Raw genomic sequence first — 59,791 nt, 5'->3', positions numbered from 1 at the left:
CACAACTGTATTTTTGCCTGGTCTGTACGCACAAGTACGAAATCTCGTTCCTTTACAAATGTCACGCCACTGCCTCAATGGATCGTACGTTCCAGTTGAATTGCACAAATCTCGTTATGTTTTCGTGTGCGTCGACTCCGCCATACGATGGGCTGTCCCGCATCGTGGAGAAAGGTGGACCACAACAAGAAGTCACCATAGATCGACTAAAACCAGCTCACCTCGAATAAACGCAACCTGTACAAGTTGCCAAACCACCCCGCAAGTTGCAAAACTTAGAAGAGACAATAATTGGTGTTTTTGTGTATGTGTGTGAGATTGGGCTGTGTAGCGCTTGTCTTTTACCGGTAGGCTGTATCCAAGCGGATTTAATGCCTTTTATCCCTCTCTCTCGAGTCTAGTGTACGTGCTGGAAAAGTAAATTTTGCTTCAACAGTTTTAGGACATCGAAAACGTTTGCTTTGCTATAAAGTTTATTACCCAGCACATTATTGACTTGGCTCGTCCCAGCACTGCGGGCAGTATGGAAGATTTTATTGCCGTTCTCAGCAGTAATATAAAAATGAGCTTTATTTGCTTTGAAGTTTTAACTTTTGGAAGTCTGTTGAGAAATGTTTAGTTTCAACAAATTAAAACAGTTTCCATCATACACTCCCACCCTACTTTGAAAATTATTAAAACAATTAACAAACACTCAATAATCCTTAAAGTACGTTTTAAATTTTTAAGGCAAAACAACACAGTAGTTCATGGCAGTTCAACTAGTTCATAGTTCATAGCACAAATGCTAAACAATAGTTTTGGTATCACATCCCCAGGTTGGGAAATGATTGAGCCGTACACGAGTTCCGCGCTTGACGTGGTGAGATTTTTTTTGGCGTGTTACGTATACCAAGCAGAACCGAGGGCAGCTCGTCAATCCAATTTGGATGTCAATCCAATTAGCCGATCTAGCCATCATCAGGCTGCTTTTGAGTTGACGGTGAAATCGTTCCACCAAACCGTTAGCCTGTGGGCGGAACGCTGTGGTGCAGTGGTGTTTAATTTCCATAAGTTGGCAAATGTTCTTCCACAATTCAGATGTGAACTGCGGGCCTCTGTCAGACGATATTTCCGTTGGGATCCCGAAGCGGGCAATCCAATGAAATATAAACGCTTTTGCGCAAGTGGCGGTTGTCGCGTCAGACATTGGAATGGTTTCTGGCCATCGTGTAAAGCGGTCGACGATGGTACGCAAGTATCTGATTCCTTGTGATGGCGACAGAGGGCCAACAATATCAATATTAACGTGGTAAAATCGTGCTTTGGGAAGCCAATAACGATGAAGAGGAGAACGTACATGTGTTTGGATTTTTGCACGTTGGCATTGCAAGCATTGTCGAGCTCATTCTGCAACTTGGTAGTTTAAACCATGCCACACAAACCTTGACGAAAAGATTTGGCGTGTTGTTCTGGCTGATGGATGGGTTAGACCATGAACAGCATCGAACACCATTCTTTGCCATGATTGCGGGATGATTGGTCTGCAAACACCAGTGGACACATCACATAACAGTCTCACCTGTGAGGTGTTCATCACAACCTCCTTTTTTGTAAGTTGGATACGGCAGTGCGGTAAGCTTGTGCTTCTGGAACATTCTGTGCTTTGGCAAGAGCAATGTGATCCAGATTGATTGCACTGCTCTGGATAAGGTATCGGCAACACAATTGTATTTGCCTTGTAGGCTACATGCCGAAGGTCCGTTGTGTATTCGGATATGACGGACAAGTGGCGCTGTTGTCTTGTTGACCATGGATCCGATGCCCTTTGTAAGGCAAAAGTCAACGTTTTGTGGTCGGTGTAGAGGGTAAATAAGCGGCTCTACAAAAAGTATCGGAAATGGCGAATAGCCAGATGAGCCGCCAACAACTCCCGGTAGAAAGCGCTGTACTTCATCTCGTTAGCACGCAAATGACGGCTAAAGTGCAAGAGGTTTCCAAATCCCGTTTTTATGCTGTTCAAGCACCGCTCCCACAGTCCTATCGGATGCATCAGCAGTCAGGGCGACTGTGGCATCAGGATGTGGGTGGTTAAGTTTGGTTGCATTTGCCAGTGCAAGTTTTGCTGCGTTGAAAGCACATTGCAAATCACGAAACCACTGCAGCTGAGCATTCCTTTTTGATATGGAATTATAACTGGGGGACATGTTACTTGTGGCAGAAGGAATAAATCAGTAATAAAAGTTTATCATTTCAGGAAATTTTGCAAACCTTTAGTAGTGGTGGGGCAAGGAAATTTTTCCACTTTATTGGGCAAAGGTTTTGCGCTACGGCATCAACCAAATGACCTAGAAACTCAACTTGTTTGTTTCAAAAACACATTTGTTGATTAGAAGACCACATTCCTGCAGGCGGTGGAAAAGCTGTTCTAGGTGTAATTTTATGTTAACTTGGTGAAGTGCTGGCCACCAGTATGTCGTCCAGGTAAACAAAAACAAATGGTAAAGATTGACATACCTGGTCCATAAGCCGTTTAAAAGTCTGGGCTGCATTTTAAGGCCGAAAGGCAATGTTAAGAATCAAACAATCCAAACAGAGTCATGATAGCAGTTTTTTGGATGTCTTTCTCTGCAACAGGGACCTGATGGTAGCCCCAAACAAGGTCGATCTTCGAAAATATCTTAGCGCCGGACAACCGCGATTTGAATATGCGGAATACTGTAGCTATCTGGCTGGGTGGACACATGTAGGCGGCGATAGTCACCGCAGGGGCGCCATTAACCTCATGGCTTTGGTACCATATGTAGTGGTGAGGCCCAAGGACTGGATGAACGACGAATGATCCCCATTTGAAGTATCTTGGCAAACTCCGCTCTATCGATTGCAAGCTATTCGGAGGATTAACGACGTGCCTTTGCGTGAACCGGTGTTCCAGTTGTGCAAATGTGATGCTGGACCTTGTGTCTGGGTGCAATGCTGGAAAACCTCGGTGTGATTAAGGACGGAAAACAAAGTTCCGTAAAGAGCAGCCATTACATAGTATTTTAAATTATTTAAGCTCATGTATTTGATGTTAGATTTACATGACAACTGCATTAATTACATGAAAAACATTACCGAGCAATGAACACGACAGTAATATTTACCAAATAGTGTTTTGACCGAAATCCATGTCACAATGCTGTGTTGCAAATCGATTCTTAATTTCATGGAAAAAAAACGTATCGCAAGGTGTGACGTGCAGGAAGCAAGTCACATGCTTGTGGGTTACGTGATTCTTCTACATTACGCAGTATTACCCATGTTGCGTTGATTTATCATTTTAATTTGAGATTCGTGAGATAAAGGTAAAGTCATAGAAAGAAGACAAGACAAATGACATGTTGTTACGCCCATAGACTTACTGTTTCCCCAAAAATAATTTATAGTTTCTGCAAACAGCACGATGTCTGCAAGAACGTGAAACAACTGGATTTTTCTTCTACGCAGTGCACTACACAGTGCCTTGTGCGTAAGCGAGAGTGAGTGCGTGGACGATTATACACTACCACGGTGTTTGGGTTCAGGGTTTTCTATTATTCTGTTAGTTTCATTGCGCTCACGAAGCTCGTCGATAATATATCACGCTTGTGTGGATTGCGCGTAATGAGAGGTCTAAACTATTTTACCAGTCCTTAGCTGGGTTGATTATGTCGCTGACCATGTTCTTGGGGAAGCGTGATCGCAAGACTTTGGACTTCAGCTACTCTATGAGTGTTATGGAAGTCTGAATCACATTTGCAGTCCTTTTTGCGTCTCCGTGCAAAATACTTTTGAAAATCGTTGTTGGGTGATGGGAATACCCGTATAGAAAACAGCGATTTAACATGGTAATTTTAATGAGATTGATGTTTAAAAAACAAGTTTAGAAAGGGTGGTAAAGACGCGTTCTACGCCCAGAAAAGCTTTCCCCTTGGTATAAAATCTCTGTATACAAACTTAGGATAACTCTTTGACATTGTGACGATACTATTACGTCATAGTTTTGATTGACTGCTGCAACCTTCAATGGTATATAATTACAACAACCTACACAGTTTCAAAGCGTATTGTTACTGGAATTTTGTCATAAAAGCCAGTTTTGCGCAGAGAAAACAACACGTAAGACCCCAAATGTCAGTGTACCGGTTTATGAATACATAGCCCAGAAGAAAATGAACGACAAAGCAATCTTCACAGGTACAAAAAATCTTTACAATACAAGATACGAATCCTCTTTGACATTTTTGTCTTATATTATTTACTATGGCTTACGCAACTCAGTAGTCGCTAAAGTTTATTTTATAAACAGCTGAGACAAGTGTGGCTTACAAAAGTTGCAACTACAAGAAAAGGTTGGAATCCTTCTTTAAAGAAAGAGGTTCGATGGAATTTTTCGTTTAGTTAATTACACAATTAGATAAACACAGCAGTTATTTCAGATTCAAACTTGCACAACACGCTTTCGCAACTTCTGAAGGTTCGGGGTCTAGCAAAAGACAGCTTCAACAGAGGAAACAAAATGGAAACGGAAAAATACACCTCTTACATGGCGAGAGAAATATGTAAGTCCAAAGAAGAACACGACAAGTACGAAAAACCGAAGGAGGAGTTTCAGGTGACAGAACAAACTTGTCAGCATATGTTGGAGTTTTCAATGCTGGAACGAGCAAACGAAAAATATGCAGATGCGGCCATTTTTTGTATGGTAGCACTTCAAAGTTTCGACAAGTTAGATGATCGAAAGAATGCTGTAGGCGGGATTCAGGGGTGTTTAAATGAGTTGGTAGTGTTGGTAGATATGTTGACCAAAAACCAGACCACGAAGGACATGGCCAGAACCATAATCCTTCCATTTATGATAAGATCCACCAGTAAATTGCGAACAATCGGTTCATTGAACGAAGATGTTAAAGCACTTGTTGAAACCGAGTGTTTATATTGCGTTGGCCGCGTTGAGTTTATGTTGGGTGACCTCATCAAAGCAGAAGCGACGCTGGCGACAATTGCGACCAACGCCACACGCAGGGTTGAAGATCTTTCCATACTCCCTCGGAGTCATGAATTACAAGGAGATGTTTACACTAAAATGATCCAAACTTCAGTAAGATCAGGTAGGCCTAAAGTCAAAGATCGGAAACTCGGAGAACCTGATTACAATTGTTATGATTTCTATGAGAAAGCTGAGCAAAGTTTGAGCAGAGCAATAGAATTGTATGAAAGATGCGTCGATCGATCATCGATCGAAAAATTTCAATTGGAGAAAGCTTGCAAAGATAAACTAAGGGAGTTGAGTGAACAACGCTCACAGATGGACTACAACCTGTACGTTGAAATTGATCAGTTTCAATGTGTTTGCTAACAATCCTTTAACAATCTCGTTTGTACGAAACAAACACAGGAGCAGCTTTGTCTTGCAGAACGTACAAAACTGTACAGAGTATTACATGAGATAAAACTGTAATGTGTATGATTTTCCTTGTGGCATTTTATATGAATATCGTCATTTCACGTGTATAATAGCGATTTGCCACTGCTCACCAAACGAATACTTCTTATCATTGTACGATTTCGTTAATCACCTGGTGATGTAGGCTTTGTATGTTTCGTATGAGCTGTGTATTTTTACTTCGTTTCCAGTTAATTTGTATTGCCCAATGCACGTCTTTTTGGTCAAGATGACCTCATGGCAGGGGTACTTTTTACCAAAGAAAATCAATAGACTTGTTGCGTTTTAATGCGTGTTCTTCTGTAAACTCCGTAATCCGACATCAATCAGGTAAACAATCTTGTATTAAGATGGCTGAAACGTACGGCAGCAGTCCAAATGAAACCACAAGTAGAAAATGGAATGGAATGGAATAATCATTCAAGCCAATGTGGCACATATAAAGCATGAACCCAAGTCACAAGTGCCCGCTAGGCATGTCAGGGCGGACCAACAGGTTACGGCACTTTATAGTCCTTTATTGTTTTAGAGTGTCGGTTTACCAGTTGTCGGGGTATGTCCCCGCTGGGTGACCGTGGGGTACGACTGCGTCTCGGCCTCGCACCCCAAGGGATCCGACTGAGTCTCGTTGGCAACTCGGCCTCGTAGGCAACTTGCCTTCTCTATCTCAAGGTTTACTGTTGGAGTTAAAGAACTCCTTTACACAAGTCTGTGCGTCTTCTAAATAGTCTAACTCCCGACTAAACACATACATCCACCAAGCTTCAAGCCAGTCCAAAGTTGTTCATAAATCCATTTATTGATATAATCCAACGAATAAATCCAAGTACAGTACAGTACAATTGGGGCTCCTATACAGTGTACTAAAGCAGAACCAACAGCCTAGACCCTTACACAGCAACAGTTAAAACACACTAATTTGGCAGGCGCTAGTCTCTCTGCTTATATAGTCTGCGGTTGTTGCGCAACTTGAATGCAACTTGAAGTTGACCGATTTGGTCGATTACGTCAGTTATTTATATAGCTTAATTAACTAAGTGCCCTAATAGGTTATTTATGTATAGGTAGACTTTGTTTTCATAATAACTAAAAGTAGTTATGTTTATTTTAGCTTTATTTATCATTTGCGAAAGAAGTACTTGTGTTTAAATCAACCTTTATTTATTATTTGCCAAAGAAATGTCTGTAATTATTTTAACTTGATTTACATAGTTAGTTTGGTTGCCTAAGTTACCTACATGACTTTATTGCCCAAATTACATGGTTTATAACACATCTATAATGTGGCTGCTTCTACCGGCTACAATTTTTTCACCTGCCACCAGCTCGGCAGGTTTTTCCTATTAAATTGTCCGGTCAGGAATTGACCTAAACCGGAAATGAGTTCTTCTTTTTTCCCATGTCGTTTTATTGGACATCACAACTTGGACATGCGTTGAACGCGTGATTACAATGACTTTGGTTTTAACTCTCGGTCATAATATAGTTATACGCTTTGGGCCTTTTTTAGTATATACATGTGTTGTGCGGCGACAAGAGCCAGGGCGGTCGTGGTTTGTAATTATTATTGTACGTGGGAAACCGGTCACGAATATAAACAGTTCCAATATTACAATTTTCATATTAATATAGCCTACACTGTGTTCGCTACAGACTACGATGCAAAAATAGGCCCTACAGTAGACTGAGGTTAGAAAAATTGATTAACTGTGTCGATTCAACTGTTTTTATGAAACTCAATCGGCAAAAATTTACGGGACAGGGCCTTTGCTTTTAAAATCAAATATTCACTACGCACGTTTTGCTTGATGAATAAGACGTCAATTTTAAACATAGTCACAGAATCGTCTCCTTCAATGAACTGAGGTAAGTTTTCCACCATGAATTAACGTTCTGCAGGGTGAATAAAAATATTCAAAAAAACAGTGACCATCTTTACTGCGACTGCAATATTTGCTCGTAGCATTGCAATTTGCAAACACTCCGTCAAACTCACATGAAACTTGAAACTAATCTTCTTTCGCCTTACAACTAAAATCATAAACGGAAATATGGCATATTGACAAATCAAGTTCGCTGTCTGTATTGTCTTTCCCATCTGCAGGCGTGCAACAAATTCATATTTACCAATTATGAATTTAGAATTACCAAGTTAAGTTTCAGAATTCTCTTCTGAATTGATAGTGGCCTTTTTGTCTTGCACTTGTTTTTTTGTGTCGCATTGTGTTTATTTACACCTGATGAAGCAAGAGGTACTCGCGAAATCTATTGAACGCATATTGGTACCCACCGTGCAGACCTCTGCCACAATGAAAAGGGTGCGTCACAAAGCAAACCAGTGATGCATAGGGGTCGAATTTACGGTTAAATAAGCGCACATGCGTGTGCTGTTGTCATGGCGAATTTTAGGGTGTTTGGGACAGTTTTAGGGGGGTTTCGGGCTATTTCAATCAGGTAGTTACTTGCTGGTGGGTGCTGCTGAAAATTATGGTGAAAATGGAGCACAAAATTCAGGTTGTATTTGTGGAAAAATGAATGGCTCTTTCGTGCTTTTACGAAAGATCCATCCCAGATGAACAAATTTTGATCAAAATTAGTCACTAGAAAAATGGTTTAGCTACCCCCTGGGAGCATCTACCAAAAAATTTACCCCTATGCATTACTGGTTTAAAGTCACGATGGGCATGACAAGATCACAAAGGCAATTTCAATAAGTAAACAATCTGCATAATAAACAAACAGACAACTTTTGTATACATTGCACAGTTCAACTGCTAAGCGGCAATTTTAAGGCAGCCAAGTTCCAAAGTTGCATAAAACTATATAAAGTGAAATATCAAGTAAACACATAAAAAAGTGCAAATATATGCAAAATATAAAAAAATCTGACAGATTTCAACCTGAAAATAAACGTTTCCATTCTTGTGATATAAAAAGTATAAGAGGTGGAAAACGCCACAGTGATTGCAATAGAATGGGGAATGATGTCCAAAATCGTTTAACAATGCACTTCAAATGTGTTTTTCTGTTACTGAGGGTTCACTTTGGGCAGAAAGACGTTTTGGTTAAAATCGCCTTCTTTAGCCATTGCCCTCAATTGACACCTACTTTTGTTCTGTAAAAAAATAAAGTACGTTGTAAAAAAATCTGTATGTGCCGGTATTTATATCACACATTTAACTGGGGTAATCATTCAGTACTTTTTAGGAAGATGCCTATTATTGACTTGTGCACTTAGTTTTTTCTTTAAACATGCCTTTTTCATCAAATATGGATTATAGGCATATATAAGGGATAAGCTAGGCTAAAAAAACAAGTTCATAGAAATTATGAAACCACACAATGTCCTCCAAAATCTAACAAAGTTTTGGCATTAAATGCAGAGTACTTATTTATTGGTAGTAACAAATAGGCAAGTACCAACATATACAGTAGCACTTGTTGGTTACAAACCATTCAGCATGGCAATGATTAGCTGGTGACTGGCGCAAATTGCCAATTTTATTCATGTTTTGGGTGCCTAAAAATGCTTATAGTTTTATCGATTCCCATAACATTTTTATTTTGCATGTTTATTGTTTATTTTTTTGTGGTCTACAACAAAATGAAATTGTTTTTGTAAAACTATGTTCTCTACGCGTAAGCAGTTAAAAAATTTTCAGCCTTAAAGACAAGTTCATAAAAGCCTGCTCTGAAGAAGCTCAGACCGTCCCACACTATTCTAAAACTCCCACTAAATACTTTATAAAGATCATGTTGTTTAGCGTGCAGCAAACCAACCTGTTGATGAAGTAGACGTCAGTTGTTGATTATTTGTTTTGTTAGTTGAGCCTCCTGCTATATAGATTTGGGGGTTGACAAGTATGCTGTCAGAGAACGTCGTAGCTGTGAATTACATTTGATTAAAGGAAATGCACCCATAAACCTATATGCTTTATCATACTTGCTTGATATGTAGGTGGTTGTGACTTGGCATTTTTTGAATCAGATTGCTGTTTTTTCTCTTCCTGGATACAAATGTACACATATATATAGAAACATATTTCTATGGAGTGCTACAGAGATTATTTCCCACTTACTTCTTGTTGTTTGTCTGGTATTTCAACTTTTACTTTAAAGTTTGTTTTGTGAAACTTTCCATTCAAATCCAGTTTAAGGTCAACTATTTCATCACCAGTATATGGAGCAAAATTGAAAACAACATTGAGTTTTTCCAAATTGTTCAGGAAAATTTTCTTTAACTTGATGTCATTCTGATTAAAGGTAACCCGACCACTTTCACTTTCAAGTGTTAGAGTTGCTTCATTTTCATTCGTTCTAGTGATCAAATTAATAGAAGCATGTACAGGAATTTAATGAAATTTTACAATAGCTATGTCAAATTCGGACTATTTACTGAAATCGGTAATGTTTTAAAAATATTGCTTAATGCTTAAAATTGTATTAGATTAAAATGCTGTGAATATTGTGTAAGGTTTAAAATAGTTAATCTTTTAGTAAATAAGTTGCCTTTTAAATTGAAGTTTCAAATAATTACAGTAGATTTGTTAACTTTGTTGACACTAATTTAAAGCTTCAAATATAAAATGCCTTTTTTTAAAGAATACCGGACAAGCAATAGGAGATCAAGACCTTAACGCTTTGCAAAACAAAAAAATTAAAAACCATGATGTGATTTATTACCTCAATGGAAAACCAAACAAAAATTTCAAAGTGGGATTTGAAATGAGGTTAAATTTCAGTCTGTCACAAATGAGAAAGTCCCATGATATTTTCACCAAGTCACAATTTTCCTTTTCTGAAAATCCAACCAATACCATTTTCTCCTTTGACAAATTTGATAGTTTCTTGCTGACCACACGAAACCTAAAGTACCACACAAATTAAAAAAATGTCTTTAACTTTATGTGATGTTACACTCACCAAGAAAAATGGAGGATTTCAAATTTAAACTCTCCTTCATCACTATAGGTTAAACTTTTGTAATCTTTCCATGTTTTTCCATCGTGGCTTGTTTCAACCTTTACATTGAGTATAATGGCAACATTATTTACAGCATATGTTATACAGAAACAGTTTACAATTTATTAGGTCAGTAACTATTCAAATCTGAATCTACACACTTGTTTTTGCCATAACAAGTAACAATTGCTCTTACCTCAACTGGTTGGGGAGGATCCTCACACAAAAAGCATGTTGGTAAAGTGATGGTGACATCTCTGGTGAACTTTAACCGACTTGGTCCACAATACAATAATGGCGTAATTTCCTTCTGAGAAATAAAGTAAATGATGATCATTCATATCTACTTTTCAATTGTAGTCAATTTTTTGATAATTTTCTAGTATTGATCTAAACAAGTATTAATTGCTTATACAAGAGAAAAAAAAACTAATAGGAGCTTGTTAAATAAAATAATATCCAATGAAAATAAATAAGACATTGACACATACACTTTGCTTCGTATTTCCATAGTAGCAACGTAGACAAATTTTTTCCTCTGTATCAAGTGCATTAGGAGGAATATCAACAACACAACCCATCACTTCAAGTTTGCCACCTTCCACACCAACCACTGATGACATCGTCCGCATTATTTTATATTCTCTTTGTTTCTGTGAAAATAACTGTTTTGTAAATTTTCTAACTTTTAAAAGTCATTTTTTGAAAAGCCAGTCATTTAATTTTTTTCTTAAATTCAAGATTTAACATTTAGGTTAAATACATAACATATAAATTCATAAAACCAAGTGCAGTTAATAATGGGCCATAGGCCACAACACCGACCAATGTTCTTGTACCACAAATTGTAAATTAGGACTTTAATTAGTGACGGAAATTTCACACTTTCTTGGTTTGGGTTGAGTTTTCATTAAGTTCCCGAACATACAAAAATCTATACTGCGCTTTTATAATGTTGTCAGAATACCAACATTCATGACTACCTGCTAGCGTTTTGACAACTTTTCACTGTTAATTAACAACTTTAACAAGTCTCAAGTGGGCAATTACTTACAAGACTTCCTGTGTTAACTTTCAAAAACTTAAGACCAAGCTCAGTCAACAAATCCCTAATTTTACAGTCAGGTTTAAGATCTAATCCAGACGGGAATTTTTTTGTTATTTCATCGTAAAATTCCACTGCCCTTTCTTGGCACCGCCTCTCAATTAATCCAAACTGAGTTTCATCCAAATATTGTTCATTGAGTGCCTGAAAAAATTCATATATGACAATAAATAGTTTCTGATGGCAAAAAACCTTACTTTATGCATTTCCTGGTTGTAGTGTTTTTTGGTATCTCCTTCAGCTTCACACAAAATGTTTCTCCAATGTTGCTTAAAATAAGTTTCACTTTTAAACTCTTACAAAAAAATCTAAATTTTTCAAAGAACAAACTGACATGCATATGTTGCTATATCGCACTACTTCATGTCTCATTCCATTAATATATTATTTTAAATGAAAATTTACTCACCAAATATTCTTCATTCTTTTGTTCATACACAAGAAACTCCTTGTCCAGGTTGTCAGTCAAGAGTTTTAAGTACTTTGCAACCAAGTCACCATTGCCAAAATTTAGTTTGCTATCGAAGTTCCGTCGAGCTTCTACTTTCAAAGTGTAATGTTCCCCTTTGATGGAGGGTTGGCTGTGACATTGTTCTTTGCAAAACTGCAGTAAGTTTAGAATAAGATCTTTGATGATTGAAAGAATTACTTATGACTTACCTTGTCCATTCGTTTCTTGTAAATATTTATGCTTTCTTCTGTGGCTTCTAGAGCTGTGTTTTCTGCTTGCATCTAGATTGGTAATTGATTTTAGTCATTTAGGTTTGTTGATGTGACTGGGTTTAGAATTTTTAAAAATTTTACTGGGGAGAATGTGATCTGATTTGAAGAAAGTAGGTGAGTGTTTTCTAACATTTTTGTTTCATGTTTCAAAATTGTCAGACCTAAATTGGACATGTCTGATGCAATACACTTGTTTAATATTATTAAGCAACATGCATTGAATTTTTAATTACAAAACATTAAGCTTAAATTGTAAATAGCAATTTTTGTCATAGTAGGATCCCAGTGCAATTGAGCCCATGTAATTTTTTTTCTACTGCAGGTAAACACATTTTAATGTTAGGACTTGTTAAAACTAAAGTTTTTGATATTGTTTATCATCAATGTTAGCATTATGATGACATGTGATGAGATATTATTTACAGACAGTTTGTAGTAAAAAGGGTCATCTGTGCATTAATAATACTTACAATATTTTTCATGTTTTCATTCCTAAAGTGTTGACGCAGCTCATTTAACAAATCTTCTAATTTTCTGTCAGGTTTAACATCAAGTCTGTAAGGGAAATCTTTTGTCAAATACTTGTAAAATTGAAATGTTTTTTGTTGACATCGTTTCTCAATTTCTTCAAATTGAGTCTCTTCTGCACATTGTTCATTGACCATCTGAATATAAATCCACTAAATTTAAATAAATGCTATCTATTTTAAAAACAAGAACAAAGTTTGTCCATTACTTTAATCTATAAATCTTTTTGTATCCATTGCATTCAATTCAACAAAATCACACTCACATAAAGTGGTTTAGAATGAAGCAATAAACGTATTTGGAATTACTGTTGTAACTCTGTTTAAACAAATAAAGATAAGCTAAGAAATGTTACTTTCTGCATTTCCCCTTTGTACTTTTCTGTGGCTTCCCTCACAGCTTCGTTAACAGTCATTTTCCAATGTTGCTTTAAACCAAGTTTGCATATTAATATATTGAATGGTAGTAAGGTTTAATACAATAAAAATACAGTAGTCTGCTAGGTTATTATATGTAAGGTCTTCAATTCAGTACATATATTATTGTCCATGCCACAATAAATAGTTACATGCGTTCTACACACCTTATTAACTTTGTTAATTTGTTTGAACTCGACAAATTCCAAGTCCATGATTTCATTCAAATGTTTCCAGTACTTGGCAAGAAACTCAGCACCTCCAAAATTTGGTTTGCTATTGAAGTTTTCCAAACCTTGTTTTTTTAAGCTTTTATGTTTTTCTTCTAAGGAAATTTGGCTATGACATCGGTCATCACAAAACTGCAAGAAAAATACAGGGGAGTAACAAACGCTTTTATGAAATTAGATAACTTCAATTTGCAATTACCCCGTTCATCTGTTGTTTATACATATACATGCATTTTTGAATGGCTTCTAAAGCTCTTTTTTCTGCTTGTACCTAAAGACAAATTGGCAAGACATTTTTTTAATCAATCTTATGTGACCGGAGAGCAATAACAGACAATATGTTGGTTTGTGCAATAAAAGCCTTTACCTGCGCTACCGCTTTAAAATCAGGCATTTTTCCATTGTTCAGTGCATTGAAGTAACACAAGCTTAAGTTAACGAGATCAGTTCCTGTAACTGGATTGCCGTTGATTTTCTTTATCACAACTTGTCTTGAAAATATTCTTTTGACGAGTATGTCAACGGTGTCAATAAATTTATTTCTAACATCTGCATCATTTGAAGAAAACAATGGTTTAAAAAGCATGAGATACTTATTGGTAATATGTTATAAATTTATTTTTTTTTCTAAACTTGCAAACGTTACCTTTTAACTGAAGTTGACTTCCTTGCTTTTCATTTCTTTCAGTAACTTTAAATCCTGGATGTGGCATCAAACAACAAGAGATGTTTTCAAAAGCATCACGTAAGCCCTTCTGAACTGATTCAACTTCTGAATTTTGTGAAACATTTTTTAAGACTCCATGAAGATATTCTTCACCACCATCAAAATCAAATTTGTATTTTTTGTCATCCCAGTCATGAACAAGAAACATCAAGTGCTTGAAATAAAGTATAATTTGTAGGAAGAAACTAATGTAGTAAGGTAAATATTTGCTAATTTTTACATTTTTTCATGCAGAATGGTACGAAAGATAATTTAAAAACCTGAAAAAAAGTTTTGTTGTCTTTCGACTTTTCCATGGCAGTTCCTTTCAAAATCAGTAGTGGTAGTGGGAACATTTGCACAATTTGACTCATCCGACGAGCATGTGTTGTGTGTTGTGTAAATAACTGTTAAAATAGTGGTTCATAACCCATAAAGTAAAGCCTTTTTTTGCAAAGAAAACAAGTAATCAGTATTTAATACACTTTATGAACATGTTGTGCATTGCCTATTACTCATATTTAAAGTTAACAATCCATCTCTGTGTTTCTATTGAAATACGTTTTGCCAAAGGAAAATGCCCACCTTGTATTGTGCCCTTTGTCACAATATAATGATGACATAACAAAGCAATCAGTGATGCAAGTGTCAATTTTTCAATTAGGTGAGCATGTATGTATGTGCTTTTGCTAGGGAGAATTTGAGTCAGTTTTGACAATTTTTAGTGTGTTTTTTTCATATTGGTCTTTGAGATATCTAGATGTATTTTGACAGATTCTGATGCATAATCTTCAACATAGTTTCATGTGTTACAAAATATTATTCAAATCTCAAAAAAAGGTTTCCGCTTTTGACTGTCAGTGTTTCTCAATCCAGAGATCATTTGTGAAAAGGCTGGCAGTATGGGGCACAATATACAGTTGGTGGGAAAATTTGGTTTAGCATATTCTAAAAAGGCTTGAAGATGGTTGACAACATGTGATTTTATTATTATTTTAACTGATACTATTATTTATCAGGCTGCAATAAATGCATTAAGTGTCGCACATTACTTTGGGTGCAGTGCACAAGTTTATCAAAAAATAAACAATTAGTCTACAGTGCATAAATGGTTGTGCAAATTATTAATATAGAAATCATAGTTTGGACAATACATTATTGGAATTTTATGATAAAATTACTCAAACCATGTAACCAATGAATCTCGGACATTAGCATGTCTATATTCCAATATTACAACACTACACTGTTTAGTTGTCCAGATAGTTGAAAGTGTACCAGTGCAAACAAACAAATTTAAACCCTAGTTTCATTGGCAACTGTGCACTAAAAAGTCAAAGTGACCTGGTGTAAAGTCATTGGTCACAAACCTGAAGATGTTGTAAATTGTCCCCTTGTATTTGTTTGGACACATTATAGATTTGAAACGAGCTTATCAGAGTGCTGAGTGCAAATATAAAGGAACAACCTTTCACTGAGTCTTGATGATCAAAAGATCCATGAGAATCCATAAGAAATAAAGCAACCTATAGAAATATATGTGTTTGAGGTGCAAAAGAGCATGTTTATACTGTTGCAAAAGTACACGTATTAAAACGTTACTTTCTATTTACTTTTGAGCTTGATGTATTTATAAAAAATGGTTCATCCCAAATCCATATTCCTTGTGTGTGGGCCTTGCGACCACCTCGCCATGAAAAGCCTTCAACCAAATCATCTTCTTTAGAATCAAGCCACGAATCTGACTGTTGGTAACAATATTAAAAAATAGATCAAATTAAATTTTTGATTGACTTACCGTATTATTCTTCTTGGCCCACAGATATTGCAGGAAGAAATTCAACATGAAGGATTTTCCTTGCCTGAAATCTCCAGCCATTGAATAGATTGCAACCGGTGTGTCGGTCACATCTGGATGTCCAAATATTCGTTCAAGTTCATCAGCATCGATTTCATAAATGTTGTCCTGTTGGGGAACTGGTCGGACTATTTGTATAGCTTTGTGCTGTTGTCCAGTACTACTGCACTCTTGAAATAAAAACATTTTCTGAAATAACCGTAAATCTAAATTTTATAAATGTTGTCGTGTTCGTGTTGTGGAACTGACCAGACTATTTGTACAGCTCTATGTGGTGTTGTATGTGACCTGGGCTTGCAATTGGGTTCTTGAAAAATGTTTGTTTGATTGTAGTTGCGTTTATACATTTTTTTTAGACAACACCAAAATAAGAAATAAACTACTTACCACAACCAACAGAAGCCATTTCGATCATCAGAGGAACGATCACATGGTCACCGTTATGGGTGTAGTGTAGTACAAGCACTTAGTTGTTGATTAATCAAAAGGAATTTAGCCAGTATAGCCACAAGCACACAATCACCTAAGCCAGAAAAACCAGAGGGATGTTAGTTGACAAAAAAAAAATCGCCAGTTAACAAAACTTTGAACGCAGGTTACTTGGCCGCCTTACGAGGTAGCGGCATGACTTTTTTTGCACGTAAAAGTTCATAGACTGAACTTTCTAAAGATACCAAAATTATTTTAAAAAAATATTCATATTCGGTTATGAATATGATATGCGTGACATAACTTGGGAAAACAAGATTCGCAAGCAATTGACATTAGAAATGACCGGTGTCACATGTTTCAGTGGTAATTACAGTAAACAGTTAATAAGTATTGTAGGGAATTCGTCTTTTCATAATTCGAAACCTTTCAATATTTTGTTTGAACTTGTTCTTTGAAACTGCTTTCTACTATTTTACATTTACACCCCGTCTTTCTGGAGCCGTTGTAGAAGATAATGAAAATTGTATGTTATCGCTTTTGTTTGTTTAACCAACATTAGTTCATTAATTCACATTACTCTTCAATTCGCTAAGTCATGATACTCGTGCGTTATAAATCTGATAAGCCCGCTCTAGCACGTGAGAGAAATTCATCTTGGTCAGCTTAGTAACAGCGCACTTTTCCGCTGACCAAAGCCTTATGATTTTTATGTAATCTATGTTTGTTTATGACATTTTTACCCGGTCAACACGCCTGAAAGTTAGTGGTTATAATTGACCGCTTGGGCTGTAAAGCCAGACAGTTTCTGAAAACGTAACATTGAACATTTGTACTGTCTCAACGCCAATTGGATTTACTCGATCTTCGTCATTGAAATTGCATCTTTTATTGTGAGTATTCGAATGTCTTACTAATTTTAATACAACCCAGTAATTATTAATTGCACAGTGTTGGAGTCTTTTTGGAGTTATAGTTAGGTTTTGTGTTTCACTGAGTAAACATAGCATAAAACCTACACCTTCGCTATAAGTTGTCTCACTTGCGTTAACGCAGACGTAATTACGTCTTTCAACTTGCGCTACTTCTTCTAAAGTCTTCTTCGTCGCGTAATCGCTGCAATTATGTCTTTGTTTCTGCCTCGACTTTGATATTTCCCAAAATATTTGCTACTCTTTCCACAAATAAACATATCATGGTTTTCAGTCTAACAGATCACAATGTGATCTTACAGATCTCGGTGTTCGGTGCCAGATCTCTGTTTTGGTCTCAGACCGAATTTCGCTCCAAGAACAAACCATCGGTGTCGGGACTTCCTGCCAACATGGTGTCGGAGGCTTGATCCCGGGTCTTCGCCCATGGCGCAGTACATTTTTACAATGTTTTGTTGCTTGAAGTTGGTAGACATGTAATTACTGAAAACGTACAATACCGCCACACTGCTGTAAGCGTTGCCATTTTTAGACTCATGGGAAAATGGTGGGTTTTGGTCGCATTTGAGCGTAAAAACTTACCCAGGACAAACCTTCGACAGGGGCAGTTTCCTGCTGGGCAAGAAACGTCATAACCGGGATTTTCTGCCACTTGTTGCAAATTCAATGATTGGACTACTACATCGTGCCTTGTGAGTAAGCGAGCGAGAGTGTGTGGACGCATATATACACTATCATGGTGTGTGGATTCAGGGTTTTCTATTGTTATGTTAGTTTCTCTGCGCTCACGACGCTTGTGTGGATTGCGCATAATGCGAGGTCTAAACGTTGATCAAGTCGCTTCTTGCAAAAGCATGATCGCATGACTTTGGACTTTAGTTTCTTTAGACTACTATGGAAGTCTGAATCACATTCGAATCTCCCTTTGCAAAATACTTTTGAAAATCGTTGCTGGGTGATGGGAATATCCGTCTAGAAAACAGCGATTTAACATGGAAATTTTAATGAGATCGATTGTTTTATAATCAAGTCTAGAAAAGGTGGAAAAGACGCGTTCTACGTCCAGAAAAGCTATACTTGTTATAACTTGGTGTACGTGTTGTTGTTTTCTAAAAAGTTTCAAGTTGTACTTTCAAAATGTACCGCCCTGTCCATCACCGATGTAATTGACTGTCTTTTCTCCAAAATATATAAAAAAAATTGTTCATACATTTCAAGTAACACGCACAAATAATAATCACATGGAAAGGACTGCGGAACATTCCACGCATTACGCGACTGTGGCATGCAAGCGCAATGTTGCCGCCGTGTGTAATGAGGCGTGACCACAACAATACGTATTGTACCTGTTTTACGCTGCTTTTTTCGAGACGGTGCCAATTATTTGTCATACACACACTGTGTAATATCGCACAAATTAATTTGCAGCCAATCGTTTCCTGGGAGTAATTGAATCAACAACAAACATAAAACACAGAGGACAATAAACACAGTGTGTGTATGACAAATAATTGGCACCGTCTCGAGAAAAGCAGCGTAAAACAGGTACAAACACACAGGACGCATGAGATTTTGCGGGATACGTGAAGAAATAAAACCACATATATAACAATAATGTCTGGGGAGGAGGAACTACACGTGCTTTGATGCAACACTTTACCTACTTTGAATGTGCGGTATCAATACCTGATTAAGTCTCGGCGCATGGCAGACAAAACGTCGTAACAACACAGCACGTATACTTTATGCCAGAAGAGCAGTACATTCTAAATTGCAATATGCCTGGCAACAACAGGAGCTTCATATGAATTAAATTGCGTGTTTTGATAGGGTCGACATAAGTGTACGTTAAAGTATTGAAAAACTTTATAAATCTTGTCTCACGATTGCTGGCATGTAAGAGCGCATGCAAAAAGCGTGGGCACAAATCCAACAATAATCTTCTTCGTCATCTTCCAACGATTTATTTCCTTAATATCTATATTAACGCTATTAAGGAAAAACACCTCAATCCCTGTGAATATCACATTGCTTTGACATTACCAAGTGTTGGGCTCATATACTTTGCAGGACGAAGAAATTGTGTCACAGGATTGTGATCTTGCTACGTTCTCAATTCTTATTTGACAGATGTCGTTTCTTTTTAACCCAAAAACAAAAATTTATGATTTCACTTATTTATCAAACATTGTACACCAATACTGTTGCCAATTACATCCTAGTTGATTTATATAGGCTATATGCAAATGTCCAATCACTTTCACTGTCAGTGACACATTAGTGAAATCGAGTTCGGTTCTTATCATAATACGATACTTGTTATTGACACTTGTTGTTAACACAAGTGAATGGTGGATCATAATCATGGTTGTCTGTTTTGCACCTTTATACGTGTACATCCTGATGAAGGTTGTTGCATATCAACCGAAACGTTGATATTAATAAACACTATTGCCAGAAGAGGCTTTTTGTAGTGATAATGGCAGCAGCATCAATGATCAATTGCTGTCAATTTAAGTCAGAGACCATTTCCTGACTTTAGTATTACTTAAACTCTTTAACTTATAAACAAAATCATAATTATACGGGGCAAGGCGGCCGCTGTACAATATTATAAAAACACTTCTGCAGCTGCAGTAAATTTTCACCAGAAGTTTGTCTGGTCCTTTCAAGTTACTGCGTCAGCAGAGTTGAGATGCTTTGAGTTGTAAATCCATGCGAATGTCTGAACATTTTCAGATTATTTAATAGTTTAATATGCCTATGTGATTACAGATGGTGAAACAGAATGGCTTTCAAATAAGGGTCTGAATAACGTTGTGCAATTATAGATAGTTGTGCAGCACATAGTTGTGTAGCTAAACTAAACATAGTTATGTTCCCTGACAAACCAACCTATCACCTAACACATGCTGTGTGTTAATAGCTTGTTGCAACGAGTAGAGCAATGTCAGTGCAGTAAACAAAGCGCAAAGTTGCGAAACGTTTGTGGTCAAAAAAAAAGAAAATACATATGCTGAATGCAGTTTACGAATGAGATGTATGTTTTGCTTTGACAAATTTTACACGAAATACAAACTTGTGAACGACAATTCTTGAAAACCACGTTGTTGTGCACCAAGAGTCGGTATTTTCCTGAAACTCCAAAAAAGGTGTTAGCGAAGATTGTGACAATCCGTTATGTAACAATACAGCGGTGCACTGTGGATGCGATTCGCTAAATTTCAACCATGTTTCAAATATTCTATAGACAAGTACATCAAGTTAGTGCAGCAGAACAAAAAAATGCACTAGACATCGAATTTAAACAAGCAAAGACTTCATATTATTGGCTCCACTTTGCTTATCATATGACTATTGTGACACGGGGCCTGACGGCACTATTGGTTGAGCTTTGCTTGGCCATAGTGTTTCCACCTTGTTTTCTCCGCGAAGTTGCACCAAGTTTGGTGCCCAACGGATGACGGTAATTGTATAGTCACCACAAAGTGGAAGTCTTTGCTTGGTCATTTGGTCAGCAAAGTCGTCTGAAAGTCACACCAGCTGCACTGATGAGACCTTTTAGGTCAAAACAGTGGTCATCAATATGCAGCTTACACAATGCATATTATAGGCTCCTCTTTGCTTAACAGAGAATGACGTTGCAGAACGTCAGCAGGTGGACAAAAACAAAGTTTTTGTCATTCCCAAAGTCATTTTAACGCAGGTTTATCAGGGATCGTTTGGATTGAATTTAAACTCTGCAATCTAAAACAGTTCGCTGTTGATATCGTGCAGTTTGGTCTTTATTATCCACCATATAAATGATGCTGTGGCGTTCAACATTAAGGTGAAAATTAAGGAATCAAATAGACATTTCAACTGTGAAGTTTTCAAGTTCGAAACAAACGCAGTAAGTTTGACACTGAGCAAAAAGGGACAAGTTAATCTCTATCGCTGCTGGTGCCACCACTTTTTTATTTATATTATCGCTAGGGGCGCTGTCGTCGTTCTGTTTTAAACGCGTGCCAGATGACTCTTCGACCTCGAAAACAAGGTGTTTGTGTGGTGATTGGACCAAACAATTTACAACTGGGGTTAGCAATTTAGTTGGCAAGAATTGTCGGTTAACTTGTCCCCTAAATAACCGCATACAACCAATAGAAGAACAAAAAACACATAATTGAAGAGAGATATTCGTTACTCCCTTTCGTTCCGTTGCATCACCGGATTCTCCTTTCTCCATACATTTGCCAAATCGCCTTCTCTAATATATATGACACTATGGTATCATGGTATCATAGGAGAATGCTATGAGAATACATGCATATCACATGTAAACATGAAAACATGGCTAAATTTGCTACGAGACTACAATGCCTGGTAAAGTAATAAAAGGTCAATAGTTGTTATATGTCACAGGTGCCAAGCTGACCGCTGTGTTGCGGACAATTTCTAAATAGTTGCTGTGAGTCCAGGTTTCGAGGCATATGAGGCTAATTGTTTCACCTCCTGTGAGAGGGGTTATGAGGTGGCCAAACGACACTGGTGCTCAAGTGCAACATGCCAGACGTGGATTTGGATTGGGGTGGTTAGTTCAAACCTCACCGGGAGCGTTTTAAATCTTGATACGACTTGCGGACTAATGGCTTTCATCCACCTTGTATCGCTATAACACTATTACTTAATAGCGCGAAAGATTTCTTGCCTCGGTCTTCGTGTTGTTTGACTTTTTTGTGTTTGTCTGGTTGGATATATTTGAACTGTGGGCGGAACACAGGTGGCCTTCAATTGAAGCCCATTATGTAAAGCAATTAGGCGGTAACAAATTACAAGCATTGAGATGAAATGTTTTAATGTAAAAAGTGTCCGAAGAGTGATTTCGGAGTCAGGAAGTTTATATCCTGGATCAGAAGGTGTTGTAAATTTGTGCCATCACGAGTTGTATCAGTATGTTGCAGTTAACAGCATTTCCATTGAAGAAAAAGAGGAAAGCCAAAGCCGAAAAACAGGTAGGCCTAAAACCTAAAATCCATTACGTACCGGACCAAAAATATCAGTATTTCATTTGTCAACTATATTCTTAGAGTCCTTCGTTTGTTCGATGTTTTGCATCAGGCTAACTACGACCGTATTGTAAGAGTTTACGGTTACACGCAATGGAAATGGGGTTTTGGGGTTTTCACTGAATACATGCCATTCGGAACCCTCGAAAATCTGCTTTTAAACCATGCAGTGAAAATAGATGATCCACTCCTGCTAAGAATGACCAGCGATGTCTGCGACGGTCTATCATACCTCCACAACACAAGTGGTTACAGGCAACTAACAAAGAGTGACTTAACACCTGCAAATATTTTTGTTTCACTGGAGTTACGATGCAAAATCGGTTACGTCTACGCCGACGGTAATAACGTGCGTACACAAACCGTATTCACGTCTCCAGAGAGGATGGCGAACGTCAAATTGCCATCAACTGTATGCGAAGATATTTACGCTTTTGGCATGGTCCTGTTTACGACGACAAGCCGACAGATGCCATTCGAAAACGACTTGGACATCCGAAAACTTATGGATAGTTACGGCATGGAGCACCCTAACATTAAATGCATACAGGCAAGTCCCATCAAGAACGAGCTGAAGAAAATGGTGTTGCAATGTTCATCACACATCCCAAAGCAACGACCATCGATACAAATTTTACAACAGACGTTGTTTAATTTGTTAAAACAGCAGAGCCTGATTAACATAAGCAAGGCGGTCTGCAAAGTTCATGAAGGCCTCTCAACACCGGATTTGCCAATTAAACCTGATGCAAGTTGGCCTCCATTAGATGAACAACCAGTGGTTTCAATGGGTATGCGTTTTTTTCTTATTACTAAAATGATGTTGGAAAGTCCCAAAAATAATGTTGGCCATTTTCCAACTGCTAGTGGACGAATATTTCAAGAACAAAAAGTGATAACTAGGACTGGCCTAGACTTCTACTTAATCAGCCAAGCAAGATGTTTTTTTTGAATATATATATTTCGCCTATGCGGCATCCTCAGTATTCTAAAAACAACAACAAGAATAATCGTAGTGATTAGCATCAATAGCACACATCAAGACTAACATCTTCAAGAACAAAATGTCTTTTGACTGATAGAGGTTGTTCAGTCTGGTAATCTTGCAATCCTTTGTTTTCCTGTACGCTTTTAACGAATGTTTTTGCCTAAATTATTTTCAAGAACCTTCAGGGAAGGATTATACACACGACAAGCCAGAGGATTCAAAGCTGGTGGATTCCGAAAATCCTTGCTGTCAGTAAATTTTAGACTTTATTTAGATGAAAACGAACTTGTGGCGTGAGCTAACAAGCTCATAAGTTTTATTAAAGCCCCAGTTGAAGGGTTTGCTAAAGTTGGTACTGACGAAAAGGGTTGGTACGAGCTAGCTTGGAGCTCCCACAAATTTTGCACTGACATAAATTTGATAGTTTTTATTCATAAAACGTTGGAATATCGAAAGGTAGGGAAAAAGTGACCTTCGTTGAACAAAAAATGTGACAAATTCCACTTAAGCTGAAACCAATTTTTACCATATTCATATTTTCTTTGCTATTTTAGATCCAACCGAGTCCGACGGTGACCCGACAACAAATCAAACGTAAGTGTAGATATTTTTTCCTCAATGCGAAACTTATCTCAGGCAGAAAGAGGAGGAAAATAAACAAACATTTATGAATTGTTATTATTTCTCATATTTTCTTCAAACATTAATTCTTGCATTTTGTTTTCTAGAAACGTCTACGCCACTGTCGATGACGACGTAGCACAAGGTACGATGTTGAGTTTCATTTTGCAACAACTTGTTTCGTTGTCTTCAACAGTTATGAAAACAATATTCATTCTCTAAGTATACCCTGTGGTTTATGTTGGTTAACTTTTAACGCTAGGCTGTGACCAATAAACGTCAAGCCAAGTTGATAAAATCCTGTGGTTAATTTTTTAAATCTTTTAAAGATGAACATACATACGACACACCTGAAGATTTCAACGAAGTGGATTTCGAAAAACCTTATCAAGGTATGGAAAACCTGGGACTTAAAATTTACTTCTTGACTCACTCGTATATAAATATATTTTTCTCACGCTCTACAGTTTAAGAAGATTTTTGGTTGCGGTTAAAGATTGGTATAATTGTTTTTTTGGTGCAAAATACAATCCAATATTGAGTAGGAATCTTTAACTTGGCGATTGCACGCCTCACATGGGAATTCGATTAAATACTATCGGAAATATGTTTAGAGGTCAGATCAACCGCCCTGTCCATTACCGCTACCCCACTTAATTATAATTGGTATTTTTATCTTGTCTGTAATTGCGTAGAGAACAGCCCAGATGTACGAGAAGCCACAGACTTAACAAAAACGCCGACAGGTAAGTGACAAAAAAGATCTTTATTCTAAATCTAAAATTACTGTGATATTTTCTGGAATATGAATTGAAATGGGACATAATGAGCAGCAAACAATGTTTTGCGCAGCAAAGCTGCAAGTCACTATCGATAAAGTCGCATGACATTTCCATTGATTAAACGAACCTTTGGACTGGGCTAACAGGCACGTGTTTACCCAAGTCCCAGTTGGAGTGTTTGCTAAAGATAACATTCAGACAAATATGTAACGTTGCATCAACTACATGCAGCAGCATGAGCAAAATAACTATGATTTACATGACTTTGTGGTTCCAAAAACTTTGTATAGTTTTCAAATATTGTCTAATTAAGCTTTTAGTTTTGTTTCAAATGATTTCTTCGCAAACACAACTCTCATCTCATCAGCTATACAAAATTGAAAGCTAGGGAAAAAGCGAACCCCGATTGCACAAATACTGTGATAAATTATAAGTACCAAACAAAAACCAATGAGTTGTGCAATGTTTTTGACCATATTCATATTTTCTTCGCTATTTCTGATTCAATCGAGTCCGACGGTGACCCGACAACAAATCAAACGTAAGTGTAGATAACTTTCCCTCTCATTGCGAAACTCATCTAAGCAGAAAGAGGAGAAAAATAAACGAACATTTATGAATTATTATTCCTCATATTTTCTCCAAACATTAATTCTTTCATTTTGTTTTCTAGAAACGTCTACGTCACTGTCGATGACGAAGTAACGGAAGGTACGATGTTGAGTTTCCTTTTGCAGAAACCCGTTTCGTTGTCTTTGACAGTCATATAAACAACATTCATTCTCTTAGTATACCCTGTGGTTTATGTTCGTTAACTTTGAACGCTCGGTTAAGGTGGATTTCGGAAAACCTTATCAAAGCATGCAAATAACTGGGACTTAAATTTGTTTGTTTCCCTATTCGTATATAAATATATTTTTCTCACACTCTACAGTTTAAGAAGTTTTTTGGTTGCAGTTAAAGATTGGTATAATTGTTTTTTTGGTGCAAAATACAATCCAATATTGAATAGGAATCTTTAACTTAGCGATTGCACGCCCCACATGGGAATTCGATTAAATACTATCAGAAATATGTTTAGTGGTCAAAGCAACCTTCCCGCCCATTACCGCTACCCCACTGAATTTTTATTAAAATTTAATATTGTCTGTAATCACTTAGAGAACAGCGCAAATATACGAAATGGCAAAGACGTAACGAAAACGCCAGAAGGTAAGCGACAAGAAAGGTTTAATCTAAATCTGAAATTACTGAAAAATCAATTAAAATGACCATGTGGCCTTAATTGCATTGCGTTTCCCTGTTTACTGGCGGTAAATATAGTTTTGAAAGATCAGTTAGATATAATTCATGCATTTGCAATGCATTGCAAACGTTATTTTGTGGTAATGCATTGCAAATGTTATATTTTTTGTGACCAGACATAACGAGCAGCAAACATTCTTTTGCGCAACAAAGCTCTCGGTAAAGTTGCATGACATTTACTTTGATTAAACGAACCTTTGGATTGGGCTAGTATGCAAATAAGTGTTTACCCAAGTCCCAGTTAAAGTGTTTGCCGAAGATAACTTTCAGACAAGTATGTAACGTTGCATCAACTACATGAAGTAGCATGAGCAAAATAATTATGATTTACATGGCTTTGTGGTTCCAAAAACTTTGTATAGTTTTCAAATATTGTCTAATTGTGCTTTCAGTTTTAATTGTTTCAAATGGTTTCTTCGCAAACACAACCCTGTGGTTTATGTTTGTTAACTTTTAACGCTTGGTTTTGACCAATAAACGTCAAGCCAAATTGATAAAATCCTGTGGTTAATTTTCTAAATCTTTCAAAGATGAACATACATACGACACACCTGAAGATTCCAAAGAAGTGGATTTCAGAAAACCTTATCAAGGTATGGAAAAACAGAGACTTAAAATTTGTTTGTTTCCATATTCGTATGTAAATATATTTTACTCACACTGTGCTGTTTAAAGATGTTTTTATCTTGTCTGTAATTGCGTAGAGAACAGCGCAAATGTACAAGATGCCTCCGACTTAAAGGAAACGTCAACAGGTAAGTGACAAAAAAGGCCATTATTCTAAATCTGAAATTGTTGGTGTTCTGGAATATCAATTGAAATGAGAATGTAGCGTAATGTGCGTCTTTCACATTGAAATGTTTACTGGCGCTAGATGATGTTTGAAAGTTGTTTTTCTGTTATTCAATGTTTATTTCCTATGAAATGCAAATGTTTTTTTTATTTGATATTGACCAACCAGAAGATGATCATACATACGACACACCAGAAGTTACAGAACAATTGGAATCCGAAAAACGTCCGGGTATAGAGTAATTTAATTGTACGCTTACTCTTATATTCATAGACAACAAATAAATCCAGTTAAGAAATTCTGACTCAGGGTAAAAATATCAACTCTAGGAATGAAGCCTAAACAAGTGATTGACTGACAAACAAAAATAACTTGGATAATTGGCAAGAGATTGTTGAAAGCCCAATTCTCTGAGAAATTACGCAATATGTAACTTACACTAAACCACCCCAAACGTTTGCTTTCCTATCAAATAAATTGTTGTCCAAATGTTCGGCTCTAACTGCTGATACCATTGAAATCGTATTGATAACGTCTTCCACCCGATGGCAAATATATTATTTAAAACTTTTTTCACACTGACTCCACAATCGTGAATGTATATGCAAGTTTTTTGCAAAATTTGTTTGTTTGAGTAGAAATACCGAACTAAGCGATTGTATTCGCTGAAGGGGATATTGAACTAAGCAGAAATACATTTAGAGGTCAAAGTAACCGCCCTCCCCATTACCGCTACCCCACTGAATGTTTATTAAAATTTATTATTGTTTGTAATCACTTAGAGAACAGCGCAAATATACGAGATGGCAAAGATGTAACGAAAAAGCCAGAAGGTAAGCGACAAGAAAGGTTTAATCTAAATCTGAAATTATTAAAATATCAAATTAAATGACCATGTGGCTTAAATTGAGTTTCCCCGTTTACTGGCGGTAAATATAGTTTTGAAAGATCAGTTAGATATAATTCATGCATTTGCAATGCATTGCAAACGTTATTTTGTGTTAATGCATTGCAAACGTTGTTCTGTGTTAATGCATTGCAAATGTTATTTTGTGTTAATGCATTGCAAATGTTATTTTTCTGTGACAAGACAAAATGAGCAGCAAACACGAAGAGGTGATCATTGTTGGTCACTGAGTGCCCGTGGCATCTTGGTGCGTATAATGACTCATAAAGCCCCAGTCTCTATTGAGACCGTGGTTGATAGAGTCAAATTTTTCGATGTGGCGTTGTTCTGCCGTCTCTCTCGCTGGTCTAGTTCTTCTCTTAACCCTCTGTAGCACCATGACCCTCAAGTCTTCAACACTGTGGTCAGGCTCGTTGAAATGCCCTACGAGACACAACAACTACGAGAAACCGGTAGGAGCTCATTTCAACGAGCCTGACCACAGTGTTGAAGACTTGAGGGTCATGGTGCTACAGAAGGTTAAGAGAAGAACGAGACTAGTGAGAGAGACGGCAGAACAACGCCACATCGAAAAATTTGACTCTATCAACCACGGTCTCAATAGAGGCTGGGGCTTTATGAGTTATTATACGCACCAAGATGCCACGGGCACTCAGTGACCAACAATTATCACCTCTTCGTGCGTTTTTCCTTTTTTTCTTCCTTGTTTTTAGCGCTGTTTCCGCATTTTATTTGACACGTTATTTGCTGCACCTGATGAAGCGAGATTAATCTCGCGAAAGCTCGTGCCATTAAATTAGTTTCATAGTCAGTCTCTTATAAAAGCAGTGCACAAGCAAGCATATAGTCATAGACTGACACGACAAATTGAAGAAATTGAATTGTGTAAAGTAGTTTCCTGGAAATACTATAAATCAAAAGCGAGGAAAAAATGGCTTCGTTTAAAGAAATGATGCGGTAATATTTTTTGGTTCACCAAATCCAATTGTAACTCAGTATGGTCAAAATCATGTTCCGCAGAGCACATCACAATCTTCATTTTTTCAGTTGTTGTTTAAGATTTTTTTATTTAAAGTATAAATTTGTTGGGAAGGTAAGCTATTGGTGGATGGCGTATGCTTTTCGCAAAATTCCTTGTACAAACGACGAGCAAAAAAAACATTTTTTTTAGGTGAGAGCACTCCGGTGGATAGCTTGTCCCCAATTGACACGTAAGTAACAATAAAGTATCAGTAGAACTAACCAAAAAGGTTATTGTTCAAACAATTATACAGTATTTGTACATTTATAAATTAAAAACCATGTATCGCTGAACAACGAAAAAAAATAGATGTGTGTTTTACCACCAGTCATAAACCTTTAATATGCTGTAAGCCTTTTCCTTCAAAATGATTCAAACAAAGTTGCATAGATACTTAAAAAAAATGAATGACACTATAGGGGTATAACCAATTACATAAAACACACACGACAGAATAACGGTTGGTATATGTATGCGTCCAATAAATTACTTTGCAAAAAGAAAAAAAAATTCCTGCGACAAATTCGTAAATTTTTTTTGTTAGGTCACGGAATTTTGTTCGTCCAATACCTGCAGTCCGGAAAAACTTACAGGCAAGTTGAAAACAAGTAATTGCGAACAAACGAACAACATTTCAGCTCTTGCATTTTTGATCACAGAAAATAAAACAGACAATTACCGAAACTGTGCGAAAGGGCGCAACAAAACTTACAGGTAAATCATAAAGTTAGTTCGCAAATTGCATAGCAAAACTTTTGAGAGAATTGCACTTCATACTGTAAGTTTGTGACTATCTTTATCCTATGGTAAACCATTATCGTCCAATGAATATTTGCGGTTGACATCATCCTCTGCCTGATCCCATGCCATTTTGTAATATGTAAATCACATGACAATTCATGCCGACAATCCGTGACTAACAGCATCACGTGAGAATAATTCTCCCATCATATCATTTCCTGACCGCTTTCTAACCATCTGTTAATATCTCAGGCGAAGCGACAAAAAACGATGAAAAAGTGACAACTGACGGCAGTACAGCTGTCGGGGGTATTAACATAGTCAAATGATTCTTTTTTTTTGAAAATTGCTATTTTAATATTTACAAGTAGCACTGAAGAATAACTTAGAAGTTTATTAGTTTCGTGAATTACCGGCTGTTATATCCACGACAATTACTTTTGCAATAGAAACGACACATTTCTTACCATCGCGGGACACCCAGAAAATATCGGTCTCTTCCACCACCGACGGCTTTGGTAGCGATGAGGACACTTGGAATAGTAAATATAGCACTAGTTTCCTTATAAAACTTTTGTAGTACACCTACATTTATTTGCAACATTAAGACATATATTCAATCCACGTTACACCATAATTATTTTAAATTGCGAGCACAAAGATACTGGCTCAAATTACATGCTACCTGTTTTCTTTTTTTAAATGTTTTCTGCAGTATGGGACAGTCTTCTTGTTCTCAGAATTATGCGTAAATTCCTGGTTAGTGATCCTAACACGAATTTTTTTTATACAGTTCTGGAAGCATATTGTGGTTCATTTCGACACTTTGTTATTCTTCACATTGATTATCATGTTTTTAAGGTTTTTCTGATTTTGACGAAAGTGCTTGTGACGAAGCCCATGAGCAAGAAGAATCTTGGGAGGATAAAAATGGTAAAATACCCTGTGGAATTATGTTACACATTTCAGATTAATCTACTAGAGCAATACAATCTGTTTGCAAGTAGAACTAATTTAAAAAAATCTGTCAAACTGCTGTTAATTGCAATAAAAAGATGAGCGCAGATTTTCAATGGAGCGTATATGAAAAACAAAAACCTGTGATAATTTTAGTCTGAGCGTAAATTTTCACTAACATTGAATTCAAAGCTCTTTCTTTTACTCAAAACCTGACAAAAACCAAACAAAACAGAAAACAGCCAGCGTGTTAATTGCAATGAAACATTCGTCAAGTTACCAATTGAAACGGCAGTATCAGCAACTTTCCCAGGTATGACAAAATTTTTCTTGAGTTTCAACGTCATCACACCTTTGTTTAACAACCTGTGTACTACACAGGAAATACGATTAACACAAATGAGCATAACGATTTTGAAGAAAATGCTCTTTGTCACTATCTAGTGTTCAGAAAATCGTTACGAATATGCGGTAACAAATTTGTTACAAAAATTGTTAAGAGAAAAAAAATTAAAAATTACTCGGAAACAATTTTGTAGTTTCAAAACAAAATTCGTTTCGGCGAAACGGTTTTGGAAACGATTTTTTCAATCGCAACCATTTTTACTTTGTCTGCCGAACCCTGTGTACTACACAGGAAGTACCATTAACACCAGGAAATTCTGTTTCATAGATGCTCTTCTACAACCAAATTTACCGACAACTTCCACGGACAAAGGCCTCCCTCGTTTTAAAAAAGAAGAAAATGAGACGGATATGCTTCCAGATGAGAAAACTACTAGAAGTACGTTTCATGGTTGCCTGATCGTGTGCAGTCAATAGTGCAGCTTTTTCTATTTCTTGTGATAGCTGCATGATAACGATAACTTTTCTTTTAGAATTGTAAGACTAGTTTCTGATTATTTTTCTTGCAGAAATGGGCAAACGCACTCCTCCCGGTTACATTGAAATGAAAGTCACTCCGGGAAATAAGTCCAACGTACAAAGATTTGAACACTATGACATCTTTGAGGGAAGCGTTGCACAGAAAAGAAAAGTATTTGAAAGTAAGATGTGCAAAAACAACTAGCTAGGTTACTGCATTGTTAATAATAATTTACTCCAATGCAAACTTTGTTCAGTTTATTTGTTTAGTGTATTCCGCAAAACAAACTAGATACACTTACGCCCATCAATTGCTTGTTTTTACTTTTAGCGGGTGATACTGACAAGAGAACAAGAAGTCCCATGTTCACAGGAGTTTCAGGAAATTCAAGAGACCTACCTCCGCCAATTCCACCCAAACCGAGGCAGGTGTATGACTCTCAAGGTGTATGACTGTATTCAAACAAATTATCAAAACGGGAGAAATTGTTTTTTCTTGTTGTAATAGGCATTTACACTTTGGCTTTTTCATATACAATTATTTTGCGTACTTACACCTTTACTCACCACTGCTCATTCAATGTTGAATTTAAACGCCTATGTAGATTTTTGAAAATTTGAAAAAAACCTAGCATATTTTTTTTCTTTTTCAGGATGCTGGGCAACAAAACAAACGCTTCGCCAATGCCAGTTAGCGGTAAGAAAAATGCAAACATGTTTGGCAAGTGCTTGAAAAATAATCGCTTGTTGTTTTTTTGCAGAGGAAAAAGCACCAAAGCCACCCAGAGTTGGAGAAGCGGTTTATGATCACGTAGCCCAGAAGAAAATGACTGACAAACCTGCATACAAAGGTACACCAAGTCTATTCGTTACCAGCTGTATCACGTGGCACATTTAATGGTTTATGTAATAAACGTCTCTGTTTATTTTTACAAACAGAACGGGTGCGACCTGCAAATTAAATTTTTGTTACTTTACAGCTATGCTAAGCGTGACCTACCAAAGTAGCAATTACAAAAAACGACTGGACTACTTTTTTAAAGAAAGAGGTACGATACTAATATGATTGTTAGACAAAACGACTTTCATTTATTACATTCAATATATACATATAAATGCAATTTATCTTACAGATTTCAGCTTGTACACTTCACTCTCGCAACTACTGAAAGTCCGAGGTCTAGCAAAAAACAGCCTAAAAAAGATAAACCACAAAGACACGGAAAAATACACCTCTTACATGGCGAGAAAAATATGCAAGTCTAAAGAAGAACACGACAAGTACGAAGAACCGAAGGAGGAGTTTCAGGTGACAGAACAAACCTGTCAGAACTTGTTTGAGTTTTCAGTGCAGGAGCGAGCAAACGAAAAATATGCAGATGCGGCCATTTTTTTCATGGTGACAGTAAAATGCTTTGAGAAGTTGAATAACCGAGAAACTGTCGTAATTGGAATGCGGGAGTGTTTAAAAGAATTAGCAGTTTTGGCAGAATACATGTTCGGGAACGTAAATATGAGTAAAATACCTAGCTCCATAATCCTGCCATTTATGACAAGATCCACCAGTAGATTGGAAATGGTCGCCTCGCTGAACAAAGACGTGAAAACACTTGCGGAAACCGAGTGTTTGTATTTTGTTGGTCGCGTTGAGTTGATGTTGGGTGACCTCATCAAAGCAGAAGCGACGTTGGCGACAATTACAACAGACCCCCCACTTAGGGTTAAGAATCTCTCAATACTTGCACAATGTCATGAATTGCTCGGGGATGTTTATACGAAAATGATAGAAGATAATTTTTGTGAAGCCGAAGACGAGTGTGTCTATACTGTACTTACTTACAATATGCAATGCAATCTCACCTACGAATCCTTCTGTAAGAAAGCAGAAAGAAATTTCAACAAAGCAATAGAATTATACCAAAGATGTGTTGATAGATCAGGTGTTGAAAAACCTCACTTGGAGAAAATTTGCAATGATAAATTGCAGTCGTTGCAAGTTTTGTACGCTAGCACAGACCCATATGGAACTTTTTGATAAATTATAAATAATACATTCATAGTTCAGGATATTAGCAATTACCTGAAACGGATGTTTAAGATTTTTGTATGTTTGTGCTGAATTTATATATTTCGTAATTTCAAAAGTGTTTCGTGTTTTTCAGTGATCTTGATTTGATATTATGATTAATAAAATGCATACAATCATTTAGAAAAGCTTCGCTACACCAAGAATCAGTGTAAGAGTTATCTTTTCCCAAGGCTCAAAGAGAGGTGCAATGATGGTCGGTGAAGGTCGTTTATTCTGCTGCCCAGTTACCAAACTGAATACATGAGAGTTGACTGGTCAAAATCACGTGGTTTGGCAATGACGACAGGCGCTGGAAGAAAAACAGCCATTGACATGGCTTCTAGCCTCATTTCACATAAAATGGTGCTTGGTAGTGTGTGGACTAAACAAAATGTTTTAATTACAATCTGTGTCGAGTTAACAATTAATCACTAAACGTGTGCATTTGCGCAAAGGGAGATTTTATTATAATTGACCAAATTTGCATTGGCCTAATAAGCGAGTACGTTAATGTTGATTGCGGTTACAAATGATTTGCTTATGCTCAAACTATAGGTTAGTCCGCTGACAAATCAAAATATCACGTACACATCGTATGTCGGTAGTTGGTTCCTGTGAGTAAGGAAAGTTCATTGGAGTAAACAAAGCGGTTTCGACATGTTGGTAAATGTTTGCTTCTACCGATCCTAAGTCAAACTATGGCCCCCATTATGATTTTGTTCGGTCTGCGACATAAATACGACAAAACGGTTGGCCTTTATTTGCAGGACTCCCAGTTTTATTTAAGCAAGTTATATGCGCTGGTTAGACACATCACTATATATCATCATGATATCCAAATGCCGTGAATTAAAATTCCAAACAATTCAAAATCAATCCTTATAAAAAATGTGCAACCGTATTTAATGAACTTTTTTTGAGCACAAATTAACTTTGCTCTTCAGTATATAAATTCCAGGTGCCGTTGTTTCTTACAATCAAACTGTGATTTATTGAGTTTTGCTTTGACACCAGCGCATTTGGTTGATTCCACGCAAAAGTCTGAGATAGTTCGCTTTTTTAGGTAAATATATTGATTCTTCAAGCAGAGGTGGTAATTTTGAAACCAAACCTTTATTTGTTTGTTTTTTTTACGCTCGATGTCAGAAAAAAACAAAACGAGACACTCGTTTCTTGGTAAAATCTATGAAATATATGATCTCTGAATATACAACACTATAATAAAATGAAGCAAATTGGTACAGAAAAAAGTTCAGTGAAAATTAATTAAGCCTCCAATATACAAAACAGGCAGCAGTTGTAGGTGTCCCAACCCCTAGGCATCGATTATTCATGAAGTAATTAAACCGGCGACATATCTTATCTGTTATGCCTGCCAATCCAATCAAGGCCTAGTTATTGTTGTGGGAACGCACACAATATCGCTCTCATTAAATGAGGCGTCTTTTATTGCAGTTACACAGAGGTGTGTATTAGCCACAACGTATCCAACGTAAAAATGTTGCTATGGCGTCCAAAATTAGTGTGAAAAATGTGCGAATCAAAAAGACATTTGAACTATATGAAGTTTTCAAGTTCGAAACAAACGCAGTAAGTTTGACACTGAGCAAAAATGCACAAGTTAATCTCTATCGCCGCTTGTGTCCCCACTTTCTATTTGTATTGCCGCTAGGGGCGCTGTCGTCGTGCTGTTTCAAACGCGTGTCTTGTGACCTCGAAACCAGACGTTCGTGTGTGGATTGGACCAAACAAGAAATAAGAGGGGTTAGTAGTTTTGTTGGCGAGAATTGTCTGCTAACTTGTCCAATAAATAATCGCATACAAGCAATAGGAGAACAACACACACAAACAGAAGAGAGATATTTGTAACTCCCTTTCGATCCGCTGCATCACCAGATTCTCCCTTCTCCATTCATTTGCCAAATCACCTCCTTTATTCTTATGAGGAAAAGGGACTTTTGGCACAGCGACACCAAGAAATTCACGCAGAGGTTGCCACCCTTGCGTTACTTCATGAACCAACAACTGCTTTTCGGGTACAACCTACATATAAGGTTGTAGGACTGACATAGAATATCTGTAATTGATCAGCTAAGTTGGTTTTGATATTGCAGATACAGCTGTCAAGTTGGCTCTTCTGACAGCTAATAAACAAATGTATAATCAAAGACCCACCTGTTTCACATTGCGTTCATGCCTTCTTTTTGCACGTATTAAAGCTTTATCATGGAGGTAAACTTTGGTACCTCACAAGAGGATTGGCTGAATGATAATAACGTTTTTGTTTGTTTGCAATGAATTGTTACATTAATGTAAGCAGAGGATGTATGCTATTTTAATCAAACAAATTTTTAAAAATGTCATTCTTCAATTTTACTTTTGAAAATGGCAAAATACAGCATAAACATGTATATACATTAAACCACTATTAATATTTGATGTGAAAGTGTTGTCCAACCACAAAAAGCAAAAATAATTACTGCAAATTGCCCCATAATTTTGTCCCTTCGCGCCGGTGTAGGTTAAAGTGCATGCAAGTCGAAACATTAAGTCATTGCTCAGCTGATCCATTTGATTTTTGAAGCTTTTGACCCATTTCTCTTCTTGGCGAGTCGTCAAAATAACCTTAAAAATTAAAAAGCTGTTTTAAGAGGAAACTAGGACCAAGACATGCATTGCTTCATACAGTTTAAATACTTGCAAGAGATCATACCATGCCATTGTAGCGAGGTGTTTATTCGAGGTACAAACTAATGGAATGACACAATGGGCGAATAAACCACGAGGGACGAGAGTAAAAGAAAAAAGGCAATTTGTCCGGTTCGCTGTAGGAGCGCAAACGTAGTTAGAGAGGCCGCTACATGACCCCCCTCCAGAAACGGACATATATCAACACTGAAAACGAAGTGGAATACGAATGTTGCCCCGCGTGCGCGTGTGTCTGCCTGAATGTGAAAAGTTGGGCTGGTGCTCCGGTGGGCCCAGTGATGTATGCGAGGGTTCAGGTGGAACCAGAAAAGGCGGAGTCGAAGTGTGCGAAACCGGCTCGGACAGCCCCGGGTCGGATGGCGGTGGGTGGTGCGTTGATGTCGGGGGTCGACCGCGGCGAGGAGGCACAGCCACCTGTACCGGTTGTGTGAGGTCGACATGTGCAGGCTTCACACGGTCGATGGAAACGACCTGATTGTGTCCACCAATGGCAAGCGTAAAAGTCTTGCTATTGCGATCAAGGACGCGATATGGGCCATCGTATGGCGGCGTAAGCGGGGGTCGGTGTCCATCTTTGCGTACAAAAACGTACGGGGTCGTGCTTAACGCTTGTGGGAGCATTGTGCGAACGGAACCATGGCGTGACATCGATGTCGGCACCAGTTGACGCACTGTGTCCCTCAACGATGGAATGACATCTTGAGGGGTAGGAAAGGATTGGCCGAAACGGAAGAAATCGCCGGGTACCGTTATGGTAGAACCGTAAACAAGTTCGGCCGATGATGCCTGCAGGTCTTCTTTGGGAGCAGTCCGGATGCCAAGCATAACCCACGGGAGCTGGTCTACCCAGTTGGGGCCTGCTAGCCGTGCCATTAGGGCGCTCTTCATATGCCGATGAAATCGCTCCGCAAGGCCATTAGCCTGAGGGTGAAACGCAGTTGTTCGGTGTAGTTGGATTCCCAGAAGTTGGGTGAAAACCGTCCATAACTCCGAGGTAAACTGGGGGCCGCGATCCGATGTGAGGTCGGAAGGAATCCCGAAACGAGAAACCCAATGGAACGCAAAGGCTCGTGCACACGTCAGGGTGGTTGCATCTGGCATAGGAATTGCTTCCGGCCATCTGGTAAAACGGTCAACAATGGTAAAAAGGTACCTGTTTCCCTGTGAAGGTGCGAGAGGACCGACGATATCGACGTTGATCTGTTGAAAACGTGCACGACAGGGTGGGTAGTTCGCCAGAGGCGCACGAGTGTGGCGCTGGACTTTTGCCCTTTGACAGTGGATGCACTGTCTCGCCCAAAGGGTGACCTGGCGGCGTAAGCCGTGCCAAACAAACTTGGATGCGACAAGTTTGCGTGTAGACCGTATCGACGGATGCGATAAACCATGTATTATGTCAAAAATTTTGCGTTGCCATGATGTTGGAACAACTGGACGGGGTGAGCCGGACGAGACGTCACAGAGGATGGTGGTCCCGGATTGATCGAGCTGTATGTCCTCTAGTTTAAGGTTAGTGACAGCAGTGCGATACGCTTGAACTTCGGGAGAGGACTGAGCGGCTGCCAATGACGAATAATCCAAATCCAGAGGTAGTCGAACAGCATCAATGGAACCGCGCGAGAGTGCGTCGGCAACGTGGTTTTGCTTGCCTGCGATGTGTCGCACGTCTGTGGTAAACTCTGAAATCGCGGTTAAATGACATTGTTGTCGCGATGACCATGGAGCTGACACTTTAGTAAAAGCAAAAGTCAAAGGTTTGTGATCCGTGTAAGCGGTAAACACGCGACCTTCCAGAAAATATCGAAAGTGACGAATGGCAAGGTGCAAGGCGAGTAGTTCTCTGTCAAAGGCACTGTATTTCTGCTCGGGTGGTCGTAAACGTTTGCTGAAAAAGGCCAGTGGGCGCCAGGCATTGTCAATAAATTGTTGGAGGACAGCTCCAATGGAATGCTGTGACGCATCGGTAGTTACAGCGGTCGGCGCATCGGGTAAAGGGTGGTGCAACAGTGTGGCACGGGCTAGGGCGACTTTTCCCTCTGAGAAAGCCGAATTTAGCTTGTCACTCCAAATCAACTTTGTAGGATTGCCCGAAAGTGATTCGTAGATTGGTGACATTATGCGTGCAGCCCCAGGAATAAAACGATGGTAAAAGTTTACCATACCTGCGAATTCTTGGAGTCCTTTGATAGTAGTAGGGCGAGGGAAATTCTGAATGGCTTCAACCTTGTTGGGAAGAGGTCGTGCACCGTTGGTGTCAACCCGATGTCCCAGAAAATCAATTTTGGATACTCCAAACTGGCATTTGCCGAGGTTAATGACGAGACCATGATCTGAAAGCTGCTTAAAAAGGCGTTTTAAATGGTCGTAGTGCTCGGAGAGGGACTTGCTTGCGACGAGTATGTCATCTAGGTAGACGAACACAAAATCCAAGGATTGACATACCGTGTCCATAAGTCGCTGGAAGGCTTGTGCCGCGTTTTTCAAACCAAAGGGCATGCGAAGAAATTCGAAAAGGCCAAAAGGCGTGATAACCGCCGTTTTCGCAATATCATCCGGTGCCACAGGAACTTGGTGATAGCCGCGAACAAGGTCAATTTTGGAGAAAACTCGACATCCGGCCAAACGAGCCGAAAAATCTTGGATGTGGGGGATAGCGTAACGATCAGGCTGGGTAGCAGCGTTAAGACGGCGGTAATCGCCGCATGGGCGCCACCCACCGGACGACTTTGGTACCATGTGCAGGGGCGAAGCCCATGGACTGGATGAGCGTCTAATAATTCCCAGTTGTAGCATGTTGTGAAATTCCTTCTTAGCGCGGGCGAGCTTTCCGGGAGGAAGTCGTCGAGCGCGAGAGTGCACGGGTGGTCCGCTGGTGGGGATGAAATGCTGAACTCCATGCTTAGGAAGCGACTGCGAGAAATGGGGAGAAGCTATCCCTGGAAATTCAGCCAACATTCGAGCATAGACCGATGTGCCTGCGGAAATGGCGTTAAGGTGGGGAGCCGATTGCGCTGCTTTGCCCAGTTTACTGCTGGAGAAGGTTTCGGCGTTGATTAGGCGTCGGTGCTTGAGGTCAACCAGAAGGGAATTTGCCCGCAGGAAATCAGCGCCGAGTAACGGCCGGGAAACTTCGGCCAGAACAAATTTCCATTGAAATTTGCCGGGAGGAAAATTCATGGTGACTAGACGTGAACCGTACGTCCGGATGTGAGTACCATTAGCAGCGACTAGAGCCTTTCCAGGAGGATTGGTGCGGCGCTCTAGTCCCGTGGGAGGTATGACGCTTATCTCGGCGCCGGTGTCAACAAGAAAATTACGACCCGCTGAGCTATCCCACACAAAGAAAAGACTACTAACTGCGCCGGCCATCGTAGCAACTAATGATGGCCGGCCTCGTCGTTTCCCTGCAGTGCACAAGGGGGGCGGCACTTTATCGCATCTTTGCCGAAGCGACGATGATAAAAACAAAGCGACTTCGGATCGGGCATTATCTGTGGCAAACCTGATGAAGACTTGGAAGGTTTGCTGCGACGCACGTTGGAAAGTGCGAAATCCGTAGACGGCTGACTTCCTGTCCATATCGCATCAGCTTTGCGTGCTAAGAGTCGCGAATCACGAAACTCCTCTCCTATCAGTCGTGTCCGTACATATTCTGGCAAGCGCTCCAAGAACAGTTCTTGAAAAACAAAGCATTCCTTTTCATCACCAAGCAAAGCCAGCATGTCATCCATTAAAGCGGATGGCATTCTATCGCCCAAAGGGGGCATGTGCAGTAGCTGCCTGGCCCTCTGCGAACGCGTAAGACCAAAGGTGTCAATCAATCGTGCTTTAATTGACTCGTACTTGTCATCATTGGGCGGATTGTCCAGCAGGTTGAGTAGACGCTTTGCTGTGTCCTGATCTAAGGCCGAAACGACAAAATAGTACTTCGTCTGATCGCCTGTAATGTTTTTCAGAGCGAACTGCGCCTCGGCTTGCCGAAACCAAACTCGTGGCTGAGCTGTCCAAAACAAAGGTAGCTTGATGGCTACAGCGTTCTCTGAGTTTGCGGTTTCATTCATAATGCAAAAAAACGTTTTTGCACGCTCGGGGTCACCAAATGTAGCGAGGTGTTTATTCGAGGTACAAACTAATGGAATGACACAATGGGCGAATAAACCACGAGGGACGAGAGTAAAAGAAAAAAGGCAATTTGTCCGGTTCGCTGCAGGAGCGCAAACGTAGTTAGAGAGGCCGCTACACCATCCCTAAATGGCTGACAATATGTAAAATATAGGTGTAATGTTTTTCGTGGCTAAGATTATAGAAATCATAATACATAATAAAATTACAACCTCCACAAACAAATTGCATGAACCTTTTTTACACCTCTGCCTAAAATCTTAATTGTTCACCTTTACATCTGGAAAAGCATCAAATATTTCCTCCCAGTAAGCATGGAGTGTCAACTGCAGCATCAACATTCTCATACATTTGCCTCATGTCCTCCATATTAAACCCATGTATGACTTGCCTCTTCCAATCCTCACCGAGGTAATAAAAGTTTTCCAAAAAATCATACACCTCATACCCCAGAACTCTCAAAGCTGTTGCCATTGTCTTGGTTCCGGTTTTGGTCAAACCAGCCACCAACACTTTCATTTTGCTGATAATTACTTGTTGGCAGTTAAAAGCATTACGCTACTGTGTCTTTGTAACACTTATATCCAGGGATGTAGTTGGCAATTTGATAGGTTACAAAACTCTGGTTGGTAAAAAATCTTGACTTGTTCTGAATGTATGTAAATGCTGCACAATCAACTATTTTATGATTAGCCTGATTAATAACACTTCTTTATATAAAGCCTCATAAATGCTTGAGGCAAACAAAAAACTAGTTGCGGGCGTACAAAGAATACATGACTAACAGAATTGCACATTTTTTCAAAATTTTATCCAATACATTTTTGCACGTGTTTCGTGTTGCATATTTCCAGTGACAAACAAAAACAAACAAACAACGTTCTCTTATGTTTTTGTCACTATTTAGGGAACCCCCCTAAAAGTTTAGCACCATAGCGCCCTCTATGTTTAGCACTGATGCAGAAACGTTACCTTCGTTTTTACGTTAAATCTTATCAACGCCTTTATAAATTTTATAGATTTTCTTTTTTGTATACAAATTCTTACGTGCAAAATGTATGCAATGGTGACCAAAAAATAAACAGATTGAATTGAATTTGTGAATTGGTCTGCATGCGTTTACTGAACTCAAAGCAAAGTCAACGAGTCGATTTATGATCACGCAACTCATCGCGAAATGTTTGCTTTCACATTGATATTGACTAACAGTTGGTTGCCGCAACCAAGTTAGTTGCTCTTTGTTCAGTGCACGTGCTTCACTAGATATGCAATTGACCTTTGCAACACGTCTGTTAGCCTACTTCAAATATTAAATCAGTAGTTCTTTCATACAATTAACAGGTGTGTGTGTGCTTCCATGTCAATGCAGTTTAGGATTTTTGCAATTTAGAAATTATTTTTTAACCTTCTGAACAAAAGTAGCTTTTTGGACAGATGAAATAGGAGACGACAACATTTGCGAAGAACCCAGCAGGTAAACAACAAAAAAATAAACTTAATAAAAAAATCTTGACTTCTGCATAAACCAGGGGGTTTATTCCAAATGTAAACAACTTAGTTTATCGGTAATTCTTCGTAACCGTGCGGTTTCAACTAAATCCAACTTGTTTCACTATTTTTAACTTTCAGATAAAACGACAAACGTAACTTTATCGTGTGCAACTACCAGTATTTCAAAACATATTAAAACTAATAACTATACATTTCTTTTTTTACCAGGAGTAAAACAGCAATATGGACGACACCTACGAACATCTTGGTACAAAATTTCTGCTCAAAACTTTTTCTGGAAATTCACACGTTTTTTTATTCATGGGAGATTTGTATTTTTCTTAAATGAAGATATTTTAATTTGATATTTGGCACATAGTGTTGCAGCACATAGTTGTGTAGCTAAACACATAGTTTTGTTCCCTGACAAACCAAGCTATCACCTAACACAAGCTGTGTGTCAATAGTTTGTTCCAACAAGTAGGGAAATTTCAATGAAGTAAACAAAGCGGTTTGCACGCCAAGTTGCGAAACGTTTGCTCTTACCATGATAATTTTTGACTTTGTACCCAACCAGTTACACTGTATGAGGTTTAAACGTCCATATACTGACATTTCTCCTTGATATAAAATCTATGTGTATACAAACTTCGGGGTGACTCTTTGACATTGTGACGATACTATTACGTCATAGTTTTGATTGACTGCTACAACCTTCAATGGTATACAATTACAACAACCTACACAGTTTCAAATCGTTTTGTTACTGGAATTTTGTTATAAAAGCCTGTTTTGCGCAGAGAAAACAACACGTAAGACCCCAAATGTCAGTGTACCGGTTTATGAATACATAGCCCAGAAGAAAATGAACGACAAAGCAATCTTCACAGGTACAAAAAATCTTTACAATACAAAACACGAATCCTCTTTGACATTTTTGTCTTATATTATTTACTATGGCTTACGCAACTCAGTAGTCGCTAAAGTTTATTTTATAAACAGCTGAGGCAAATGTTACTTACAAAAGTTGCAACTACCAGAAAAGGTTGGAATCCTTCTTTAAAAAAAGAGGTTCGATGGAATTTTTCGTTTAGTTAATTACACAACAAGATAAACACTGTTATTTCAGATTTAAACTTGCACAACACGCTTTCGCAACTTCTGAAGGTTCGGGGTCTAGCAAAAGACAGCTTCAACAGAGGAAACAAAATAGAAACGGAAAAATACACCTCTTACATGGCGAGAGAAATATGTAAGTCCAAAGAAGAACAGGACAAGTACAAAAAACCGAAGGAGGAGTTTCAGGTGACAGAACAAACCTGTCAGCATTTGTTGGAGTTTTCAATGCAGGAACGAGCAAACGAAAAATATGCAGATGCGGCCATTTTTTGTATCGTGACACTTCAAAGTTTTGAGAAGTTAGATGATCGAAAGAATGCTGTAGGCGGGATTCAGGGGTGTTTAAATGAGTTGGTAGTGTTGGTAGAGCTGTTGACCAAAAACCAGACCACGAAGGACATGGCCAGAACCATAATCCTTCCATTTATGATAAGATCCACCAGTAAATTGCGTACGATCGGTTCATTGAACGAAGATGTTAAAGCACTTGTTGAAACCGAGTGTTTATATTGTGTTGGCCGCGTTGAGTTTATGTTGGGTGACCTCATCAAAGCAGTTGCGACGCTGGCGACAATTGCGACCAACGCCACACGCAGGGTTGAAGATCTTTCCATACTTGCTCGGAGTCATGAATTACAAGGAGATGTTTACACTAAAATGATCCAAACTTCAGTAAGATCAGGTAGGCATAAAGTCAAAGATCGGAAACTCGGAGAACCTGATTACAATTGTTATGATTTCTATGAGAAAGCTGAGCAAAGTTTGAACAGAGCAATAGAATTGTATGAAAGATGCGTCGATCGATCATCAATCGAAAAATTTCAATTGGAGAAAGCTTGCAAAGATAAACTAAGGGAGTTAAGTGAACAACGCTCACAGATGGACTACAACCTCTACGTTGAGATTGATCAGTTTCAATGTGTTTGCTAACAATCCTTGAACAATCCCGTTTGTACAAAACAAACACAGGAGCAGCTTTGTCTTGCAGAACGTACAAAACTGTACAGAGTATTACATGAGATAAAACTGTAATGTTTATGATTTTCCTTGTTGCATTTTATATGAATATCGTCATTTCACGTGTATAATAGCGACTTGCCACTGCTCACCAAACGAATACTTCTTATCATTGTACGATTTCGTTAATCACCTGGTGATGTAGGCTTTGTATGTTTCGTATGAGCTGTGTATTTTTACTTCGTTTCCAGTTAATTTGTATTGCCCAATGCACGTCTTTTTGGTCAAGATGACCTTATGGCAGGGGTACTTTTTACCAAAGAAAATCAATAGACTTGTTGCGTTTTAATGCGTGTTCTTCTGTAAACTCCGTAATCCGACATCAATCAGGTAAACAATCTTGTATTAAGATGGCTGAAACGTACGGCAGCAGTCCAAATGAAACCACAAGTAGAAAATGGAATGGAATAATCATGCAAGCCAATGTGGCACATAAAGCATGAACCCAAGTCACAAGTGCATGCCCGCTAGGCATGTCAGGACGGACCAACAGGTTACGGCACTTTATAGTCCTTTATTGTTTTAGAGCCAGGGCGGTCGTGGTTTGTAATTATTATTGTACGTGGGAAACCGGTCACGAATATAAACAGTTCCAATATTACAATTTTCATATTAATATACACTGTGTTCGCTACAGACTACGATGCACAAATAGGCCCTACAGTAGACTGAGGTTAGAAAAATTGATTAACTGTGTCAATAAGTAAACAATCTGGATAAAACTGATGATGCCGTTTTAGGCGAAATATATTTTTCTCTAAATAAATCGATCTGAGCTGTTTGAAGATCGCTGTGTTTGGATTTTAATACATTACAATCTGGATAATAAACAGACAACTTTTGTATACATTGTACAGTTAAACTGCTAAGCTGCAATTTTAAGGCAGCCAAGTTCCAAGGTTGCATAAAACTACATAAAATGAAATATCAAGTAAATATATAAAAAAGTGCAAATATAAGCAAAATATAAAAAATCTGACAGATTTCAACCTGAAAAAAAAACGCTTCCATTCTTGTGATATAAAAAGTGTAAGAGGTGGAAAACGCCACAGTGATTGCAATAGAATGGGGAATGATGTCCAAAATCGTTTAACAATGCATTTTAAATGTATTTTTCTGTTACTGAGGGTTCACTTTGGGCAGAAAGACGTTATGGTTAAAATCAACTTCTTTAGCCATTGCCCTCAATTGACACCTACTTTTGTTCTGTAAAACAATAAAGTACGTTGTAAAAAAATCTGTATGTGTCGGTACTTATATTACACATTTAACTGGGGTAATCATTCAGTACTTTTTAGGAACATGCCTATTATTGACTTGTGCACTTAGTTTTTTCTTTAAACATGCCTTTTTCATCAAATATGGATTATAGGCATATATAAGAGATAAGCTGGGCTAAAAAAACAAGTTCATAGAAATTATGAAACCACACAATGTCCTCCAAAATCTAACAAAGTTTTGGCATTAAATGCAGAGTACTTATTTATTGGTAGTAACAAATAGGCAAGTACCAACATATACAGTAGCACTTGTTGGTTACAAACCATTCAGCATGGCAATGATTAGCTGGTGACTGGCGCATAATGCCAATTTTATTCATGTTTTGGGTGCCTAAAAATGCCTATAAAAATGTTTTATCGATTCCCAAAACATGTTTATTTTGCATGTTTATTGTTAATTTTTTTGTGGTCTACAACAAAATGTAATTGTTTTTGTAAAACTATGTTCTCTACACGTAACCAGTTAAAAAAACTTTCAGCCTTAGAGACAAGTTCATAAAAACCTGCTCTGAAGAAGCTCAGACCGTCCCACACTATTCTAAAACTGCCACTAAATACTTTATAAAGATCATATTGTTTAGCGTGCAGCAAACCAACCTGTTGATGAAGTGGACGTCAGTTGTTAATTGTTTGTTTTGTTAGTTGAGCCTCCTGCTATATAGATTTGGGGGTTGACAAGTATGCTGTCAGAGAACGTCGTAGCTGTGAATTACATTTGATTAAAGGAAATGCACCCATAAACCTATATGCTTTATCATACTTGCTTGATATGTAGGTGGTTGTGACTTAACATTTTTTGAATCCGATAGCTGTTTTTTCTCTTCCTGGATACAAATGTACACATATATATAAAAACATATTTCTATGGAGTGCTACAGAGATTATTTTCCCACTTACTTCTTGTTGTTTGTCTGTTATTTCAACTTTTACTTTAAAGTTTGTTTTGAGAAACTTTCCATTCAAATCCAGTTTAAGGTCAACTATTTCATCACCATTATGTGGAGCAAAATTGAACACAACATTGAGTTTTTCCAAATTGTTTAGGAAAATTTTCTTCAACTTGATGTCATTCTGATCAAAGGTAACTCGACCACTTCCACTTTCAAGTGTCAGCGTTGCTTCATTTTGATTCGATCTAGTGATCAAATTAACACAAGCATGTACAGGAATTTAATGAAATTTTACAATAGCTATGTCAAACTTAGACTATTTACTGAAAAGGGTAATGTTTTAAAAATATTGCTTAAAATTGTATTAGATTAAGTTGCTGTGAATATTGTATCAGATTTGGGATATTTAATCTTTTAGTAAATAAGGTGACTTTTAATTAAATGTTTCAAATAATTACAGTAGATTTGTTAACTTTGTTGACACTACTTTAAAGCTTCAAATATAAAATGCCTTTTTTTAAAGAATACCGGACATGCAAGAGGAGATCAAGACCTTAAAGCTTTGCAAAACGATAAAATTAAAAACCATGATGTGATTTATTACCTCAATGGAAAACCAAACAAAAATTTCAAAGTGGGATTTGAAATGAGGTTAAATTTCAGTCTGTCACAAATGAGAAATTCCCATGATCTTTTCACCAAGTCACAATTTTCCTTTTCTGAAAATCCAACCAATACCATTTTCTCCTTTGACAAATTTGATAGTTTCTTGCTGACTACACGAAACCTAAAGTACGACACAAATTAAAAAAATGTCTTTAACTTTATCTAGCATTACACTCACCAAGTGAAATGAGAAACTTCAAATTTAAACTCTGCCTCATCACTATAGGAAGAACTTTTGTAATCTTTCCATGTTTTTCCATCATGGCTTGTTTCAACCTAAACATTATTTTTGGCAAAATTATTTACAGCATGTGTCATGCAAAAACAGTTTAAAATTTACTAGGTTAGTAACTATTTAAATCTGAATCTACACACTGGTTTTTGCCATACAAAGTAAAAGCAATTGCTCTTACCTCAACTGGTTGGGGAGGATCTTCACACAAAAAGCATGTTGGTAAAGTGATGGTGACATCTTTGGTGAACTTTAACCCACTTGGTCCACAATAAAGCACTGGAGTTATTTCTTTCTGTGAAATGAAGCAAATGATTATCATTCATATCTACTTGTCAATTATAGTCAACTATTTATATTGTTCAATTGATTTAATGAATTTTTGAAAAAAACAAGTATTGATTGTTTATAAAAGAGAAAAAAACTGATAGGAGCTTGTTAAATACAATAATATCCAATGAAAACAAATAAGACATTGACAAGAGCGTTCTTCAATGTTTGTTTTTAATGAAAATATGCAACCACATACACTGTGCTTCGTATTTCCATAGTAGCAACGTAGACAAATTTTAGCATCTGTATCAAGTGCTTTAGGAGGAATATCAACAACGCAACCCATCACTTCAAGTTTACCACCTTCCTCACCAACAACTGATGACATTGTCCTCATTACTTTATATTCTCTTTGTTTCTGTGAAATTAACTGTTTTGTGAATTTTCTAACTTTCAAATGTCATTTTCTGAAAAGCCAGTCATTTAATTTTTTTTCCTAAATTCAAGATTTAACATTTAGGTTTAACACATAACATATAAATTTATAAAACGCTATGCAGTTAACAATAAGCCAGGCCACAACACAGACCAACGCTCTTGTACCACAAAATGTAACTAGGACTTTATTTAGTGATGGAAATTTCACACTTTCTTGGTTTGGGTTGAGTTTTGACTAGGTTCCCGAACATACAGAAATCTATACTGTGCTTTCATAATGTTGTCAGAATACCAACATTCATGACTACCTGCTAGCGTTTTGACAACTTTTCACTGTTAATTAACAACTTTAACAAATGTCAAGTGGGCAATTACTTACAAGACTTCCTGTGTTTTGTTTTAAAAACTGAAGACCAAGCTCAGTCAACCAATCCCTAATTTTACTGTCAGGTTTAAGATCGAATCCAGTCGGGAATTTTTTTGTCATTTCATCGTAAAATTGAAAGGCCCTTTCTTGGCACTGCCTTTCAACCAATTCAAACTGAGTTTCATCCAAATATTGTTCATTGAGTGCCTGAAAAAAATCATTCATGACAATAAACAGTTTCTGATGGGAAAAAAACCTTACTTTTTGCATTTCCTGGTTGTAGTGTTTTTTGGTATCTCCTTCAGCTTCACACAAAATGTTTCTCCAATGTTGCTTAAAATAAGTTTCACTTTTAAATTCTTGCAAAAAAATCTCAATTTTTGAAAGAATAAACTTAGACACATATTTTGCTAAATCGCACTACTTCATGTCCCAATTCCATTAGCAAATTATTTTAAATGAAACAAAGGTTTACTCACCAAATATTCTTCATTCTTCTGTTCATAAACAAGAAACTCCTTGTCCAGGTTTTCATTCAAGTGTTTCAAGTACTTTGCAACCAAGTCACTATTGCCAAAATTTAGTTTGCTTTTGAAGTTTCGCCGAGCTTCTGCCATCAAAGTGTAATGTTCCCCCTTAAAGGAGGGTTGGCTGTGGCATTGTTCCTTGCAAAACTGCATTAAGTTTGGTATCAGATGCTGCTCAATGATTGAAACAACTATTTATGACTTACCTCTTCCATACGTTTCTTGTAATTTTTTACACATTCTTCTGTGGCTTTTAAAGCTTGCATCTAGATTGGTAATTTTAGTCATTCAGGTTAGATGTGACCGGCTTTAGATTTTTTAAAGATTTACTAGGGACAATATTAATATAGGTGATTAATTTCTAAACTCGTGTTGGTACATTTCATGCCCTAAAATTTTCAGATTTAAATAGGACATTTCTGGTGCAATATACTGTAAGCAACATGTGTTTAACTGAAAGTTGGCAACCATTGTTACCAATGCTGCTTTACACTAAGTTTGTATGTTAAATTTTCAGCAGTGTATCTGATCTATCAAAAATACACAGAATTAAAGTAGCTTACTTACTGGATTACTATACGTAAGAACTTAAAATTAGTACATTATTGCCAATGTCACAACCAATGGTTACATAAGTTTCTCACACCAGTTTCGCTTCATTGATTTGTTTCAACAAGACAAACTCTAAGTCCATGTTTTCAAAATATCTAATTTGTCAAAAAAAAACAATTACTGAACAAACAACAAACATGGTTTATTTGTTAAGTATTAAACTTCAAATTACATTATTTGTTGTATATTTCAATTATTATGTTGGTTTGTGCAATCAAAGTCTTTACCTGAGCTATCGCTTTAACAACAGGCATTTTCCCGTTGTTCAGTGCTTTGAAGTAAGACAAACTTAAGTTGATGAAATCAGTTCCTGTAACTGCATTGCCGTTGACTTTTTTTATCACAACTTGTTTTCTTGAAAATAGCTTTTTCACAATTGAATTGATTGTTTCAAGAAAATCCTTGTCTACATCTGTGACAGATAGAGAAAACAATGGTTGCATAAGTAATAACATCAGTAAATTGTATTTTATTTCGCGTGACAAGTTATTTTACAATTAACCTTTCATTTGAAGTTCATCTGAGTTTCTTTTTCCCCGAGCCACACGATTTCCTGGATATGACATCAAACAACAAGAGATGTTTTCAAAATTACCACGCAACACCTTCCAAACCGAATCAGCTTCTGATTTTTTTTCAATGTGGTGCAAGATTTCCTGAAGATGTTTCTCACCACCATCGAAATCAAATTCGTAATCTAAGTCTTGCCGATCACGAATAAGAAACATCAAGTGCTTGAAATATAATTAAACTTAGGTTTACTCTAGAAAAAAGGGTGACATAAAGAGAGAATTTCGTTAAAGAGAGACAGATTTGCACAGTTTCATGTGGCATAAAATAAAATCCCAAACCTGAAATATGGGTCTGTCAGTGTTGTATCCTTGTAAGATCTTATGTGAAGATAGGGCACAGTCATTGTCCACTTTTAGAATATCCTGTAAATTACCATTTTTAGAATATTCTGTAAAAAGCTGTCATATGTGATTTAATTTTTACATAATATTATCAGTGAATTTGATCAATCATGCTATTACAGTGTATGTGGCATTAGGTACCGCTTACTGTTTAGGATAGGAATGGAGTTCCTAGGTGAATTTCACTTTAGTTTATTGTTAGTTTTAAGGCAAATATGCCTCAGGTCAACCTGGATTCCTTGTACTTTCTTCAGTAGTATATATTATTTTCAGTCAACCCTTCTGAATTTACCAAAGAACAAAACAAAATTTATTTAAAAAAACAACATTTTTATGATGAAATCGTGGTTTGTACAATGCAATGTTTTCTGATTAAATTATCCAAAGGCATGTAATGAATCTTAAATAGAAACAAATGCAAATGCAAAAATTCCAACTATATATAGTTGTCCAAACAATTTGAAACTAGTTTTATTGACAATTGTGCACTTAAAGTTATTCACATATGGAAGATAAACTGGTATAAAGTGGCTATTGGAAGCAGTAAGTCGATACCTAACTAAACATGTGTTACCTATAATTCAAAGTGGAGGCTCCAGTTTAAAAGAGTATAAACTTGACATATTAGGTAACAACTGAAGCTTTGCGACTAACAGAGGTAAATCTCATACACACTTACCTGAAGAAATTGTAAACTGCTATCGTTTATAAACCCCGACAGATTGTATATTTGAATCGAGCTCATCAGAGTGCTTAGAGCAAATATAAAGGAACAGTTTTGTACTGTGCCCTTCAAGCCAAACAACCCTTGGGTGTCCATAAGAAACAAAGCCACCTAAAAAACACTGCATGTTTTTGGGCTGCAAAAGATCATGTAGATACACTGCAAACACATATTTAAACATTCACTTTGTATATATTACTTTTGTCTTTGGTGTATCAATAAAAAAAGGTTCATCCCAAATCCATATTCCTTGTGTGTGGGCCTCGGAGCCACCTCGACATGGAAATCCTTTAACAAGTTTATCTTCTTTACAATCAAGCCACGAATCTGACTGTTGGAAACAACATTAAAAAAAAGATAAAATTAAATTTTAGACTGACTTACTTTGTTATTATTCTTGGCCCAAAGGTATCGCAGGAAAAAATTCAACATGAAGGATTTTCCTGTTCTTAAAGCACCAGCAATTGAATAGATTGCAACCGGTGTGTTGGCCACGTCTGGTTGTCCAAATATTCGTCCAAGTTCACATTCATCGATTTCATAAATGTTGTCTTGTTGAGGAACTGGTCGTAATATTTGTACAGCTCCATGGGAACGGCTCTGAAAAAAAAACAATTGTTCAACTACTACAACTTTCACACACAGAATAGTTCAATCAATAATCATAAATTACCCTACCGCAACCACAGAATGCATTTCGATCATCAGATGAACAATCACATAGTTACCATTATATAATATACAAAACTGCAACTACATCCATATACAAATGGACCTGCAGAAATAATTCGCGTTCAGTGAGTGACATGCGAAGTACAAGCACTTAATTGTTTAATAATCAAATGGAATTTAGCCACAAGTGCGAATCGGATTGGTTAATAACCCGCATATAGCTGGCCAATGTGTTAGGTCTTCAAGATTTCATAAAACTAAATAGCGCTTTGTCAGACTTCTATAAATTTTCTACTGAAAACCAATCTTTTTTATCAAATCCAGAAAGGTTTGGTTTTGTGCACCATTCCATCACCAGAGGGATGTTAGTTGACAAAAAAAAATCGCCAGTTAACAAAAGTTTGAACGCGCGTGACTCGGCCGCCTTACGAGGTAGCGACTTACTTTTTTCACACAAAGATAGATCACAGGCTGAACTTTCCAACGAAAGAAAAATCAAAAAAAAATTAATATTCGAATATGAATATGATATGTTTGCTATGCCATAACTATAAGTAAACATCGATTTCCGTTGAAATCCTTGAGGGTAGATATTCTTTGGCGTCCATACTATCTAAAAATATCAAACTTTTTTGCGAGAAAAAACGGAAAGCTTCTCAAACTTGACAAATATTAACCATAACCCCCTATACTTTTCCACGTTTTGCGCCCGCCGCGAAAGGTAACAAAAAAATTCCCAGTTAACAAAACTTTGGCCGCGTGTAACTGTGCCATCTTATAAGCCAGCGACTTACTTTTTTCACACAAAGATAGATCACAGGCTGAACTTTCCAGCAATAGAAAAATTGAAAAAAAATTTACATTAATATTCGAATATGAATATGATATGTTTGCTATGCCATAACTATAAGTAAACATCGATTTCCGTTGAAAACCTTGAGGGTACCGTATTTTACGGACCATAAAGCGCACCCGATTATAAGGCGCACTGTCAATAAATTGCTTTGATTAGTTTTTTGTTAATACATAAGGCGCACCGGGCTATAGAACGCAACGTATTTTAAGGAGTATGGGTTACCGTATAAAGCTCATTAAACAAAAACTTGTTAGGTAATAAATGTAAGCAAGTCACAATAGTATGAATATCACAGTTGCTAGTTGCTTTTACCGTAGTTTATTGTGTAAGACGGTGGTTTATTTATAATAGTATGGGTACTGGTTTTGAGTGTAGGCAATAAAGCACTACTTGATCCATACATTAGGCGCACCGGCTTATAAGGCGCACGATCAATTTATGAGGAAAAAAAAGGATTTAAGTTGCGCCTTATGGTCCGTAAAATACGGTAGATATTCTTTGGCGTCCATACTATCTAAAAATATCAAACTTTTTTGCGAGAAAAAACGGAAAGCTTCTCAAATTTGACGAATATTAACCATAACCCCCTTGTGCCCTTGAACGCTATAGACATTATTCATACAACTAATTCATTATATTTATTACAGAAAATATTATTATTTTGATGAGATTTTACGTTTTAGAGTTGTTTGCCACAAAGGAATGTTACTTATCAGTTGTTTTCACAACATTATTTTTACGCTGGACCCTATTAGGCGGGGGGTATCTGATAAGTCAGCGAGCCGAGTGATCGGAATCAGCCAGGCTCAAGGCCGCGCGGCGGGCAGAGAGATCGGGGGCTACGAGGCTCAAGATCGGGCGGCGTGTTTTCTGGTATGCCTGTAATGAAGTTCACACGGAAGGAAATTCCCGATGCCAAGAACACCAACTCCCCTTCCAAGTCGAGGAAGTGCGAGGGTTCGAGGAGGGAAAGCCTCGATGATGAAAAGGTCGTGTCGCCGTCGAGAGAGTACGAGAGTTCGAGAAGATACCCCGCTCCACTTTCGAAGTGCGCAAAAGGACAAGCTCGAGGTAACCTAACAGTAGACATGTTTGTGTCAGCATTATCCACGTACACTTCATTTGACCCTCACACCCCCTCGTCATGGCATGCATTGATAAAGCATTTTTTTCCGAAGCCATGTCTACAAAAAAACGCGATAACACGATTCGAAAACTAAAATACTTCTGGGCAAAACATAAAGAACAAATAAAATGGGTGAAAAGAGGTGAAGATAACGTGGATAATGCTGATGTTTGTGTTGCGAATCGCGAATGTTCGGAACCGGTGGAATCTGAGGGGGAACAGGTAACAGGTTTGACTGATGTGCGCGATGATAGCGGCGGATGTGATGTTGATGAGTTTTCTAGTTTAAAACGCGAAGCGCATTGGTCTCCAAGCACTTTCGCACAAAGTGCAAGTTTTACTTTAACTACAGACGAGTTCGATCATATTAGTAAAGGTATTAAAGGTAGATATTGTACAGGAAAGGAATGGCCAGAAATCATTCGACGCGCATTGAAGGACAGTAATCCGTACTGTTCTTTCGCGGCTAAGGAGCAAAGATGGTATGTCAAGCAAAACACGGGCCGCTTTTTTCATAGCAAATTTCGGTGCACATTTGGGACTTGTCACTGTGTGGCATCTATCGACTTGGTTTGTTTGGATAAAAAAAAAATTTGCAGTAAACTATTCATCAATTCCTGTTCATCCAACAGGAACAACAAAATCCACCCATTTAAAAGGTTTAAGATTGGAAAAAGTTAAACAAATGCCCCCGCTTAATGTACCTTGATATGCTCGAAAAAATTGAACCTGGCGTCTTAGAATCAGGAAATAGGGATGACGCGCCATCCAAGGAGGTGTTAAAAAAGGCTCGAAACGCTGCGATCAGGATAGGCGTCCCGTCCAAACAGGAATTAGAAGCGCTTGCGATTATGCAGAATGAACAAAAGGTCGACGGCGTTGCGGTGAAAGGAAAGTTGGGCGGAACGTTGCAGCATGTCACTTCGACTCCCAGTATCATGCTGTGGTCGCAAGAGACGTTAGAAATCTTCCACGAACGCACTAAATGTGATATAATGTACATAGACGCAACCGGCAGCGTGATTAAAAACCGAGGTAACGATGCGCATTTCTACGTTTACGAAATAGTTGTGAGAAACCCCAACAAAGGAGAAGCGCCGTTAGCTGTCGCAACGTATGTGACAAACCGCCATAATATCGCATCTATTTCACAATTTTTGAAACTCTATGAAAGCGACGAAAATAAATACATCGGTAAAACGAACGTAAAACTTATAATGTGCGATAGTTCAATGGCGCTTATTCGTTCAATTTTGGTCATGGTCGAGGACTTCCACGCTTATATAGAACGGTGTTACGCGGTTGTATCGGGAGAAGCAAGTGACAGGCAGTTAAATCAGAAGCCGTTCCTACATTTATGTAACAGTCATATAATGAAAAATTTAAAGCAATTATGCGGATTAGTAAAAAAACGTCGCGCCGAATCGATGTTTATCGTTGGTTTGTTAGTAGCCGCAGAGGGTATGAAGGAAATTGAAGAAATTTTGTGCCACATGACTTTGCTTTATAATTCAAAAGACGCAAATCAAGCTAAAACCAATTGGGATCTGTTAAATGATAAAATAAAGCCCAAAAATGTTGACCCAACAATTAATTTAACTGGAACTGTAGAAGACATTGACGATACCTTTTCCACAACCACCACCGATAATCTTTTTAAAGACCATTTTGGACAAGTGATTAACCGGGCTAATTTAAATGTCACCCATTCCTTTTCAATTAAAAATGATTTTTATTGTCCCGAATTTATGACCAAATTTTCCGAAAATTTCCTTCCGAAAATACCTCTGTGGAGCGCTTTACTGTTGGGGGATCTAGGTCGTCACGGAAGTAGTGAACCGTACCGCTCTATTCTAAATACGTTCTGAAAGTCCAACAACGCGGAGTTGGACAAACGTTGCTAGCCGATAATCGCACGCAGGGAATCATGGAAAAGAGTCAACAGGAATTAAAGCGGACACGGATCAAAGGCAGAAAGCTTAACGGACTGCACGAGTTTGCGAAAATGTACGACGATAAACATAAAGCGCTTATAGTTGAGTTTATGTACAGTGGGTACCGCCGAAAACCCAAGCGCAAACGCGTTAGACAGGAAGCGGAGGTCGAGGAGAAATGGGGGAAGAAGGCAAAGGTTGTTGGGACGGACCAAAGTATAGGAAAATACTTTCAAACTCCCAACAAAACTTTGCGTGCTCTCAGCAAATCATCAGCAAAAACAGGAAGTCACGCGTGTAGAAGTGAGCTCGATCCAGATAGTTTGGCACGGCGGTGCTGCGCGCGCAAAATAGAAGCGGCGAATTATATGAATACTTCAGATTACGCGGAGCTTTCGACAGAAAATGTTTGGCTTAGTGACAAACATATAGATGCGGCGCAGTGCATATTACTTAACCAGTTCCCAGGGATCGACGGTTTGCAGAGCACGTTGGCGTACTCACGTGCAATGGATAGGGTACCGACGTACACCCCACAAAAGAAGTTTATCCAAATAATTAATGTTCGTAGTACCCATTGGATAACAGTTTCAAATATTTTCTCTTTAAATAACCATACAGTTCAAGTATATGACAGTCAGCTGAAGTATAAATCGGATGAAAAATTCTCCATTTCTAAGTTGCTAAATTCATCTAATGCCAAATACATAAGTCTGGAATTCCCAAATGTGCAAAAGCAATTTGGTTCAGGTAACTGTGGGGTGTACGCCATTGCGTTTGCGGTCGCTTTATGTTTTAATCACCATCCAGAACATCTAAATTTTAACGAACCATCGCTGCGAACTGACATAGAAAAAATGTTGCGCAATAAAGAATTTGAGCCTCTTTTTAAGATGAAGAAGCTTATCGTAAACAGAAGAAAGAACAGCGAGACGGTTGCGATTCATTGTAATTGTAGACTTGCAGAAAATATGCAACAATATTTTATTGAGTGTAGTAAGTGTAAAGAATGGTTTCATCCGGAATGTTTAGAGCGCCCCATACCGGATGAAGCTAAAATCGAGGGCGTGCCTTGGTTTGGCGGAAAATGTTAACGTATCCAGCGGGATATTGTAGTATATGCTAAGTATAGGCTTGTCAATGTAACAAATGTGTAACATTTTTTTAAAGTATTTTTCAGGTTGGTCGCTGGGTTGTTTGTGGCCTATTTGGCTCAAACACCAAGTCATCTGTGTACCTCCTCGTGGTGCGACTGGAAGCAGCTTCGGCTGACCAAACACAGAGGCGAATTTGACAAAGAGTGTGTATCAGGTTGTTTGATTGACGGGATTTCAGCGGTTATTGTTTGTGCAACGTTGCATGGCCGAAACCTGTTCGCGGCGGGCGCAAAACGTGGAAATGTATAGGGGGTTATGGTTAATATTCGTCAAATTTGAGAAGCTTTCCGTTTTTTCTCGCAAAAAAGTTTGATATTTTTAGATAGTATGGACGCCAAAGAATATCTACCCTCAAGGATTTCAACGGAAATCGATGTTTACTTATAGTTATGGCATAGCAAACATATCATATTTATATTCGAATATTAATGTTAATTTTTTTTAAAATTTTTTCTATTGCTGGAAAGTTCAGCCTGTGATCTATCTTTGTGTGAAAAAAGTAAGTCGCTGGCTTATAAGATGGCAGAGTTACACGCGGCCAAAGTTTTGTTAACTGGAAATTTTTTGTCACCTTTCGCGGCGGGCGCAAAACGTGGAAAAGCATAGGGGGTTATGGTTAATATTCGTCAAATTTGAGAAGCTTTCCGTTTTTTCTCGCAAAAAAGTTTGATATTTTTAGATAGTATGGACGCTAAAGAATATCTACCCTCAAGGATTTCAACGGAAATCGATGTTTACTTATAGTTATGGCATAGCAAACATATCATATTCATATTCGAATATTAATGTAAATTTTTTTTTGATTTTTCTTTTGTTCAGCCTGTGATCTATCTTTGTGTGAAAAAAGTAAGTCGCTACCTCGTAAGGTGGCCGAGTCACGCGCGTTCAAAGTTTTGTTAACTGGCGATTTTTTTTGTCAACTAACATCCCTCTGGTCTTCCTTTCCATTGTTCGGTTTGGTTTGTTCTGAAAAAATGGGGAAGCCCCAAATTACGCCACAATCAGAGCCCTCGCTACAGAGGACGCTATGACCAGTGATGCACCGAAACAGCTATTTTTGTATTCGGCCGAAACCGAAAGTTGCCGAATTAATTCGGCCGAATAAACCGAAACTAATTTTGGTATCAATCTCTTTAAACGCAATAAATTTAAAAAAAAAACATATTTGGATTAGATCTGATCCTATCATACAGCCTTTTATTGGCACTGAAAGAATAACCTCGTCTTCTGTGCCAACTGCTTAAAGTTGACTTTCTGCGAAAGTCAACAAATGAAACGAACATATTCGTACAGTTTAAACCAGTGTTTCTCAAATTTTTTTTCTGCACCGCCCCCCAAAACACCTTAGACATTTACCAACGCCCAACTGAACAGACAAAAAACATAACGAATTTATTTGTTGCTTGTCAATTAATGCGATGGGTGAGGTTGGTGGAATGACACCAATTTCGTCTGATTTCCAATATTTGAATACCAAACTCTAGTTAACAACAAGTAAACCATATCACCGAAAATCCTCATTTTGACTTCTAGTTCATACAAAGATTGGACTGAATCGTTTGGGCCACTGATTCCCAACCTTTTTGTGGTTGCGTACCACTTGGAGGTAAAACAATTTCGTCGTGTACCACCTAATTGAGTGTTACAAAGTAACCTAGGGGATGAACTATCGAAAATTTTGAAATCAGTTACGATATTTTATATTCGAACTATACCCGCAAAATACCGAAAGGTGCTCACGTACCACCTGGAATGCGGTCGCGTACTACTAGTTGTACACGTACCACCGGTTGGGAAACACTGACTTACGCTATAAGAGAAAATTTGCCCTGTCACAAAGCGCTCATTTATTTCCTAGCGCCCCCCAATCGCCCATTTGGTCTCCAGCGCCCCCCCCCGTACGAATGCAAACGCCCCCAGGAGGGCGCTGGCGCCCACTTTGGGAACCACTGGTTTAAACAATGATTTTAACCTTTTCTAAACTTTGCGTATCAGCGTTATATGCAGTAAAAAAGTTTCGGTTTCGGCCGAATTTTGCAGAAATATTCGGCCGAATAAATTCGGCAAACCGAACTTTCGGTGCATCCCTAGCTATGACCACAGCATAACTGTTTTTACGACAGGAAAAAGAAAACACATATGATGAATGCAGTTTACCAATGAAATGTATGTCTTGCTTTGACAAATTTTACACGAAATACAAACTTGCGAACGACAATTCTCGAAAGCCACCGATGTGGATGTACACGAAGAGTCGGTATTTTCCAGAAACTCCCAAAAAAGGTGTTAGCGAAGATTGTGACAATCCGTTATGTAACAATACTGTGGATGCTATTCGCTAATTTCAAACCCTGTTGAAAATATTACATGCAAGTTAAATTGCTAGCCTATAGTGTTTCCACCTTGTTTTCTCCGTAAGTTGCACCTAGTTTGATGCCCAACGGATGACGGTGATTGTATAGTCACCACAAAGTGGAAGTGTTTGCTTGGCCATTTGGTCAGCAAAGTCGTCGGAAAGTCACACCAGCTGCACTGATGAAACCTTATAGGTGAAAACATTGGCCATATGTGTGCAATTTACACAATTCGTATTATTGGCTCCACTTTGCTTAACAGAGAATAACGTTGTATGCAATATCGTCAGCAGGTGGGCAGGAACAAAAAGCCGTTATCAAAAACTTTGCCGGTTGTCGAACTTCTCGTTTACAATTTCTTGACACTGTTAAGTTTTTGTCACTCCCAAAGTCATTTTAACGCAGTTCTTATCAGGGATCGTTTGGATTGAATTTAAACTCTAGAATCTAAAACAGTTCGCTGTTGATATCGTGCAGTTTGGTCTTTTTTTCCACCATAAAAATGATGCTATGGCGTCCAACATTAAGGTGAAAATTAAGGAATCAAAGAGACATTTGAACTGTGAAGTGTTCAAGTTCGGAAAAAACACAGTAAGTTTGACAATGAGCAGAAGTGCACAAGTTGATCTCCAGCGCCGCTGGTGCCATCATGTTTTTATTTGTAATATCACTAGCGCCGCTGTCGTCGTGCTGTTTCAAACGCGCGCCAGATGACTCTTCGACCTCGAAAACAAGGTGTTTGTGTGTGGATTGGACCAAACAATTTACAACTGGGGTTAGTAGTTTTTTTTTGCGAAAGTTGTCAGCTAACTTGCCCCATCAAATAATCACATGCAAGCAGATATTCTTAACTCCCTTTCGATCCGTTGCATCACCAGATTCTC

General features: G+C 37.9%; 4 protein-coding genes and 1 pseudogene across 5 annotated transcripts; 1 reads left to right on the top strand and 4 right to left on the bottom strand.

Moving 5' to 3' along the window:
• Positions 1-7,666: 7,666 nt before the first annotated feature.
• LOC145895277 (uncharacterized) lies at positions 7,667-16,523 on the bottom strand. Its single transcript, XM_082984055.1, has 23 exons — positions 16,362-16,523; positions 15,915-16,144; positions 15,730-15,861; positions 15,487-15,642; positions 14,398-14,523; positions 14,057-14,291; positions 13,778-13,959; positions 13,610-13,681; positions 13,348-13,542; positions 13,120-13,191; positions 12,707-12,901; positions 12,174-12,245; positions 11,923-12,117; positions 11,711-11,782; positions 11,463-11,657; positions 10,900-11,061; positions 10,605-10,718; positions 10,370-10,467; positions 10,130-10,312; positions 9,526-9,763; positions 9,390-9,453; positions 9,227-9,331; positions 7,667-8,561 (listed from the first exon to the last, which is right to left on the bottom strand). Exons 1-23 carry the CDS (start codon positions 16,387-16,389, stop codon positions 8,551-8,553), a joined length of 3,132 nt encoding a protein of 1,043 aa, XP_082840181.1. The 5' UTR covers positions 16,390-16,523; the 3' UTR covers positions 7,667-8,550.
• Positions 16,524-30,027: 13,504 nt separating this feature from the next.
• On the top strand, positions 30,028-31,510 carry LOC145896030 (uncharacterized). Its single transcript, XM_082984824.1, has 5 exons — positions 30,028-30,080; positions 30,400-30,471; positions 30,731-30,808; positions 31,169-31,279; positions 31,410-31,510. The coding sequence occupies exons 1-5, from the start codon at positions 30,063-30,065 to the stop codon at positions 31,446-31,448; spliced, it is 318 nt and encodes a 105-aa protein (XP_082840950.1). The 5' UTR covers positions 30,028-30,062; the 3' UTR covers positions 31,449-31,510.
• A 3,711-nt stretch (positions 31,511-35,221) lies between these two features.
• LOC145895940 (uncharacterized) lies at positions 35,222-40,853 on the bottom strand (annotated as a pseudogene).
• Positions 39,514-40,203, bottom strand: LOC145894588 (uncharacterized). The gene has a single exon (XM_082983205.1). The coding sequence runs from the start codon at positions 40,195-40,197 to the stop codon at positions 39,514-39,516; it is 684 nt and encodes a 227-aa protein (XP_082839331.1). The 5' UTR covers positions 40,198-40,203.
• A 3,364-nt stretch (positions 40,854-44,217) lies between the features above and the next one.
• On the bottom strand, positions 44,218-51,585 carry LOC145894177 (uncharacterized). Of its 2 annotated transcripts, XM_082982667.1 has the most exons (19): positions 51,487-51,585; positions 51,193-51,408; positions 51,008-51,139; positions 50,764-50,919; positions 50,022-50,105; positions 49,673-49,904; positions 49,398-49,582; positions 48,765-48,824; positions 48,511-48,705; positions 48,293-48,364; positions 48,044-48,238; positions 47,483-47,644; positions 47,135-47,248; positions 46,900-46,997; positions 46,660-46,842; positions 46,063-46,300; positions 45,926-45,989; positions 45,763-45,867; positions 44,218-45,091 (listed from the first exon to the last, which is right to left on the bottom strand). In XM_082982667.1, the coding sequence occupies exons 1-18, from the start codon at positions 51,511-51,513 to the stop codon at positions 45,788-45,790; spliced, it is 2,493 nt and encodes an 830-aa protein (XP_082838793.1). In that variant the 5' UTR covers positions 51,514-51,585; the 3' UTR covers positions 44,218-45,091; positions 45,763-45,787. The 2 variants fall into 2 exon arrangements, with proteins under 2 accessions (XP_082838793.1, XP_082838794.1); XM_082982668.1 differs by lacking the exons at positions 51,193-51,408; positions 51,487-51,585 and having other exon boundaries at positions 50,764-50,929; positions 51,008-51,120.
• Between the last annotated feature and the right edge of the window lie 8,206 nt (positions 51,586-59,791).

The sequence above is a fragment of the Ascidia mentula genome, chromosome 3 (assembly GCF_947561715.1).
Source record: "Ascidia mentula chromosome 3, kaAscMent1.1, whole genome shotgun sequence".
NCBI classification, from domain to species: Eukaryota; Metazoa; Chordata; class Ascidiacea; order Phlebobranchia; family Ascidiidae; genus Ascidia; species Ascidia mentula.
This window is presented reverse-complemented; position numbering and strand designations above follow the sequence as displayed.

Coding starts and splice junctions, on each gene's coding strand:
- LOC145895277 (XM_082984055.1), bottom strand. CDS start 16,389: ATGATCGAAATGGCTTCTGTTGGTTGTG. Junction 13,543..13,609: donor ATAAACAACAGATGAACGGG/GTAATTGCAAAT, acceptor TTTTTCTTGCAG/TTTTGTGATGACCGATGTCA. Junction 13,192..13,347: donor AAATTAACAAAGTTAATAAG/GTGTGTAGAACG, acceptor CTTGGTTTAAAG/CAACATTGGAAAATGACTGT.
- LOC145896030 (XM_082984824.1), top strand. Junction 30,472..30,730: donor ATCTTGGGAGGATAAAAATG/GTAAAATACCCT, acceptor CAAACAAAACAG/AAAACAGCCAGCGTGTTAAT. Junction 30,809..31,168: donor AGTATCAGCAACTTTCCCAG/GTATGACAAAAT, acceptor TCTGTTTCATAG/ATGCTCTTCTACAACCAAAT.
- LOC145894588 (XM_082983205.1), bottom strand. CDS start 40,197: ATGAATGAAACCGCAAACTCAGAGAACGCTGTAGCCATCAAGCTACCT.
- LOC145894177 (XM_082982667.1), bottom strand. CDS start 51,513: ATGATCGAAATGCATTCTGTGGTTGCG. Junction 46,843..46,899: donor GAAGTTTCTCATTTCACTTG/GTGAGTGTAATG, acceptor GTCGTACTTTAG/GTTTCGTGTAGTCAGCAAGA. Junction 45,868..45,925: donor ACCACCTACATATCAAGCAA/GTATGATAAAGC, acceptor TGTAATTCACAG/CTACGACGTTCTCTGACAGC.